At 42.5% G+C, this 72,089-nt stretch overlaps 1 protein-coding gene across 1 annotated transcript; it reads left to right on the top strand.

The window, feature by feature from the left end:
• Positions 1-40,976: 40,976 nt before the first annotated feature.
• LOC123019600 (WD repeat and coiled-coil-containing protein-like) lies at positions 40,977-71,509 on the top strand (the record flags this gene model as incomplete). Its single annotated transcript, XM_044422600.1, has 3 exons — positions 40,977-41,021; positions 67,663-69,578; positions 71,392-71,509. Coding segments are annotated over exons 2-3 (2,011 nt in total), but the record flags the coding sequence as incomplete, so codon positions are not given.
• Positions 71,510-72,089: the final 580 nt, after the last annotated feature.

Raw genomic sequence — 72,089 nt, 5'->3', positions numbered from 1 at the left:
TGGCTGGATGGAGTCACTGAAGCAGTTGGTGTGAGCTTGAGGGGACTCCAGTGGATGGTGGAGGACAGGAAGGCCTGGAGGAATGTTGTCCATGGGGTAGCGATGGGTCTGATGCAAGTTCGCGACTAAAAGCAACAACATCCTTCACATTCCACAGTGGATTGCTTTTTTCTGCATCATGTGGATTCTTCAGGTATGCGGACGATGTCTACATTCCATGGAAAAAACAGCACTGTTACTGTCACATGACTTACAAAATAGCACTAAGACAGTCTCCTTGAACCAGGCACCCTCCACAAATGTTGGACCACGAATCCTACCACCCTTAGTTAGCATGGCCAATATAATGATGTGAGTTGTAGGCAGTGATGTCATGCTACAGTTTCAAGCTCAGGCACTCATTCTAGCTTCCCCATAGTGGTTCCCCAAAGGAGAATCCAAAAATGCAGGCAGTGTATCAGCAAAGCTATTCTGGCAGTTTTTAACTGCACTAAGAGCAGCTTTTTGTAAAGCCAGAGGGTTCAAATTCCCACCTGAACTTCAGGACCAAGCCACCCAAAAAACCTCACATTCCAACAGGGAACTTCTCATTACAAGAGTTGCTGAGCAAGTTCACCCCCCTCCCAGCTGCTCTGAGGACTGCAGCTGTGCTCAGAGGGAGCAGACATCAGAGGTGGATGGCAGGGGACACCGGAGCTCCTGCTAATCAAAGCAGCGCTGTTGCTTTGAGCCTGCAAGTCCTGGCTCCACTGTACTGTGGGCCGCTGTCCAAGACCTCTGCTGGCACCATGTTGGGGAAGCCTGGCCTCAGCCATTTTTTTCAACCTTTTAGAGGGCAGGACAGGGAAGGATGGGAACAGAAACAGGGACCAGCTGGAGCTCAGATTTAATATGAACCAGCCTAATATTTACTACTTAACTGCTATCGTTTCAAAACAGATCTACTAAAGAGATTTCCCAGCAGCCAAAACCCATTCCTCAGAGGAGATAATAATCTTAATTGAAATCAGAAAACCTTCAAGTATCTTTGTGCTCTCAGTAATAGCACGACATTTAGAATCACAGTGGGATTAATAATTGGGAGCAGCATTTGATCATTTCTCTTCTATTCCATTTTAGAATGGGTGGGGAAAGGAAAAGAGGGCCATCATTTAAATTCCCCCCAGCTTGTCCCGGAGAAATAGCATACTGGGCCACTCACACCCTGGAGACAGGCTAGTGGGAGATGACACCTATTTTGGTAGCATAATTGAAAGAGTGATGAAAAGATCACACTCCCATCTCTTCCAGCCTGACAAAATCAGAGCTATTTAACATTCTGCCACTCCATGTTGGTGGGGTGGGAAGAAGAAAGAGACAGAGAGACAGCTGTGCTGTGATTCAGCTCACACCAACCTTTGCAGAAACAATTAAAAAATGCAAATGAATGATATTTCTTTAACAGAACACATCTAGCCACTGCCTGCCTCTGTTCTTTTATCAAGCATCTGTTTAAAGCAGGGGGTAGGGGTGGTTGGGAAAGGATTTCAAACTGTCTCCATTTTTCTGTGTGATGTTAATGCAGGTTGTCCATCAGATTTCTCCTTGCAGAGCTATGCCGGGCACATCTAAGCCGAGAACAATGCCTCCCTGCTTTCAGCTCATTCTACCACTGTTAGACCCCAGAGAGATGCTGTAGCATTGAGGTTAAGAGACTGAGAGACAGATCAGAAAGTCCTGAGAGCAAATCCATTTTCTGCTGTGAATTCTCCAGGCAGCCTCAGTTCTGTCATTTGCAGAAGAGGGGAGAGATTAGAGTAACAGCTTTCCCCACAATGTTGTTATAAGGATTACAACTAGGTGCCAAGGACCCCTGAGAGGTTGTACCCCGTTTGCCAGGAAGATCCATCATGGCAAGGAGGTCACCCCCACTGGATGGCCAGTAGACATGCAGTCAAATGCTAGAAAATCTATGAAGAGAGATGACACAAATCAGCCCACAGACGAGATGAAGGACAAGGAAAGCAGGTGCCTCTTTGGAACTCCCGATGGAAGCAGGGCCATTGCTAAGAAGGTCCTCTTCCTTGTGCTCACTAACCTAGCTGGTCAGAAGGGTCAACCTGGTGGCAGGCTGGTCAGAAGGGCCTGTGTTTGTGCCCACAAAGTGTATGGTACAGGAGAAGGCAGTCCTTCAAGAACCATGAACCCAAACTATTTAAGGCTTTAAAGAATATACTTAGCATTCAAAACTGGGCTTAGAAGCGCACTAGCAGCCAATGCAGCTGGTGGAGCTTTGGTATTTTAAGATCAGCTTGCTCAAGCTTCTAAAAGCACTTCAGCGACCTTACCTGTCTCTGTCCCCTGTAATTGTACACTGGCTAGTACTGAGAATGGCAGCTGCATTTTCCGAACAGTGGTAGACAATTACAGGGAGCAGGAAAACGTTATGGTGTCAGGACAACACGTGTTAAACAAGAGTTCTTAATAATGGCTCAGTGTGCTGTCATTTCCCGCAACCTTTCTTTTAGATGTCCACAGAAAATAGGATGAGCCTTGTCTATGAGGTAAGAATAAGTGGCATTTCCCCGTTTTGAATTCTAGAAGATTTAAAGGCTGGGGCAGATGCTGCTCATTGCAGATTTCCAAATGACTTGATCAACCAGGAAGTTAAGCCCTCTGTGTTGCCTTTGTTCTGAAGCAGGTGTGGGTAACTTATGTCCTTCCAGATGTTTGGCCTATGACTCATGGTCCTAGCTCTGCTGGCTAGGGCTGATGCAAGTGCAGGAACAAAGCAGCTGGAAAGCCAGAAGCTGTGCTCCTTTGCTTTAAGGGAGGTAAATAGACCCGTCTGTATTTTGTCTTTCTGTGTGTCTATGTCCTGACAGATCACAAAAATGATCTATTCTAACCCTTGTGTGCCCAATTATGCCCCAGTGACACCAGGGATGTGTGATAGATCCACTCTGGGGGTGGGAATCTGTTGGCTGGGCTCCAGCTGAGCAACTGGACTTCCTCTTAGCTCACTTCCCAAGCAAGGGCTATGCACAAGAAAAGAATCTGATGAACAGAAGAGAGCCAGATCCCAAGAGGGTTATCAGAACCTTAAATGAGCCCTCATCATCAATGTCTTCCTTGCAGATTGAAACAGATGAAGCTCTCTTATACACGGTCAGACCAATGGATTCAGTGTTGCTTCTGAACTTAGTATTGTCAACACTGACTGGCAGAACCTCACTGGAGATTCAGGCAGGACTTTTCCTGCCATATCTTGAGCTCCTGGGATCAAACCTGGAACCTACCACATGCAAAGCACGAGTTCACCACTGACCTACAGTTCTCCTTCTTTCATGAGCAGCAACTTTCTCTCATTAAGCATAACCTGGCAGTGGTGGCATTCTAAGCCTTGCTGCCCTGCTGAAAACATTTATGGTAAAATAGACCTGATGTTTCAAGCACCCTCTTTGTTGGCATTCTTGACCAAATTTCCCCACTTTAACCTCAGAGGCCTGCCCAGGTCCCTAATATTTCTTGTTTCAGGAGCAACAGAGTGCGCCTGTATCATTGTAACGAGGAACAGACCCATCCGTCAATCTCAGTTTCTCATTTTCCCAGTCTTTGGCTGGTCTTGACCTTGGAAAAATTTTCAGGGTTTTCGGTTTCAGATTGTCCCAGTCATGGCGAGCAGGGTATTCATTTTCTCTTTTGGCTCACATGGAAATACCAAAGCATGTTACATTCATTTCTAACACATTCAGCTTTGTACACATTCTTGCATCATAGACATATTTTTGCAAGTGGTTTTCCTAACATAAATATAAAATAATATATTTAACATTATTTTCTTTAATATCTGCTTTTTTCTATGCATTTTAAGAACTCCATTGCCAAATTGCAAGTTTTGAAGCACAACTGGGTTTCAGCATGCAGACTTGCACAAATTCAAGAGCAGAATTAGGTAGCATTGCATTATAATGGGAACTGAACAAATGCCACCTCCATCTCTTTTCATGTGCACACATGGTCATGGATATATAACACAGAACCAGTTTTACCATTCTGTTGTCCATTTGCCCAGCTTAAATAGCTTCTTTTGGATAGCTGCATAGGTTTTCCTCATCCTGACTAAATCTTACAGCCGTAAGGTTTGCTTAGCTGCCAAGCGTAATCCCTCCAAGTCCTCCATGCACAACTTAGTGACATTTCAGATAATGAGAGTGTGATATGAGACATGGAAAGGGGCAGTGTACCTGCCCTTAAATGATGCCCCAGTTTAGTAGTTCCAAGTCTACCCACTAGGTGTCAGTGCTGGTGAACACACTCCGGTTTGGTACATAAGCCGACTTCACATATTCGTTTCTACTACCACCAGCTGGACTTCATGTATAATTCACCACTGGAGGCTTTGCTATCTTCAGCAGTATTGCCTAAAACAGATCATTCAAAATTAAGGTCACTCCCTCCTCCTCTCTCTTATTAGCTTTGGACTGTCTTTATCTTGCATGTGCATGGAAAATAAAATGTAAATGAGATGCCATTTTTATTAGGATATTTTGTTTTAAAATGCTGTGCTAGGTTCTTTCTCCACCTCCTTGGAGCAATCTGTTTAACAGTCTCTATTTAATTTCAGTGACAGGTCCAGTGGTGTGAGACCAGGGGTAAAACCAAAGCTTAAGGGCAGAATTAAAAGAAAGAAATCAGAAGAAAATTAGGTTTTGTGTTGCCCTTCTCATGGTAAGTATGTTGTAATGCATGTTTATATGTGCCTATAAAAGATGCCAAGCCAAGAAAAGGAAATGCAGAAAATGAAATGCTGAACACTGTCTTTAAATGGGGAGATGGGATTCAATGTTAAGAAAAGGGCATCATCAGAGTTTAGAAATCAGGGGAGGGACTGAGCAGCGCTTTACAGTTTGTGTGGCCCATGCTGAAGCCACGCCATATAGTCAAATCATTGGACTATTTATAGCCAACTTTCTGCATGTACACCCCTGTTATGATGTGCATCGTGTGATCTGGTGCAGTTGTGTCTGCTCCAGTGCAACTGCAGGGTGGGAGAATGTAATGAAGAGAGAGAACATCAGGGTATGTCTCAGAGGGAGGCTGAGAGGAAGCAGCTTCAGAAAAGTGTAACTGCTACTAGGGGAGGATCCTGGGAAGTTCCAGGCAGCACCATTTGGACTTCCCATGACTTTCACTGCTACTAACATAACTGTTTGATGTGTCTCCCCATATTTTCAGCTTAGTTGCCTTTCCTTTCTCTAGTTCAATGCATCAACACTTTGCCTCTCTTTAGGATCTGACATCTCTACATGTCCATCTCTAAATAAATAGAAACAATACAAGATACACAAAAAAACCCATATATGTGTGTGTATCTATATAAAACAACCCCCAAAAAAACTTAGTGCACCCCTCCACCAGGTCCATGGCTGTATAATATTTTTCCTTCTTTATTTTTCTGCTTTGCCTCTAACTATAACTTTCTGCCCTTTCTTCTTTCTGCTCTTTCATCCAAAATTGCATTGTATCCACTGAAGGTTTAATACCCTTCCCTTTTATTAGTACATAGTCAATAAAGAAACCCCATATATCCTTAAAATCATTCTTCTTTATCAATCCTTTTTTACCCTAATCCCATACATCAATTTATCATAATCAGCTATATTCCAAACTTCTTTATAGCATTCATTGAATGAAGATCCCATTTCTCCTTCCAATTCTTTGTTATCAGTTTTGCTGCGCTTACCAAATTTATTATTAATTTTTAATATTCCATTTCCATTTCTTTTCATAAAATATTAATAACAATGCTATTTCAGGATCTGCTTCAATTTTTAAGTTCAATATCTTGCTAATTTCCTTGAAACCATTGTCAAAAATGTCTTAATATTTGCACAATCCCACCACATATGGAAATAGGTACCCATTTTTCTTCCACATCTCTAACATAAATCAGAATATTTATTATCCATATAAAATAATTTTACTAGCATCATGTACCATTTCCATACTAATTTATAAGTTTTCCTTAATTCTAATCGACATAATTTTTAATATACTCTTATCCCATATTTTCCCTATTCTTCCTTATCTATATCCTTCCCTCAATCCATTTGCCATGAAATTTTAAAAAGATCATATATGACCTCCTCGTCTAATAAAATTGTATATATCCCACATAATCCCCCTTGTTTGCCTACTACCTTGCATCTCCGTATTCATCACAGTCTCTGCAATTTTGGTAAGATCTCTACACTGACCACTTTTCAACCATCTCTAGTCCATTGTTCCAACTATCCATTGTTTCAACTGCATAACATTAAAGCAAGTTATTTTTTCTTTCCCAAGTAGTGCCATTATCCCTTCCTTATTATCCATTTTCTCCATCCAATCTTTTACCCTAAATATTTGTTTTTCTTTTAATAGCTTTCTTAAGCTGTCCCTCAGATTTTCTGGAAATCCTCTAATTTCTGTGATGGAATTATTGGTGAGATTGTCAGCATAAATTCTTCCCTGTACTTCTCCCAAACTCACATCATATTTTTGAAAAAGGGATTTTCTATCCTTTTTACAATCTTCTTATCATCCTGTTGAAGAAAAAGACTTTTAAAAGATCCCTCAATTTCCTGTTGTTCCATCTCTGTCCCAATCTCACCTTGTATTCTTGGCAAAAGTAGCATTTGTACCATGAAAGAAGCCACACTTAAAACAAAATGTGGTTAAGAAAAAAGATACAATGTACCAAGAGATCCAAATTGTCTCTCTGTGTCTAAGCAACATAACTAATTAGCTTAACCAAAGACACCCTTGATGTCCTCTGATTTCTTAACAAAATTTAATAACCCAGGTTTTATATTACTAGAATCCATTACTTTTAACACAATATGCTGGAGTGCCTTTATGAGCATACTGAATAGAGCCATAAATAATTGAAAGTAAATGACACTTGTTAAAATAAATGATGAACAAAGTGCATTTTGTAGTGCAGTATGTGGGCTTGAGCTAAATGCGTCTGATTGCTCCCTTAGCGGAAGGCCTGATGGAGCTGGTCTTGCAGCAGTGGCCCTGCAGCCCAGCCCTCTCCCTGGAGCAGCCCATGTTGTTACAATATTGATTTCTTGGCTTGGTTTTTAATATCGTTATTAAGAACTGCCTCAAGCAACTGGAAAATCACTGTATGTGTGTGTGTGTGGGGGGGGTGGTACTGGCACTACCACTGGGGCGTTGGGTGACTTTAAGCTTGGTGGACATTCTGCTGGCTTCTGATTCAATAACAGAACCGGCTGGCTTGGGTTTTTTCCCATGGATTTCTGATTCAAGGATGGACTGTGGTTTGCACGTTATATTTCAAAAATGTATGCAAATTGAACTATTTGCTTGGCTTGCACAATTTGAGAACCAGAAATGATGTAGTTCTTGCATGATTTGTTCAAATTCTCTTATAACTGCAGTTTTTTGTCTTTCTTTTTGTCTTTTTTTAAATACACAAACCTCAGCTTGTCTTAGAGATGAAAGTCCATGAGCTGGCTCCTTACATGAGAAAGAGTCAGTGCCAGTGCAGAGCTATTCAACTGGAATTCAGGGTGCCAATCCATGCAAATCCATCAGACTTTCACCCTCTTGTCAAGTTACTGATGTAACTGTACTATATATTCCCTTATGTTGAAGACTGGGAAGGACAGAGACTGAGGATGAGAGAACGGATTGCTTAGAACTGCCCAATAAGTTCATGGAAGGAGTGGGATTTGAATTAGGTATGTCTTGACTCCTAACTCAAGCTGCAATTTGATGCCCATTTACCTGGAAGTAAGATCCAGTGATTTCACTGGGATTTACCTTCAACAAGTCTAGTGTAATGCTGCAGCTCTCTAGTGTAGATCTCTACCACAAATATCTCAGTTGTATAATTATATTCCTTTGATGCTCAACCAAAAGGAATTAGTATTTTTGCCCTTATGTGGCCACCAAACTTAAGCCTAAATCAGCTGAATGAGTCTAAAGCAGTTGTAATAAGATTTTCAACATTTCTCGGGAAGATTTCACACATTCCAGATTTCTTCTGGTTGTCAGTCTCCAGAGCTTTGCTTGCCTCTGTATTCTTGTGCAAGCATGGCGAGCAGAATCCCACAGGCTCAGGAGTTCCACAATGAAAATGCATTATGGCCCAAGAAGCACTCATTGCCTATTCAGAAACCTATAAAAGGCATCAACAGCTTCCCAGGAATTTGTGGTGAACTCTGTCTTCTGATGTAGACCAAGGATCCCATCTAGACTGTCTGTGTCAAGCAAGAGGGTTCCTTTTGTGGCCAATGAACATTGCCAAATTAAGCTTACCCACTCTCTCTGCCACAATATCACAACTCCTCAGTTCTAGCTAGTCTTATGTAACACAAGTTCAGAAACATGACGAAAGTGGAATTAGTCTCTAAAAAAATTTCTGATTGACATTTCAAAGACAGAATCTCCCACCCAAAATCCAATAAAGAGATGATCTGTTATTCTAGTACTTTTGTTCTTCAGAACCATCCAGATCAGGAGTTCAAAGATGCTTTGATGCTTCCCAGATTATCCTTTTTTCAAGGAACTCTGTGCATGCTTTGAAACCCTAAGCATTACTCCTGTAGGAAAAATTAAACTATGTGAGATGATTTTATGTTAATTAATCAATTTATTAGTTGATTTTATTTGCATATTTCTCTGTGTGATTTCTGCCTTCCTCTTTTCCCTTCCTTTTTCCCAAATAGATTTCTTTAAATCTGGCTTTACTTCTTTAATGAAGTTAATATTGAAGTGGGGCCATTGACACATTTGATAATTTGAGAAACCATCCTGAGAAGCACCACATAGGAAGCATGGCAAATGACAAGGAAAATGCCCAAAGGACTGAGCACCAGACCGAGCTGTGGGCTGAGTCCCGTGCACCGAATGATTCATTTGAATGTATGCCTTTCAGCACCAACACAAAGGTATTTTATAGAAGGCAACTCCTTTTTCCTCCCCTGGTGGCCAGCTCATTCCCTCTCTCATCCTTTGTGTCACCACCCACATAAGATCTTGTCAGCCTGGCTCAGCATCCCCAAATTCACCCACTCACGCACACACACACACAATATCCTCATCCATCCTCCATTCTTTATGAAACTTGTAAGACATTCCACAGAAAGATATTTCACTGAAACATCTCACTAGAATCCTCTCCATGTGTATTTCTGTGAAGTTACCTTGTGTACTAGGATAGTTCACCTGGTTCTCGGAGGATTACTATCCTCTGAATTTTTGAGTAATAAATCCAAAGTCCATTTTCACAGAGCCTCCAGACTGGGCAGGAGGGAGAGAGGGGTTGGGGAGGGGAAGTTCAGCCCAGCCTGACTTGCGGCAAGCCTACTGTGTTTTTTTCTCCTGGGGAAATGCATGTACAAAAATGGGATGTCCATGAAAAGAGGGGGAACTAGAAAATAGATCCATAATCCACTTTACAAAATTTGTACATCTCCCTGAGAGCCATTTATAGCTAAGTGGCAGTATAGAAATTGAACTTAATAATAACTTTACCTATACACTGGCGATAGGTTTCCCTTTCAAGGGAAATTGGACATTCAAATAATCTGGACCTTAAATATATCAATGAAACATCCAATGGATTTTAGAAGCTAAGATTGACATGACCTTGTAAGTACTTACCTGCTTAGGAAAAGTGGAGAGGGAGATTTTTTTTTCCTTTCAAACAATATCAGAACCTGATGGGGTCCTCACATGAAACTGTTTGACGGCAGTTTCAGGCCAGATGCAAGGAAGTACTTCTCCATACAGTGCATAATGAAAATTTAATTTTAAATTAATTTTATTTAATTTTAAATATTTTTAAGCTTTTATTTAACTTATTTAATTTGTATTTTTGGTTAATTGTTATTTATTGCTGTTTTATTGTGGTTGTTTTAATGATCGTAAGCCGTCCTGAGATGCCATGCATAAGGGACAGCATACAAAAGTTTTAAATACATTTTAAATAATTTTAACTGTCACCAGAATGTTCTCCAATGTTCACCAATTTGGATGGCTTTAGAAGGCAATTGGACTAATTCATAGCACAGAAGGCTATCAGTGGCTGATATCAGTCATGCTGGTTATGTAGTCATGGGGTGGTCTGTCTGCATACACCAGTTGCTGAGAAGTTTAGGCAGGAGGGAATGTTTGCACTCATCCTGCCTGATGGAACCTGTGCGGGAGCTGGTTTGTCACTGCGGGAAGGGGAGTGCTAGGTCTGATCCATTGGTCTGGTCCAACATGCTTTTTCTTATGTTATGCTGGTATCAATAGCAATTGGGCCACCAGAATGGATGAACACAGGTATTGGTAGCCACAGGAAAAAGCTTAGGAGGTTGGGCAACAGTCAAAATAACAAAGGCACCTCTGACTATGGGTTCTTGAGAGGATTATTAGCAGATTTTGTACAAATGAATCCCATGGGCCATTATGTAGTGCTGAAAAGAAGCAAAGGGAGACAGAAGTGACCTGCGCCTGTTGCTGCTTTACTGCATTCTATGGGATTACACATTTTGGAATTGACTTCTGATGAACTGCTTTATTTGTCCATTTAACTAAGCACCAGACAGACCTACATCTTGATTTTTTCCATTGAACAACAATAATTTAGGATTCTAAACCAAAGTAAAATACTCTACAGCTGAGTTCCACACATTTACACAAAATATGGCATCATAGTAATGATGAAACATAAGGTCTGACACTGGTCACCCTTGTCTTGCCTTTCTTGCTGTTTCTGCTGCTGTTGTTAATATTGGTCTGTCCACAACATAAAAGGAAATATAAAATGAAGTACATCATTCTTCAAACAAACAAACAAAAATCATTCTTTTTGGGTCTTGGCCAAAACAGTCAGTAACTTGAGGGCCAGTGTGGCATAGTGGTTAAGAGCCTGGGACTGGGACTCAGGCGATCCGGGTTCTAGTCCCCGCTCAGCCATGGAGTCAACTGGGTGACTTTGGGCCAGCCACAGACTCTCAGCCCAACCTACCTCACAGGGTTGTTGTTGTGGGGATAAGATGGAAGAGGAGAGATGATGGAAGCTGCCTTGAGCCCTTTGTAGGAAAAAGGCAGGATATAAATCGAAAAATAAATAAATAAATAAATAAATAAAATAAACTTTTGTATCATTTTTCCTTGGAAGAGATCCTCAACTTTTCTCTATGGTCATTTGACAAACACAAGTCAGACAACCCATTGTCACATTTTGCCCAGTGTAGCCATGTCTTTGCCCTGCACAAAATGGGAAAAGATAATCAACTGTGAATATTGTAAATGGGAAGAAATGTGTTGCAAAAACGATCATTTTAGGAACAGGGATGAATTTGGTCCAATAGTTCAGCAAGGAGTATGTTGTGAAGGCACAGTGATAAGTGGTTTTGGCCTTTTCTTGCCCAGAACTCAGACCAAGAAATTCATTCTCGGAGTTTTCAAATTTATAGTCTGTGAACTTGCCATGGAATTCAAAGTTTTTTCTTCAGTGTGGTATGTGCGAAATAGATATAGTTTCAGCAGAATGAAAACAGGTTGGTTTCCATTGCTGAAATGTGTCCTTAGTAATAAGGAGATCCAGGCAGGGGATGTGGATGGACAGTTGGTAGAATGCTGCTGTGGGCTGACTGGGATGATTTGCCTTGGCTTTTCTGTTATGCGGTTTGTCAGTGATTTTAAGTTCTGTGGCCACTTCATCTGCTAGTTAAGTGCACTTCTGTATGTTGATGCAGATGATGATGATGATAAAGTCTGACCAGTTCTGGCACACTTGTTCTGGATGCCTGCATGTTTCTGGGATCAGTTCAGGTTGCTGGTTCTATCCCTTCAAGCCCTACATGGCTTGGCACTGCAATAGCTGACAGAGCACCTCTTCCAGCCTTAATATGCTTAGACACTACAGGGCTTGTTCAAACTCTGGACCTCCATGGAAGGTCTGAAGGGAGCTGAGGAACAGGAGGGACAGAGCCCCACCTGATACCACCATTATCATATTTACACCAAGTTAAGACTGTCCTCCACTCTCAGGCATTTATTGGCATATGATGGGACATGCCAATTGTTTTGATTGGTTTCATTTCTACTGAAATGCTGCAGTTGCCTAAACTGTTTCAAAATGAGATTTTATTGCACTTATATTCTTATTGTCTTATTTTTACTACAGTGCCTTTTTTTCCCCCACTGTGCATGGGTGAAAGCTGGACAGTGCAGTGCTAACAGAAATGCAATTGATGCATTCGAAACAAGGTGCTGGAGAAGAGTTTTTTGAATACGCTGGACCATCAGAAAGATGAAATAGTGGGTTCTAGATCAAATCAAGCCAGAAGCAAAAAGGACAAAATTGAGGCTTTCATGCTTTGAGCACATCATGCAAAACTCCCCAGAAAAGACAACGATGCTAGAGAAAGTCACCTGCAGAAAAAGATGAGAAAGACCAAATGTGAGATGGAAGGACTCCATTAGGGCAGCCACAGACGTGATTTGGAAGAGCTAAGCAGGGCTGTCATGGCAGGACATTCTGAAGGGCTTCCCTTCATAGTGTCAGCATAAGTCAGAGATGACTTGGTAGCACATAAAAACAGCAACCATAAAAATAGCAACCAAAAATAGCAACTATTTTTATGAATTGTTGTAAAATGCCTAGAGAGTTTAATATAAAAGTGGATGCTGATGCTGTTGATGATGCTTACAACAACATTCCTGCTCACCAGCTTTCCTGTGTTGTGCCATTATTCCCAAGAGCTATTTATTTATATATTTGGTTTAAAAGCCACCTATTAGCATCACGCTCTCTGGGCAGCCAGTACAATATAAATCTTGTGTAAGTGTTTTCATTTCCATTACATTTAACTCCACAGGTTCCAGACCTAAGGTGACTACCTCTAGCATCAAGTAAACAGGAAGAGTTGATGTCCATGATGTACATCACAAGTGGTACAGACACGGTCTGCTCCTGGTGTTGCTTGATCCTGCTCATTGCTTGAGTTGTGAGACAATACTTCTGTGATTTTCTGCAAACTCAGGGGGCTTCTTGTATTGTTTCATGTCCTCAGTGTTTCACACAGCACTGACATTTGAAGAGTAGATGTCATAACTCTGAATGCTCTTATGGAGAATTTTTATGGTAGCTGTTATTGTGCCAATGCATTATGGACATCACTTACACTGCTCAAATCATTTGCACTGCAACCAAGGACTTCTCCCCATGAGGCATGGGTCATGCTACCATGGGAGCGTGCAGGGGCTTTCCACCATGTTATTCTCATCCAGTGGTTGCCCCACCCCTTTTAACTGATGCTCTCATTTTTCACCCTCTGGATGGAGAAAAGGCATCACTATTGCATTACTTGCACTATTGCTCTGAACTAACCACCGTTCTTGGGTGTACCTTAGTCATAGTGATAAGTTCCTCTGTCTCTTAGGAGAGAGGATGCTGGGGGTGTGAGGCAGAGAGAGGTTTTCCTTTTTCTTCCTCGTTTGCCCTGCACTCTCCTTCTATTGCTCCTTGTGCTTGCCACAAGCTTTGATTGCCCCTTCTTTCCCCTCACCTCCATGTTTCTGTCTGCTGGACATTTTTATTGCAGCGATCCTGTGTGGGGTGGGGGGAGGTGGGGGTGTTCTTGGCAGCAACAGGAAATCCTTGATCTGCTGGACGGTTGGGGTGAAAGGAGCAGGTTGGAGATGAATGGAAGGAAGAACATAAGGATGTTCAGTTTGGCAAAACAGAGCTCTTTCAGTTGCTTTCCCTCCTCCTTGCTCCCCCCCCCCCCGCTTTCTCTCTTTGACTTGCAAATGTCCCTGCTGTCCCCTCTGGAGGGGAAAAGTGTTTTCAGTGTCTTTTGAAACCTTCTTGATTGCCTCCTTTGTCCTCTTGCTCAGGAAACAACAGGCTGAAGTGGTTGTTTACTCTGAAGTAAATCAAATTATCTTCAATGACCTTCCAAGTAAATCACATTGACTTCAGTGCAGCCAGCACCTGGGTGTGTGTGGCAGGGAGGGGAGGGGCGCAGAGGAGCCGTGGACTTGCTTGCAGTTGAGTGGAAGCAATGTTAGCAATCACAAATGATACGGTGCAAATATCACCCCCCAACTACCAACTACTTGACTGAGATCTGTTCCAAAATCAGAGCAAGACAGGAATAATGTGGTGCCTTATGCAGGTTGCTTCCTGAGTTTGAAATGAACCTGCAGGCTTCCTGTGGTGCTGGTGCTGGTCCTGCAAAGCAGGCCAAACCAAGAGGAAGTCTGAAAACACTCACAGAGTCAAAGAGCTGCTGCAGGACCCAGAAAAGGGGGACTGCGAGTTGGCATGTCGGACCCCTTTCCCTTTGAGCAACTTTTTGCCCATCCACTGCTGCCTCTGACACCACTGAGCATGGAAGAGGAAGAGGGCATGTGCTGTGCGTGGGGTTCGATTTCTGGGGAGCACCCTGTGAATGCTGGGAGTGCTCACCAGGAACTCAGACTATGGGCCACTGCAAAGTTGGCTGGAGTCGGGGACCTGAGCCCAGGCAAAGCACGACCCAGTTTGCTGCCTTACCTTTGCGGAAACAATGCCAGGGTGATGGGGTTCTACCCACTATTATCTTCTGTGCACAGTATACAACTGCCCTTCCCCCATGAGCCTTTGTACTCAGGTGGCATAACCAGCTCCTTATGTTCATCTCCAGTACCCCGTTTCCCTCTCACCTGGAATTCACACAAGGCGCTCAGCCTGTTAACCCCTGTCTGCTCTACCCCATCCCCCAGAGACCCCCAATGATTTCCTGAGGCACTCATCTCAAGCCACAAGTTTTTACTAGAGTAAAGACTGGCATTTTACTCTTTCCATTCCTGCAGCCTGCTTTGGATCGCTTCCAAAGATGCGCGGATGGCTTTCCTTAATCACCGACTGGCACAACAAAGGAGGGAGAAAAAGGGAAACAGGCCAGGCAGTGGGGTCTACATTTGCACAGAAAACCCATCAGTGCCAGTGGGATTAAGAATGTTTCCATCATCCTCAGTCATTTTGTGCCCTCCTCTGCTGGCCCTTATTACTGAGTTCATTCCAGCCTCTTTATTTTATTTTATTTTTTTATCAAACAAAACCAATTAATGAGAAACAACAGGAAATGATTAATCATGTTAATTAAAAATAATTTTCTTCCCCCACTCCTAAAAGGTCAGATTCTCAGCTGTATAGAAAATTGAGTCTTCATGCAATTTCATTTGATTTCCTGTGCAAAGCCTAATTAGTTAAATTGTGCTGTGAAAGAGAGGCAGTGCTCAATAATGCCAAACACTTTTGATCACTTCCACTCTCTCTCGTTAGCACCAATAATGGTTTGTATGCATAGGATGCGATAGGGAAGGAGTGGTTGGCTTTTTGGATTTTCTTGATGGCTACTTTTCTTTTTAAGACAGGCATTGCTAACTTAAACATAAAGGGGGGGGCACTTGACTGACAAGTATGCTGGAAAAATGTAACTGGGCTCAAAAGCATGTTAATGGGTGACCCTACCACAGACACTTCCCACCCATCAATAAAATAAAAAACACTAATGACTTTACCCTGGCCAATATAATGATTTACAGTGTAATCAGTGTACTGTAATCAATGTAACAGCTTCCACTAATGACTTGTTCTGCTGGACAGTGACCCATTTGAAATGGACCATACTCTGAACAAGAGCTTTCTCCGACAGTGGAAAGGAGCTAAGGCAGCCTTCCATGGCCTATGGTTCTCCAGAAATAACACAGAAACATAATGTAGAAACAGACCAAGTCAGAAGGGGTCTCCCAGGCCATCTAGTCTGACCCCTGGCTCCAGCTGACTCCATTCATGACTTGCCTGCCATGTGCATGTCCAGACTATCCTTGAACAACCTCACTGATGGGGCTCCAACCACCTCCCATGGAAGCCCATTCCATACCCTTGGTATGAACTACAATTCTCAGCTTCATCCAGATAGCTGTATTCACTGGGATATGCTGGGAATTGAAGTCTGGAGGAGAAGAGACCAAGGAAGGATGGAGTTTGGCTCCAACTTGTAGGTTGCTCCTGTCCCCATCTGCCCCCCCCCACACCAAAAGACATGTTTTGCCCCGCCAAATGCTGTCAGTGGCTACTATGGAGTGAACCTTTTTCTTTGCGGCACCCTGGTTATATAATAAACTTGCCAGAGAGGCTGATTTGGCTCCTGTACTGTATTATTTTCGGTGTCAGGTGAAGACCTCATTTTTCCAGGAAAATTCCTAGGAATTTATTTTTAAATCTTTGCTGTATTTTAAATGTTTGTATTGCTGCTAGGTCTTATTCTTGTTTTTACTTCTATGTTGTACTATACCAATCAATGTTAAAATGTTTATACTGCATTTCATGCTTTTAAATGGTTGAAATTCCCACATTGTATTGGCCATTAGGTGGTATAAACATGCAAATAAAAAGATAAACAAATGAACGAAAAAACAAGTAGCTAAATAACAAACTAAACATCGATCTGAATCTATTTAATAGGAGTTTTTAGTTCAATTACTTAGTCACAGGAGACTCTCTAGCAGGGGCTAAACAGCCCCCTCTTGGGGATGCTTTAGCTCCAGATCTGTTGTGCCACTCTGTACTGCATGTCTCTACAGACCCCCTTCTAACTCTGTAATTCATGGTTTTATGGATCCCAAGCATAGTTACTTAAACTCTGACTCTGTGAAAAACAACAGGGCTCACCACACAGCAAATTTCCCACTTCCTCCTTCCACAGAAGTCCATCCAGACTGCTGAAAATGCTTCCAGAATATCTGAATCCTACTGAATGGGGTGAGCCATGGTATGTATACCAGAAGGGATCTCTGATGGGTGAGCAGTGGTATCTTCCATGGGTGGAAGGTTGAACCTGGCTGAACCCACACGATGAAAAGATGTGTTCGTGTAAACCATGCAGTTCCTTCTGATTCAGCATTTTAACTGCACCAACACAACCTTTCCTGCCTGTGCCCTGACAGAATCTCAGCTTTCAATTTGTGAGGAGGAAATAAAAACTTGTGTTTGTGAGAAAGATCAAACTTTCGAACCTCCACTGCTTTATTGACATAAGCCCAGGTTCCCTGCAGGTTTTACTCACGATAATGCACTACTGGGCAGAGGCAAACTCAATACAAGTACAGGGCATTTTATACTCTCCCAATCACATACGCAGGTGCAGAGCAATTAATGACTCAATGCAGACATTACAATGGAATTCTGAGGTCATCGTATACAGAACAGATAAGGAAGATCAGTCAAACATACAAGTGACAATAATATTACAATATTTCTAATTGCAGTTTATTGACATTTCAGTTGAGTAAATTCCAGAAACTTGAACCCATCTCCAGGTCTGCTTAGACATGTAAATTCTGGCTATTGAGAAATCATGCATGAACTCATATGCTCATCTGTTACATTCCATTATCAAGAAGGCTCAAACCCTGAGTAATGGATCCAGACCTTTCTGATTGGCTATAGTGCAGGGCCAGCTAACTAAATACTTCTTGGTAAACTGTGAATTCCTGCAGGGACTATGCAGCAACATTGTAGCTGTGATTGTGTATTCGACTGAATGGCCTGTCTGCTCTGGCTTACAGAGAAATGGGAGGGGAAAGAGTGCCATTTCTTTAAGGCAACAGCAATATTAAACAATGACTTGGCTTGGAAAGCTGATGCTTTTGAGAAAGAGTGCAAGTTTGGTTCTATAACACAAAGCCGCACAAATAAGCAACATTCTTCTGCCAGGATTTATCCAAATTTTCCCAACAGCCCCCATATTATTTTGGGAGCCATCTTTGCCCAAAGGCATGGTAAAATTAGCTTCACTCATGATCTCACTCCCTTTGGACTACAGATACTGCATCCTTCACAGGAGCAGTCTTCTCAAGCCTCTGTGGCTACCCAACAGCACACTCCTTTGCCAATATTTTGGACTGAGGGGCAAAAGTACATGGCAATCATGAATAAAAATGGGATTCATCTTCATGATAACATCTTAGTGTTCTCCCATGATGATTCCTAACAGAACGATGGTTTAATTTAATGTATTTTATGGACGAAGGAACGGATGGCTCCCTCAGCATCTATTTCTTCTCTATTCCTTATCTTGTTTTCATGTTCTCTCTATCCTGTAATTTGTGAATTTGGGTAGTTTCTTATGAAAGAAAAAGAGAGGGAAGGAGGGACCACAACTATATTCTCATTCATCTGCCTCAGTCCATAAGAACAGCTATTCTCGGCATGATGCACCTGTCTGACATACTGCTGTTAAAGATGAGCATTTATCAGAAAATGGAAAAACGTGGTGGCAACCGTAATTCAGCACACACATGGTTAAATATATAGGGATTCAAACCAAGGCTTTTAAGAGTGATGAACAATATGTGAGCACTGTTCCAACAATTGTCCCCAGAATCTGTCCATTTTCTGCCCATTGGACTTCTCTTCCTGCTCAGCATTCACTTAGGAAGCAAGACAAGCTGAGAAGTCCACAAATGCTTGTGGAAAACTGGTTGTGCAAACAGCAATGCTCTTCCACAACGTCTGTAGGACAAGCAAAGGCTGCAGGGCACATGTACTGAAGAGGGATCCTGCTGGCACAGTATTTTCATGCAGGCTCACTTCTTGAGGTGGGGGGAATCAATGCAAATGACTGGCACACTTTCCAGGAAATCCAGCTCATGGTCCTGGGAAAGCGGACTGGAATCCAGGGAGCTGAGCACTGAGGCCAATGCATCTTCACCCCAGAGAAATCCCTCACATGTTTCTATATGTGAGTTTCCCTTTTAACAAGGTTCATTAAAAAAACCCCTCAGGGTCTTTCCATCCAAGGTATGAAGCAATTTGCCTTTATTTATTTTTTGCTCAGAAAGCACATCAAATTAATATTTACATGCCTCTGCCCCCTAATCCTTGCAAAATGACTTCTGAATCAGGCTTAGATCAAGCAATATCAAACCTACCTCTTGCTGGCTACAAGCCACTTTTGCCAGATCTGGGTCTGGCATATTGGTATTGATAAACACACAATTTTCCTTCCCTGGACAAGCTTAGTTATGCAGATTTAGAATGAATGAACTCTATGTGCTCTTTCACAATGTTGCTGGACATATGAATATGAATCTGGATTTAACAGATAGTTCATCAGTACCAAATAATAACAATAATCTTAACTACAACAACAATGTGTATTTGTAAATCAATGTATTTTTTGTATTGTTATATTTAATGGTAATTTATTATGTACTATTGTATTTCAATGTATTTTATCATGTTGTAAGCCGCCCCGAGGTTTCGGCAAGGGGCGGCATAGAAATGTTATAATAATAATAATAATAATAATAATAATAATAATAATAATAATATATGTAGCAGAAAGAGAGCTTCAGTCCACTTCCCAAGTCTTACTAGAGCCCGCCAGTGCAGAAAGCCCATTCAATAATGCCAGTCAAATGAGAAATCACTTAGTGGAGCAGCGGCATAAGAGATTAAAAAGCCTTTTTGTTGAACATAAAGGTCATTGAGGCAGTAAACTCCTTAAAGGGGAAGGCAATGCATTTCACGCTTGAGGGGGGTTTGCCTGGCTGAGAGATGCACTGCCTTTTTCAGCAGATCATTCTTCCTCTACAGATAGAACATCTGAAAACCTCACTTAACAATGGCATAAACAGGTAGGAGCCACTTTGGGACCCACTGCAGGTAGCCTGGTTATTTCAACTGCTTTTGAAGGATGGCCAGGCCACTAGAATACGGTTAGTTTATGTGACTAGCATAACTTCCAGGGCTTGACTAGCGGTTATTTTATATGCTATTGTTAGCAGGTGTATTTCAGGGTTGCTCTCACCCGGCTGTCGCTCCCAAAGGCTTATGGAAGGTCGAAATGGCTTCAGCAAGGCATAGCCAATACCTGAAAAGGCCCCTGACTTACAAGGAAAGACGGTAGTTAAATGCCTTCTTGACATTTCTAGTTCTGCCACTAGGCAGGGAATAGAGGTTCCTGCAATGCATAATACAACACCACCAACAGAATTCCTCTTAGAGTTCTCTGAACTCTTCAGACTGCAGCTCCAAGCTCTTCTGCCCATCAGTGAAGACTCAGAGGCTGGAGGTGAAGGGTGCCCACCAGTGGCCACGGCAACTGCCTATTTCAGTCAGCTCACTGGCAAATATCAATGCAAGGCTGGCGTTCAACAGCAGGATTCCGGTGAAGCTCCTTTCTGATGCTGTTGCCTCTGTGTTCTCTCCCTGCTTCTGCTGGAAGAGGCCTTCTTTATGCCGATCATTCCTCCATTTAACCTCGAGGTCCCCAACAAAATGCCCATGGGAACCACGTTCCCCTCAGATACCTCTCTTGGTGTCTATCAGGCTTTCTGTTTGTTCTGCTGCTGTTGCTAATCTCTTAAGGGCTGTTTGCTTAAAAAATACCTGGGAGGCTGACATGGTGCACAGCAAAACACTGCTCTTTAGCCTAACTAAAAGTGTGTACAAAAAGGGACTTGTATTTTGGAGCTCAGGTCCCTGCCCACAGGTTCTTGAGAGTGTGTGGTGGAGTGTGGGACTCAACTTTGGGTAATCTGAGTTCTTTCCCCCACTTAGCTACGACGTTTCTGTGTCTCAGCCTAACCTACCTCATAGGGTTGTTGTGTGGGAAAAATGGAGAGGAAGAGGAGGATTGTCAAAGCTGCTTGGGTTCCTTGTAGGAAAGGCAGAATGTGAATATAATAAACAAGTACGTAAGTGATGCTAATAATAATATAACATAATAAAGAAGTATGCAATTTTTTTTCTTATTCCAGTTTTCAGTTTGGCCTCTCTTGAGACTTCTCCCAACTTTAGTTTCTCCTCAACTTGGTGAGTTGTTTTTTAAATTCTCATGAATATTCATCAGTATTTCTGTACACCTTTCTCCTCATACATGCATTTTGCCTTTTGGAGAACACCTTTACAAACTTCAGAGAAGTGTGCTTTTCAAAGTAGAATTTACTTTTGATTTGCACAATGGTTTTAATGGTTTGCACAATGGAAATTTAGGGAGAGGAGCAGTCTAACGTCCGGGTTTCTCACAGCATGCTGTTCTTCCAAACTCGGCAGTTTATGCCTATCTTATTCATGGACTTGTGGGTGGCAGCAGCGATCCCCATGGCTGCTGAGCCTCACGCCATGCATTTATCTAGAGAGCCATTTTCAGCTGTCAAGATAATGCACCCTTCAGAGGAAGAGATGAAAGGAGATTGGAGGTCCAGTAGGAATTGATGAAATGCCTTAGCCTAATCTTCTTTTTCTCCACATGTCTCTTTCGGTCCTCTCTGAGTTCTCATCCAGCCTTAGTGGGGCACTGTTCTTTCCATGCGGGCTGCTAGGGGCAGGGTGGGTCTTGGCCTTTGGAGTCCCAGCTTCAAGACTGCAGGGTCTCAGCCATCATCCCAAGTGATGTCCAGAGGCTATAGTTTCCATTAAATGTAGCCTGAACCTATTTCTCCTCCATTCCTAGGATGAACATACGTCGAAAGAGCCAAGGTTGTACCCCTGGTCTGGGGAAGATCCATGCCAGAGAGCAGGGAGATCCACTGCCATGTGTCATGTGTTGTAGGCAATATAGAGCCAGAAATGGTCTGATCTAGAGCAAGGAAAATACCCGTTCTTTTCTGCATAATGCAAGCATGTCTGAATTAGCCCCCCTTTTAAAATAATAATAAATCTCACCTATTGTTTGGTGTTGTGAGAAAATGACACTGAAATGTTGGAAAGAGGCTATTCCGGATGGATTGCTTATAGCATTGTTGTAAAAACATACACACAGGCAGCTCACTGCAAACACATTAAGAAGACAAAGCTGGATACATCTCCTGGCATACATGGCAAATTGGCAGAAAAGGCCCTTGAATTTTTCATCCCGCATTCTTTCCACTGAAGGGTCCACCAAAGCTCTTCTTCATTATCCCTCTGAAAAGAAAGTGATTGCAAATAAAGAGCTGCTTTGGCTCTTTGAAACTGACAGTACTTTTTTTGCAGTACATTAATAGAGCAATTTTTAAATAATGACTTACATTCCCCTCCCCCATTACAGAAAGTTTTTGTGGTCATCCAAATCTAGCTTTTATTATCATTACCATTATTGTTATTGTTATTCTCAGAGCCACACACTTACTCATTAGCGCTAGTTGCATTCAAGTTGTCAAGGCTTATTTGTTCAGCTCAAAATGAAGACATTAACATTTTAAGAGGGTGATGCAGAAGCTTTTAGAGGTAATATTCTCCCTTTGCTATTCTGGCAATACTTTCTTAGAAGCTGCAGAATGCTCTAGATTCTGCCTTCCAGCTTGAAAACAACGAGTATGTTATATATAGTTTATCACCTGGGGGCAAAACATTGGCATTTTTAAAAATGCCATTGCCATTTGGGAAACACTTCAAATTCTAGGATACACAAATCGGTTGCCCTGGAATGCTGAGAGATATCAGTTAATGGAAAATAAGCAGAGCTTCATTGAGATAACTGGGGCTTAAACTTGCATATTAATTATCTGTTATATCTGTATTAGTCCTTCCTCTAAGCAGGGGTGGGCAAAATGTGTTCCCCCTACATGTTTTGGCTGTGGCCCTAAACAGCAGAGGCAATCATGAGTGAACTTGGCCACTCTAAGCCAAACCATCCATCTCTGGTCCCCAAAGCTTCCTTTTCTCCATCTCAAATATTTGAGGCTATTGACAGGGACTGGCAGGCGTGACTGTATAACACCAGCCCTGTACCATCTGCACTGGCTATCAATTGAAGTCCTGTCCCCTAAAGTTAAAGGTGTTAACTTTAACATATAAGACACTGAAAGGTTTAGGGCCTGGATATTTGAAGAAGTGCTTCCTTCTGTATACATCTGCCCAAACCTTAAGATCTTCTACTGCGGTCCTTCTTTGGGAGCCCTCTCCGAAGGAGGTTAGAGCAGCCACTGGGAGAAAGGCCTTTTCTGTGGTGGTGCCCCAGCTTTGGAACCTGCTCCCAGGGGAGGTGTACCTGGCACTGATACTTTTTCTGTTTGACTCCAGGGCAAAACCTTTTTATTCAACACGTTTGATGGTGTTTTAAAACATGAATTTTACTATATATATATATATATATATATATATATGGTAAAATATATTATATTGTATTTTAATTGTGCTGTTGCTGTCTGTGAGCTGTCCTGAGACCTGTTCTGAGAAAGGCAGGGTATAAATGTTTTAAATAAATATTTGCAGAAAACGGATGTAGAAGTTGGAAAGGGCAGGTCCCAGGCTTCCCTGCTTTGGAACATTGCTACTGTCCTTTGCCACCTTAAGGGTTCACCCACATTGGAAAAGGACAACCAACCAAAGGGTTCTTGACTTCATCAAACCTGGAGCTGGTCCTGCCTTGGATAGCAAGATTCCCTGTTGTCCAGGACCCTACATTCACTTTCAACTTGCAAGAAAAACTCACGTGGTTTATGTGCAGCCTCATAAACACCTTTCTATGCTAGTTTTCACAAGTAAATGTCTTGCTTTTATATCCCTTATAGTTCAGTGCTCTGACAACATCCCCAAGCATCACAGAGAAATGCTGAGCAGCAAAATTCTAGCTTGATAAAGCTTTTGGAATTCCATCTCAAAGCTCATTCCACCTCAAGGTCACACTGGATGGTGAGATTTTGTTTGTCTGTTTGTACATGAAAATCTGTGTGTCTTTGTGCATATTTTTCCAAATGCATGCATCAGTTGTGTACATCCATGAAATAGACACATGGATATGTTGATTAAAGCATATCTCTCAAAAGTACACATTTTTCCTGTGAATTTTCAAATGTATGAACGAGGTAAGGGTCACATTGCAAGAAATCACATTGCAATCTTGACAATATACAGACTTCAATCACAGATCTCACCTGAGGTTCTGCTCAGCTGAGAAGGTGTGAATTGGCCATATTCTGAACAAAACCAACCCAAAACAGAATTTGTCCTAAGGCCTACCTTCCAGGGCATTCTCCAACCTGATGCCCTTCAGACATGTTGGAAATTGTGCTCCAATACATCTGGAAGCACCAAGTTGTGCTCTAGTGAGTCTTGAGTGAGCAGGATCCACAGTGCAAGTAACTGAGCTGATTAAATCAACTGGGGAGCAGCTGAGAGGTACCCTTGACTGTTCCCTTGTGTAGACATGTGCATACTTAAGGAGAGCTCTGTGCAAATAGCATACAAGCTCCCAAAGAGAGACTCACACCCAGCCCTCTCCCTAACATGTTTTCTAATCAGATGGCAGGAGGTTCTGTACAGCAACATTAAAATTTGTGATCTTTCTCCAGCTCTAGCTGAAATGACACAATCTGTGTTACTACTTCTACAACAATGGAACCAACTGCTTAGAGAGGTCATGGGCTCTCCCACACTAGAGACATTCAGAAAGAAACTTGTAAGCCATCTGATTGGGAGGGTGTAACTTGGTGTCCAGCAGCAGAATGGGTTGGACTCAAGGGCCTTCTGGACCCTATGCATGAAAAACCCACCCTCTGTAGCATTTACAAAGTGGCATGAGCTGGCTGTCACTGCCAAGTGAGTCTCCCAGCTAATAACTGGGAGACTGTAATCTCCCATAATTACTCTGTCCCTCCTGCAAGATATCCTTCGAATCTGATCTGTCAGGACATTGTCCAGTGTCTCAAGTTGGCTTGGGGGGCAATAACATACCCCCACTGCTACCCCATCCCCATCTGGACCACATTCTATCTCATTGCATCCTATCCCTTCCCTGACATATAGAGGTACGTCCCCTCCCATCTTTCCCTTCCTGTCCTTTCTAAACAGATGATACCCCTCTGTTTACACCTTTCATCCCACGAAGTTTCTGCAATCCCCAAACATGAAAGCACACCACCTCAACAGCAGTGCTCACTAATTTTGCAACCACAGCAGGACTCAAACCTGCAATCTTCTGACCCAAAGTCAGACACCTTATCCATTAGGCCACAAGGCCACTCGGATCTCCTGAGACTCAGTCAAGCACTCTTGCCTACTACACCACGCTGACTTTCACTGCCACCTTCCAACCATTTTGGACTGCTTGATTTACTTTGTGTGATAAACTATACTTGGATATATCATTGCATTTTTGCAAGGCATGTGCTTTTTATAAACAAGTGACATATTTGCATTCCTAATGTGAGACTGGAGTTCTACAAACTGAAAATATTAAAAAGAGTTAGAGTTACAGTAATATATTTGCAATATATTGCTAGTCCAAAATGTTGTCTTTGATTTTTTTTTATTTTTTTCTGGGTAGACCTGGCAAAAAATATTGTTTTTACTTACTTCACTTTCACTTGCTCTTAATAATGTTATTTAGAATATCCTCACTTCCTTTAGTGGAGTCACCATGTCAGTTAGTCTGATTGGATATACAGTGTTGCAAGGATGTCCCATTGACTGTGTAATCTCCAACTGGCTGTGATGACCAAGATGCTGGATTTGGAAAAGGCTAGAAGCAGCATCCAGGGAAAACATGGTGTCAGAGAAATTGAAAGTGGTGAAAATTTGCACAACCCAATGTTGACTCTGAGAGCTGGAGAGACTCCTAGGACTTACCTACAGCCAGGAAGAGCTGCACACTTTGGTAAGCTGGCATTTCAGCACTATCACTTCTGCCTCCTCTGAAGCAGAATTCAGTCCTTGTACTGAAAGACGTGTAATGACTGTGGATCTGCTCCATCACAATTCACAGCATCAGTGCTGGCCCCAGGCATTGTGCTAACTTAAGTGAAGCCCACATTTTCACACGCACACATGCACACCCTTCATCAGGATGCATCAGTGTAATTCATGGGAGGAGGGGCTAGTTACAACTAGAAGAACACCTTTCTTGGTTGGCCATAAATGAAAAAATATTTTCAGTTCAGCTCAGTTTTGATCAGGTTTTCTTATCTTCTGGACTGAACACAGACTTGAATATTGTCTACAGCTGAAGTCCCTACATGGCCAACTATGATTTATGGAACAAAAGGAATGTTTTGGGAAGCATCTGAACATTTGAAAAATATACATGACAAATAATATACTGCTGAAAGATCACACAAATACAGTATACTTTCAGCACTGGTGGAAGAATGTGTGAATTTACACAACTGATCACATTTGGGAAAATATGCATGAAAGTAAACATAGATTTCCATGTGAAGAAAAGCAAGCTTCATAATCTAATATGGTCTTGAGTTGGGAAAAAAAAAAACTTCAAGATGGCAATTGGAAGTGTTGCCGATGCATGACCTGATCTTCTATGGTGGCAATTCATTTCATGTGCAATTACAAAGGAGGAAGAATTTGCCAATTGGGAGAATATAGTTTCTTCCCGCCTTCCTTTTACATTAACAGTGCTTTACAGATGACTGTACTTAAGTTGATAGAAGGACTGGGAAAAGTGGCTCTGGGCTAGTCACTATTTACAAACTTTTGAGATAACCACAGACCCTCAGAAGAGGAAATCCTCAAGCCCTCTCTGTATTGTCTAGGCTTTTGTAACTTTCTGTCAGCTGCAACCTTAAGGTTATTTGGCCATTCTGTGTGTGCAATTAACACTCTCCAAAGAGCATTTTATACATTTTATATAAAGAAAAAATGAAAAAGGAAAACAGAAGAGGAAAAAGGAAAAATGAACAAAAACTTAACACCTATTAAATGTTCCAGTCTAAATATCTAGCAGTCTTCCAGCAAAATAATATTGGAATGAGAGGATAAGAACCTGATGATAATTAGAAATACTGAAGGAATTCATAATGGATTCAAATAAACCTGGACTTCTAGGAATCTGACCTGAAAATTCCATGGCAAAATGACTTTTCCCATGTCTGAGGAATTCTGTTGACCTGTAGACCATTCCCCTCCCCCACAAATTTTCCACTTCTGTAGCTAAGGTGTGAAAATATATCATTTTAGGGAGATTTGTGTGGTTTGGGGTGGGGAGAGCTGTGCTTTTTCAGGAGAGCGAATTTGCACAAATGTGTGCAAATATATTTGCAGAAAATCTGATTCTCTCAATAAGTGGGCAATTGTATAAAAAGTGCCTGACGAACAGTGAAATGTAAGCAGAATGGATTTTACATCATTTCCACATGCCAAATGAGAGTCCATAGCAGCTAATTTAGTGGTGGCATGCCAGGCTATGGTGCTTTAAAGACTGTGGCTCAGCCCATGCAGTTCATTTTAATTAGCTGCAAGTTAATGTTGGTAGATGGAACTGTTCCTTGTACTCTTTCCCCTCCCAGGAAGCAGGTGGGATAAGACAGAGAAAGGAAGGAATGGCTCCCATCCACATGTTGCAATATTTGAGCCCACCAGAATTCTTGAAACTTCACTTCAAAGCTTAGTTTGGCTCACTTCTGCTTTCATGTGTAAGCTTTGTCCCCTCATTTGCTTGGACAGAAAAAGTGGGCATTTGAAAGTGGGAAAACATGGCATTACTATGGGCATTTCTTTTCAGAAGTACACACTTTTCTTCCATTGACCAAAACATGAAAATGCATATTAAAAATGCAGTTAGACGTGCACATTTTAAATGCATTTTTTTAACGTTAAGTGCAAGTTCAGGAGCATGTGGCTCTGCTCTCTCTCTCTCTGTTTTGAAAGAATGAGACAAATTCAGATCTGTGAACTGCAACTAGATGACTGCCTATCCCTGTCCTGTTTCTTACGATGCTCCCCCTCATGCTAGGTGTGTCTGCCCTCCTCCCCGTTGCTTTGCTTTTCCAAATATGTCTGAAAGCAAGAGCTCTGTGTCAGGAAGGTGGTGGAAGGTAATAGGCTGGGCTGGTGGGGCTGAGCCCATCTGATGCCACAGGGGTCCCTTTCCAGGCATATTTGTCAGTACTCTCTTTAGAAGCATTGCTTTTTGTGCCAAAAATAGTTCATGCTCTTGTGATACTCCACATCAGTTCTGTTGTGTATTTTAGCTTTTTCAACTACCCTGTGATATTTCCAGTCTGCATGAGAGGGCTTTACAGCCTGTACTCCATGGGGGCTTGCATTCATTTCTGTAGCTCCTTTGTGTTACAGAGTCCTTCCTTCCTTCCTTCCTTCCTTCCTTCCTTCCTTCCTTCCTTCCTTCCAGTAGGAATGAACTAATCTATTTCACTTTCTTTCATATTTGAAAACTATTCCTCTTGAGTTTTTTTCCATGCCCTTTCTAAAGAAAATTTTCACAAGTTCTTATAAAACAACAGTGAACTTCCTTCACCCACCTCTAACATGGCATGGCTAGATTTTTGGAAGTGACATCAACCAATATCAAATCTGGGGGGATGCAGAGGATCGTGCAATGGCATCTAATGCCAAATTAGTCCTGCACCGCCCCACATGCATCCATCACAAATTATCATGGTTCAGACTTTCAAGAAAGGACCTTTATTATTATTATTATTATTATTATTATTATTATTATTAAACATTTCTATGCCGCCCCTTGCCGAAACCTCGGGGCGGCTTACAACATGATAAAATACATTGAAATACAATAGTACATAATAAATTACCATTAAATATAAAAATACAAAAAATACATTGATTTACAAATATAAAATTAAAATTATCAGTATAAAATAAAAATATAGGAGGAGAAAGAGAAGGAAGAAGAAGTTGCCCTGGCCAGATCATATGTTTTAACAATTGAAATGATGTTTAAATAAAAAGGTCTTTACCTGGCGCCGAAAAAACAGTAACGACGGTGCCAGGCGGACCTCTTTGGGGAGTGAATTCCATAGGTTGGGCGCCACCGCAGAGAAAGCCCTCCTCCGGGTACTTACTCTCCTAATTTCTTTCATGGAGGGTTCCCGGAGAAGGGACTCTCCCGCAGATCTCAAAGGGCGGTCAGGCATATACGGACATAAGCGCTCGTTCAGGTAGCCAGGACCCAAGCCGTTTAGGGCTTTATAGGTCATAATCAACACCTTGAATTGGGCCCGGGCTTCAATGGGAAGCCAGTGAAGCTGACGGAGGACTGGAGTCATGTGAGCATAACGCCCCATCCCCGTCAGCAACCTGGCAGCTCTATTTTGCACCAATTGAAGTGTTCGGACTGTCTTCAGGGGAAGCCCCACGTAAAGCGCGTTACAGAAGTCTAGGCGGGAAGTCACCAGCGCGTGTGTCACCGTCGCCAGGCAGTCGTACTCCAGGTAGAGGCGCAGCTGATTAATCAGCCGAAGCTGAAGGAAGGCGTTCCTCGCTACCGCTGTCACCTGAGCTTCCAAAGAAAGCTCCGGGTCGAGGAGTACTCCTAAGCTGTGGACCTTATCCCTAAGAGGGAGTGTTGCACCATTCAGGACCAGGTCAAATCCACCCTCTCCGAAACCCGATCCGCCAACCAACAGGACCTCCGTCTTGTCTGGGTTGAGTTTCAGTTTATTGGCCCTCATCCATTCCCTTACCTCGGCCAAGCAGCGGTTCAGCACAGCCACTGCCTCACCTGGATTAGTGGAGAACGAGAGGTAAAGCTGGGTATCATCAGCGTATTGATGATTCCGCAGCCCACACCTCCTGATGACCTCTCCCAGCGGTTTCATATAGATGTTAAATAGCAGAGGGGATAGAATGGAGCCCTGTGGTACCCCATGGCATAGCTGCCATGATGTAGAGACATGGTCCCCCAGCACTACCTTCTGGAATCGACCGTCGAGATAGGAGCGGAACCACTGCAGAGCAGTGCCTCCAACCCCCAATCCTGCAAGTCTATCCAGAAGGATACCATGGTCAATGGTATCGAAAGCCGCCGAGAGGTCCAGAAGAACCAACAGGGATGTACTCCCCCTGTCATTCTCCCTGCACAGGTCGTCGTACAGGGCGACCAAGGCAGATTCAGTACTGTACCCGGGTCTGAAGCCGGACTGAAAAGGATCCAGATAATCAGTTTCATCCAAGAGTGCTTGGAGTTGTCCCGCCACCACTCGTTCCAACACCTTGCCCAGAAACGGGATGTTGGCCACAGGTCTATAGTTAGTGGCCATCTCTGGATCCAGTGATGCTTTCTTCAGGACCGGTCGTATTACCGCCTCCTTTAAAGGGGCAGGCACTTGACCCTCCCTCAGAGAAGTGTTAACCACTTCCAAGATCCAGGTCCCAATCCCGTGCTTGGAGTTATTTATTAACCAAGACGGGCAAGGATCCAATAGGCAAGTGGTGGGACGTACTCTTCCAAGCACCTTGTCCACATCATTGGGCCGCAATAATTGAAATTCCTCCAATAATTTTGGACCAGATGGTGGCATTGGCGACTCCTCAGAGACCTCTGATTCATTAGTGGAGTCCAGCTCGTGACGAATCTGAGCGATTTTCTCCCTGAAATGCCTGGCAAAGTTGTCACAGCGGGCCTTTGAGGGTGGCATCAGATCTTCCTTAGGACCCAGGCGAACCAGGCCTTGCACCACTCGAAAAAGCTCCGCTGGACGGCATTGTGAGGAGGCAATGGAAGCGGAAAAAAACTTCTTTTTCGCTGCCTTCACCGCCACAGCATAGGCCCGATAGTGGGCTCTCAAGTGTGTTCGGTCAGATTCATCCCGTGATTTCCTCCACCTACGCTCTAGCCGTCTCCCAATTCGCTTCATCGCCCGTAATTCAGGTGTATACCAAGGGGAAGAGCGGACTCTGCCTGGTGGGAGAGGACGCTTAGGAGCGATCGTGTCCACAGCCCTGGTCATCTCTCCGTTCCACAGTTCGACCAGAGCCTCAACAGGAGCACCAGTCTTGTCAGCTGGAAACTCCCCCAGGGCCTTCAGGAATCCATCCGGATCCATCCGGCTCCGGGGGCGGGCCCATACAATCGGGTCCGCACTCTTATAGAGGGAGAGGCCGCTCTCGAGCACAAACCTCACCAGGAGGTGATCTGACCATGACAGGGGAGTCAAACATAAGTTCTTCACCCTCAGGTCATCCTCTACCTGCCCCGTCGTGAATACCAGGTCCAGAGTGTGTCCACGTTCATGGGTCGGGCCAATGACGTGTTGAGACAGGCCCATGGCCATCATAGAGGCCATGAAGTCCTGAGCCGCCCCGGTCAGTCCAGACTCGGCATGGAGATTGAAGTCCCCCAGGACCAACATCCTGGGGGTCCTCAACACCAGGTCCAAGACGGTCTCTGTCAGCTCAGATAGGGAGACTGCTGGGCAGAAAGGTGCACGGTACACCAATAGAATCCCCAATCTGTCTCGTTCGCCCAACACCAAGTAAAGGCACTCCAGCCCTGGTCTCAAAGGGACCGAAAGACCCGTGAGAGAGATGGAGGCTCTGTAAACCAACGCAACTCCCCCTCCCCTCCCTTCCGGGCGTGAACAGTGTTGAACCAGATACCCGGGCGGGCACAATTGGGAGAGGGCAACATCCCCTCCCTCTCCTGCCCAGGTCTCCGTTATGCAAGCCAGGTCGGCCCCCTCATCCACAATCAAGTCATGGATGAGGGAAGATTTATTATTGACCGACCTGGCATTGAGCAGCAGCACCGTCAGACCCGAGCGGTGGTTGACAAGGCTACCTGGCGCCCTCTGGTTGGGGGCAGGATCAGAAGGAGGGACAGGTGTCAGCCATCTGTCCATCCTTCTTCTACGTGGACACGTTAAGCCCCTATTGTTGTAACAACCATTGCCTGTGACCACGCCAATAGCAGCCCCCATGGGTTCCCCAGGATATATAAACGTCGACATGGCCAGGAATGACTCAAAGCACTGATTAAAGCAGGGTAAGATTATAAAGTAGGTCGAAGGAGGAGAAAAAGAACGATAAAAAGAAAAAAAAAAGAAAGAAAAAAAATGGGCCTTTAGTTCCCCAGGTGGCTAAAATGAACGTGCAAAGCAAGGGCGTAGGCTTGACTTGATCCTAAGTGAATTGGGTCTGAGATTCTGTATCACTGCCTGCTATTGGGAGAGGGGAAGCTCCATGGCAAAATATGCCTTACACATGGCAAACAATCACAGATTCAACTTTCAGATCACCTCCAATGAGGACTGGACAAGTCAGAGACGAACAGTTATTTCCAGGGGGTGCAGTGCCTGTCCATCTGCTCCCACTTTGGGGCAAGTCATTGTAAGGGAAGTGCAAGTCAGCTTCAAAAAGTCCTAAAAATTCTATCTTGAAGCACCTTCCAATTTGAGTCTATATCAGATTGCATGCTTGGCTCTTTTCACTTATAAATCTTTGCTATTTGCAGTCTTATTTTATTTTATTATTCCTCCCACCCCCTTTTTGTTTTTTGTTCTGTGAATCCCATTGCAAGCTAGGGAATGAATAGATGTGACTATGTTTAGTCTCAGGAAGAGAAGACTGAAGGGTGATATGATAGCACTCGACAAGTATCTGAAAGGCTGTCACAAAGAAGAAGGACAAGATCTCTTCTCATCCACTCCAAGGTGCAGGACAAGGAATAACAGAACCAAGTTAAAAGAAATCAGATTTAGACTAGTTACCAGGAAGAATGCTATCACTCTCAGAGCAATATGACAGTGGGATCTCTTACCTGGGGAGGTTGTGGCCTCTCCCTCGCTGGAGACTTTCAATAAGTGTCCAATGGGATGGTCTCAGTTGGTGTCCTGCATGCATTGTGCAGAGGGCTGAACCCACTGGCCTGGAAGGTGTGAAGTGGGGAAATCCAGATTACATTTTAGTCAGTAAGATCTGTGTGTATCAATATATAGCACACTATCTCTGTGTGTGCTATATATGTGCTCTTTCTCTGTGTCTGTAATTCTATTGTTTTTCATTCTTTCCTTCTGGCAACTCTGTTTGGAGGCAAGGACCCCTCTCTAGCCTGAAGTGCCTGATTCTGCCTAATCTCAAAAGCTGAATGGGGACAGGCCTGGTTAGTATTTGATGGGAGAATTGAGTCCTACATGGAGCTGGGGGTTGGACATGATGGCCTTCCAGGCCCTTTCCAACCATGTGATTCTATGATTTTTCCCAATACAACTTTCCCAGCCAGACAGTTCCAATTCAGAATGTGAGATAAATGGGGAAGAACTGGAGGAGTTAGCAAAGGACTCTGAGGAGTCAAGGTTAACAAGAAAGATCAGGCAGTGGCTGAGAACTGAACCATCCTGGGCATGGGGTAGACACTGCAGAGAGAGCAGAGCAGTAGAGCGTGGATTCTGAGATCCAGTGAGGTGGTCCAAGGAAGCAATGTCTGCCATTCCCACCATCTGGCTCCCAGCAGCATGAAGCACCCTGGGGGTGAAGTCCAGTCTTTGGGGAAAGAAAAGAAGGGAGGGGGGCATTTCAGTTTGGAACCATGTAGGCAGAAGCTGCTTCCATAGATCAGAGTGGCTGCTGCTTTGATGTGTGCATCTTGTTAACAGGTCTCATGGAAAAAACCCTGTAACACAGCAAAACCTGTTAAACTAGAATAAAGGACTGTATCTGAGAAGCTTTTCATTTTCATCTGCTGGAAAGGAAAAGGCAGTGTGGGGAGAAACATGCTTAAGACAGCTTGTGGTGTAATTCTGTATTAGAAACATAGAAACATCGCATTATTGTAAGCTGTCGTGAGATATCTGTAGGGGATGGGATAGGAAAGCTTTTAATAAATGAAATAAAGAAATAAATAAACATAGAAACAGAGTGTGTCAGAACAGGCCTTCTGGGCCATCTAGTCTGATGCCCAGCTCCAGCCAGCTTTGATCATGACATGCCTACCATGTGCATGTCCAGCCTGTCCTTGAACACCCTCATTGATGGGGACTCAACCACCTCCCATGGAAGCCCATTTCACACCCTCGGGGTCCTAACTGTCACGAAGTGCTTCCTGGCATCCAAATTGAACCTTGGTTTCCTGAGCTTTGCTCCATTGGAACACATACTGTTTTCTTCTGCAGGGGAAAACAGGTCTCTACCCATCTCTGTGTGGCGCCCTCTTATGCACCTATATGTCAGCAACAGATCCCCTGAGAGTCTCCTCTTCTCTGGGCTGAAAAGGCCCAGTTTCCTCAGTCTCGCCTCTCCAGCTTCCCCTGTAAACTAGCCAATATGCTTGTGGCCCTACACTGCACTGAGTCTAACCTTGTTATATCCTTCCTGTGGAGCCCAGAAATGAACATAATACTCCACTTGTGGGCACACCAGAGTTGTATAGAGTGGTAGTAATACCTCTTTCAATCTAGAAGCCAAGCTTCTGGCTATGCAACCAAAGGTGGCACTCGCCCTCTTGACCACCGCATCACACTGCTGACTCATGTTTAGCCTACAGTCGACCAGTACCCCGAGATCTCTTACACAAGTGCTCCTCTCCAGCCCCTTGTCCTCTAACCTGTAATTATTTAATTTAACTAAAACATTTATATACTGTCCTTTGCAGCAGCCTCAGGATGGCTTTAAAAATTCCAATATAAATAACAATATAATATTATAAATAGCATAAAAACATTCCACAATAAAATAGATTAACCACAATATATCCTCTCTTAATTAAAGAAAAGAAAGAAAAATAAAAAATAAAGATGCAACTGTATACAATTAATAATATTATTTAAATATTAGTTATTAATATGATGACCTTTCTTATGACATCCATTCCTATGTCCCAAGTGCATGACCTTGCACTTATCCACATTGAATGCCATCCTGTTGTCCCCAGCTCACTTCCATAGTCTGTCCAGATCCTTTTGGATCCAGAGTACCTGCTCCTCAGTTGTGGCCACTGCTCCCATTTTAATTTTGTCTGTGAATCTAAGACTTGTCACCCCTTCGTCCAGGTACTTGATGAACAGGTTGTACAGGATCAGTTCCAGGAAAGAGTCCTGGTAGACCTCGCATGTCACCAGTTGCCATTCTGATCATTCCCCGCTTTCAGTCAGTCAACCATGCCCTAATCCATTGGGCAGTGCAGCAGTCTACCCCAAAACTCCTCAATTTCTCAACCAGGATATCATGCGGCACTCTGTCAAAGGCCTTGCTGAAATCCAGGTAAACCGCATCCACTGCGTCCCCTCCGTCTAGCCACCTCAAAACCTTGGCATAGAATTCCACAAGGTTCATCTGGCAGGACCTGTTTTTGTGGAAGCCATCTTGCATGGCTGCCAACCTCCCTTCCCTATCTAGGGTTTCTAGTAACTATCTCTCTCTTGCTTTGATGAGCTTTTCCATTGTCTTTCCTACAATGGACATAAGGCTAACTGGCCACATGTCCCCTTTTTGGGACTGTTGACACCACCCTCCAGACCTCTGTTCTCCACAAGGCCTCAAAATTGGAGGCGAATGGGCACAAGAGTAACTTACAAGTTTGTGTTCACTGTAATTATGAGTTTGTCCTAAACTATGTTCTTTGAAAAGTTTCATCCCAATACCCATGTAAATGTCAAGTGGCTATTTTTGCCCACAGATAAGTCACACACTCACTTGCCCACATTCCAGATTTTCTTCCTCTTGTCTCATCCACTTCACATGAGTGTGGCTGGATCACTCTAATCCTTGGCCAGGCACTCCAGGCACACAATTACGTTCATGTATGAGCACAGAGGGCCACCACCCCAGGAGAGCAGCTTGCAAGGGTTTTGCCTCTTCCAGAAAGACATTCTACTATACTGTTTGGATGCCTGTGCTTGTGTTTTTAGCTGCCTGTTTTTCGGTCTTTGGTGTCCTCATTGTAGTGGCAGGCGGATCAATGTGGACTGAAGGTGCCCATTGAATGCCCAGTGAGAGAGGGCAAGCCATCCATTGTCACTAGTAGAGAGAGTGGGGGAGCAAGAAGAGCTGGAAGGAGGGATAAGGATACAGCTGTCAAGCAGATAATGCTTCCCTTATTCCTAAGCTGTGGCAATGCCCAGTGGCTGTTTCCTTTTAGGAGGCGGTAATAATTCAGTAAATGCTGTGATGAAAAATTCTTTAATATTCAGTGATACACATGCATGTCTTTATTACCTACCCATTCTTGGAATTTAACACAAAGTCAGTGCAAATGGATTATCTGTGACCTTTTGACAGCTAAAAGACTAATAGTATGACACTGGAAGGATAAGCAGCCACCTGCAGTAACACAGTGGTTGGAGAATTTAAGGAAACTCTTGATGTTTTAATGGTGCGCCTTTGGGAGTAATATACAAATGGAGAAGCATATTTACATTTGGATTGCTTTTGCTGATTTTTATGCATACTATTGTTAATAGTAGCACAACTTGCTCCATACATAAATAGGGATATATAACAAATATTTATTTAGCATTATGAGCATCTTTAAAGCTTGTGTAAGAAAACCATAATATTTTATTTTATTTTATTATTTTCCTTCCTTGTTTTCTTTCCTCACTCTGTTCATTAGGCTCTGTAACACACAGTTAATATTTGTCATGGAGTTTCCACAGGGGTGGCAGCAGATGGCAGGGTGTGCCTCTGCTCAGCAGGATCCATTCCGTATAATATTTTGAAGCCATGGCCATCCAGGTGGGCGTTCCTATACTGCGAAATCTGCAGTCAGTCCTTGAATCACATAGGATAGGTTTATAGGCAGTGTCAGTACAAACAATGAACCAACCAAATATCAGGGTTTAATTGTCTCTAAGGTTCAAGAAGGGTTCCCCCACTCCCTCTTTGTTTGCTGATGTAGTTGGTTGACCCTCAAGTGACTTTTGCTGACAACACAGTGATTTATTCCTTCGGGGGATGTGGTAGTAGTTGTAGTTACTCCAGCTTTCTTGAAGCCATCAGTATTTGTAACTCTAAAAGAGTCAGAAGATTGCATAATTCACAGATGACTGCCAATTGCTGTAATAGTTTCTATTTCTGGAACTTCTGCCATCCTGTAAAACTTTTGCAGACAAACACAGCTTTTGTCCTAAGTCACAGCCCAGGTTAAGGTGCATTGAAGACTATGTCAGTGAGGTTGTGAAATAGACCAGACATTTGAGAAACAACATAGATTGTGCACATGAAATAGAAAGGAGGTGTTAGTGGAGATAGAATCATAGAACAGTGGACTTTGAAGGGGCCAAGAAGGCCATCAAATCCAGTCTCCTCCTAAGATTAAACAATATCAACCCTATGAGCACTGATGATGATGAACAATGTGTCTGTACAAATATGAAGATACAGACCATTCAGGAACCCAAAACCTGTGTAAATCAGACATAGGGATCAAGAAGAAACTGAATGGGTTGTTTTAAAAATTTAACTGATCTAATTTCTTACTCTTGTATCAATACACCAACCAAAACTTAATTTTCCTTTGAAATTCACCCTTTTATTTTGCAATGGATGTCTCCAATCTAGAAATGCATGTACATTATGGGGAAATTGTAAACAAAATCAATGGATTTGTGAAATAGAATTCAAAATGTACCGTATTAGAAAATTAGCCTGCGTAAATGTGTATATTAAGCCAGACTGTGTGTAAAAATGAATGCATTGAGAGGGATGCAAAGAAAAGTAATACAAAATTTGAAATGAAAAAGAAAAAAAGCCTCAAACTTGCAAATGATAAATGTTTGTCCAGGGATGCTATCTGTAGGAGAGACTGGAGTCCCTTGGAATAGGTTTTAAATCTTCAGATGTCTCAAGGAAAAGCTGTAGACTTAAAATCTCCTCTCTTGGGGCATAAAAGCATAAGAACCCTGCTGGATCAGAACAAAGGTTCGCCGAAGCCATTATGTCAAGTTGCCACAAACAGTTAATTGGATGTGGTTAATGAAATGCTTGCAACAAGAATGAGCTGGAAAAAGCCTGGCATGCACTGAGAGGGTTCACACAACATGTTACACCCCCTGCAAATTTTGGCCTTCTGTAAATCTGCCCCATTGTAAACATCTGAAATGTCTGTGAAAAGCTTAATTACCAGCAGTAGGAGTATTACAGTGAAGTATACTGGGAGCCTGCCCCCAACTTCTTTGACTTTGGTTGTACCCTATTTTGTTTTCAGTGGCACCTACCACTGGAATGTTCTCCTTAATTCCTTCTTAGTATCCACACACTACCCCAAGTTTAGATTCTGGGCTTGGCAAAGGAAGAGGCGGTGGAAACAGCTTCTTCATGGCGATGCATACTGGATGTTTACCAAGGCCCTGTTTGACCCATTTCAGGACTTGATCAGTCTCAGGGAGAGTGGAGGAGGGTTGTCCCATGGACCTTTCACTAAGAAACAAATGGAACACAAAGGCAACTGGGATCCTTAATTGTCGCCCAGTCAGGGCTGTCTAAACAGCATTATGGGCCCCGGGCAAAGCAGTGTACTGGGGCCCATATGACAACTTCAACTACTATTAATTTTGGAAGTTTTCCAATTTTCCAAGGGGTAACATACGCAGATTAGTATGGGGCCCACGGGCAAGTGCCCATCAGGCCCATGCGTTAAGAAGGCCCTGCCCCCATTGCCTCCAAACCAAAGCCGCACTCCCTCTGAGCATGGGGGATGCATTTGTAGCGCTCACAGTTAACAGTGCACAATCAATGTATTCCTCATACCCAAGATGCATCCTCTTTTAAGGCAATTATGGCAATTGGAATAGATGATCCAGTGAGTCTGCATGACTATTTACAGTCAGAAATGCCTTCTGAAGTTTTAAATAAACGCCTGCTGACCATGAAAATGTAACTCCAGCTATGCAACTGGGTTGTAGTTCATCTCCGTGCTTAGAGCAAGAGGGGTATCCAGTATCAGCACTCCGTGCCAAAAACTCTGCTTGGGATGCATCAGCTGTCCTTTTAATGGCCACTGGGCTGCTTACAAGTAGGTGGTACATAATTACTTCCTTCACGTATGCTTTAAATGGGAGACATGTGTAAGCTGATGGCAGGTCAGCTCAGCACACATGGTGTCATGTTCAGACACACTTATTCCATGCTCTTTCCTTGAGCAGAAGGAGCTTGAGCTACCTCCTCTTCCTCTTCCTCCTCCTCTCTTCCTCCACTTCTTCTTCATTTGACCCAAATGTGTGTAATAAAGGAACACAGAAGCGTGGACCCATCTTTTATTGCACATGTGGGGAAGTGTAGGTGGGGGACTGAAGAAGAGTGCATTTGGCATAACACATCTGAGAACCCAGATTCATTCATGCTCATTTTGGCTTCTTGCAAAAACTTAATGCATTTTTTATTCAGGGACATAAAAGCCACCATTTCCTCAAACCTCCTCCAATAATTAGTGGAACCCCCCACCTCATAATACACTTGAACACATCATGCCATTTGCTCCAAAGCATCCATTATACTCCTGCTGTGAACTTGATTTCATCCCACACCAGGGAGGACAAAGGGAGAGGTTGGAGTGCTCAGACATTACATGCAATAGCAGCTCATAAAATCAATGTAAAATGTAATTCAAAAAGTCTGCAAGCACCCAACCATTGAAATCTAGTGATAAGCTTGATGTAAAGCAGCCTCAAGGCCCCCACCCTTTACAAAAAAGCAGTGTGTGTGCGCATGTGCACATGTGTGTATTCCTCCAAACTTCTGTAATGTAATGTAATCCTGTGACTGTTTTAGCCAATGTACTAACAGACAGCATTATCTTTGTGGTATGGTGCAGTCTGGGTTCCAGTTTCCCTGCAAAAATGTTTGTTCTGCACAGCTGGTACCAGGTGTGCCAAGAGGAAGACAAGGACTGTCTTGCTTTGTCTTCATCAGCACAATCGTTTTTGAACTGATGTAGAGTTTGCTTAACAGCCCGCTGCTCTCAAAGTAAATACAGACGAAGCCTAACCTAGAGTGTCCTAAATATCAAATTTGCAGAACTGTCTATTGTTCCTATTTCAGGGAGTCCCCAAGAAAGGTGTGCACATGACAATTTCCTCTTCTAAATACCACTGTTTGGTAGAAATGGAAGGAGACCAATGCTGGGTCAGATCCAAGGTCTGTCTCTACTGGAGCCACCCAGAGCCCTGTGCAAAATCACAAGCCACATTTTGTTCAGTTCCTTGTTCAAAAGGAGCATGTAGGGTTGGTTCAAGAGCCCACATTTGGGTCCAGTTCCTTGGCACCTGGTACTGAAAGTTAATCCGTCTCTGGTATGCACTGTAATGTGCAACCTCAATGACTAGAACCATAGAATAAAAGCCCCAATTATTTATTTCGTTTGTATGCTGCCCATAGCTGAAGCTTTCTATGGCATTGTCCAGTCCCCCTTCAGAGGTGTCTATGTTGGTGTTCTTCACTCCATCCCGGGGCAGCAAATTCCATAACTTAGTTCAGTGCTATAAGAAGGAACACTTCCTTTTATCTTTCCTGATGGTGCATCTTCTGCCATTTATCCTCATACCACCAAGCAAGAATAGTATTTTCTGCTCACCTTGACATGCTACTAAACAAAAAAATGAAAGGGATTCCAATCATGCTCAACCACTTTCCAAAGGTGGGAGGTAGGTAAAAATTCCTTCATTTTGGAGAATCTCTCAGCCTTTCAGATGAAGACTATTTCCTCACCAATGTCTACTCATGTGGGAATAACTTGTAAGTGAAAGCAAATAAATCTTACAACATTTGATGAGCAGTAAATGGCAAAGTTCACTATTATGATTAGAGTCCAAGAGAGAGGATTAGCATATCTTTCTATCTATATTATTTTGTACTGGAATGTGAAAGTTCAGGATTCAATGCAACCTTATTTACTGCTAGGGGGAATTTAATTAGTATAAGTTTTATTTAAAGGCCTTTAATGTTATTTGCATTTATGGATTTATGTCATATGCAAGTTAATGAAAACCTAAACATTAAAATTACAGGAAAACCCACAAAATGTTTATGATAAAGCAACAGGACTGAAAAATTAAGAAACTGAAAGAGACAACTGCTAAAAGTTTGTGAAATCTCTTACACAGCTGGAGGTGTGGGGAAAGCTGAACAGGATTCTGGTGAGGTGATCACACAATGGAAGAGAAGTTCAGGAAAGCATTTTGAGTCCTTCAGTTCTGGTATCCTGAGAAGTTACCAGAAGAAGTAAAGAGAGGACATGGAGGGCACCTTCTGACATCTAACAGAGATTATATTCAAAAACACCATCACAATGCGTCCAGACTGTCCTGAGAAGAGGCAAAGAAAACCATTTGAATGATGTGGGAAGGTAACAAAACAGAGTTTGGCACAGCACTAGCTCCAGATCTTCCCTGGAGTTGGATGTAACTGAGTCCTTTCACACTTGCATTGTGCAGAATTCAGAATGGGGACAGGCTGTCGGTGCAGTTGATGCTATTGCCCCAAACAGCAGGAGGACAAAACCCCAAATTCCTTAGGAGAAAGAAATAACTTGTACTACAGCCACTGCCTGTGGCAGTTTCTGCCTTCTCCTGGAGAAATCCAGTGAAATTATTCCAATTTCTCTATCCACAGATAGAGTAGATAATTTCAAGAGTCTGTCATGAGCTGATCCCTCTCCCTCACCTCCCTATTCCCCCTTTTCTCCCTTCCTACCAGATCAAGGCAAGGGACTACTAATGACAGTTGATTTATTAAGTGAAGCTGGCCAGCCAGGGCTGGCTTTGTGATACAGAGTGGTGCGGTCCACACGACGTATGAACAGCTCTGTGCTGTTTCCATGGTGTGATTGACTCCAACTTACCAGGCATATGATCACCTGATTACCCAGGCAGATTGATTTCTGCACTCCATCTATCCTGCAAGCAAACTCCCCGTCCTTTCCTATTTTTGCCGAAGGCCAGCACTAGCATCTACCTGGCTGTTCCTCTGTGGGCCTCAGTGGGTTCTGCACTTCCCATTCCTGACTATCTGCATGTGTGTGATACTTCCCAGGATTCAGTACTGGGCCAAGTGCTCTTCAACATCATTATTAATGATTTAGATGAGGAAGTGCAAGGAACAATAATCAGATTTACAGACAACACAAAATTGGGTGGAATGACTAACAGTCTAGAAGACAGAAACAAGATCCAGGGAGATTTAGATAAACTAGGGCTGAAAACAACAGAATGAAATTCAATAGGGAAAATTCAGTTCAAGTCCTCCAACTGGGAAAAAGCAACCAAATGTATCAATAACAAGATGGGATCAACAGTACTGCAAATGAAAAACCTTGGCATTATTGTGGACAACAAGTTAAATATGAGCCAACAATGTGATGTAGCCACAAAAAGGGCAAATTCTATTTTGGGATACATTAATAGAAGTATCACTTTCAAATCTCAAGACGTACTAGTTCCCCTATATTCAGCACTGGTCAGACCTCATCTGAAGTACTGTGTCTACTTCAGGGCACCAAAATTTAGGAAAGGTGCAGAAAAATTGGAAAGGGCTTAGAGAAGGGCAACAGGGATGCTCCAGGGTCTGGAAACAAAGCCCTTTGAGAAGAGATTGGGAGAAGTGGGCATTTCTAGCTTCAAGAAGAGCAGACTGAGTGGAGATCGCTACATGTACTGAAAAGCTGTCACAAAGAGGAAGGACAAGATCTCTTTTCACTCATCCCAGAGTGTAGGACATGCAATAATGAACTCAAGTTGCAGCAAACCAGGTTCAGGCTAGACCTCAGGAAAAGCTTCCTCGCTGTCAGAGCAATATGGCAGTGAAATCAGCTCCCTAGGGAGGTTGTGGGCCCTTCCACACTGGAGACATTCAAGGTGAAACTGGACCGGCATCTGAGTGGGGTGGTGTAATTTGGTGTCCTGCACCAGCAAGTAGTTGGACCTAATGGCCTTCTTGGCACCTTCCAGCTCTACTAGTCTATGATTCCCAGCTGCTCCAGTCCCCACAGAGGTGGTTATTAAATGAAAAGGAACAGTTTTGCCATGATCCCCCACTTCTCCCTTGATGTATTTTGTTCTGTCTCCCCATTTCCAAACGTCAACATGGAAATGGGCACATTGTTTGGACGATGGGAATTAAGTGAGCAGTGGTTTATGCTTTGTTAGGGAGCTGAGGGCAGTAGAGGTGAGAGGTTAGAAGCAGCCATACCTACAATTACTCTTCTCAAGTGACTCTATTATATGCCTATATTAACAACAGTAAAATGGGATTCTGGGTCCAGATAATTGGAGAAGCCATGGTGAAGTGTGGGAAACTTAGAGTAAAGTATTTCTGTGCTCCATGGCTTTAGGAAAATATCCTATCACCCAGGAGCTCCAGAACTGGGTCCAGACAACACAAAAGACCCACAACAGTAAAACCATGGCTTCTGGTGGTATGTGCACACACCCAGTTAGTAATATAAAGATTGTTAACAAAAACTTTCCATCAATTTAAGAAGACTTCTAATTTGTTATAACCTTTTTATTTTAACAAATTTTAGATACCATTCACAGCTTTCTGAAAGGTTTACAACATAATTTATGTAGTTAGGGTTCCAGAAGTTGATTCCAACTGAATTTTCCCCACTAAATTGAGGTGTTACATCCTTCAGGACAGTTCATGCTTCTTATGGGCCAGATGGGGAAAGCGCTAATTGCTTCACTCATTTGACTTGATGTTGGACCCCTGGACTAACAAAGGCACACCCCTCCTTTTCCGACCCTCCCTGATCTACTGTGTGTCCCCGCAAACCAGAGGTGTGTTGGTTCTCACTTGTTTTATCTCACAGCAAATTGGACTTGGAAAATCAGCTGACCCTTCTCTTTCTCCACTGCAAATTCAGAGTCTGCAGTATCCACCAGGGAAAGCTGGTGGGAGAACTGGGCCCGATTTCCACAGATTAGGGCCCAGTGCACATCTCTAATTATCAAACTAAACCAAATATTCTGCAAACTCTTACGGAAGCATTTGCAGAAAAATACAAGTGACAATTTCCTTCTACACCTTATTTTTTTGGATCTAATCATTATTTGTAATTCAAATACTTTAAAAATGGATTATGATGGAAATGCCCATCATATACTCTCACCTCTCTCTCTCTCTCTCTCTCTCTCACACACACACACACACACACACACACCAGTCAAGTAAAACTTCCCTGGAACTTCCACTAATAGTACTTTGTTTTAGACAGAAAACATCCCTAAATGGCTTGGGACCAGGATACCTGAAGGAACATCTTTTTCCCTATATGCCCACCTGTCCCATGAGATCTGCAGCAGAGGCCCTGCTCCGGGAACCCTCCTTGAAGGGTGAGGCGAGTAAACACCTGGAGGAGGGCCTTCTCTGTGGTGGCGCCCCAGCTGCGGACTGTGCTCCCCAGACATGTTAGCCCAGCACCAACTTTATATCCTTTTCGGTGCCAGGTTAAAACCTTGTTATTTGCCCAATATTTTAAAGCTTAAATAATTTTAATCTGATTTTATTAATATTAATATTCTCAGTTGCATTTTATCTGGCTATTGTATTTTTAATTGCTTGTATTTTTTTATTTATATTGTAAGCTTTCCTGAGACAGTTGGATTGTGTAGGATGGGATAAACATATTCTAAATAAATAAATAAAGCCTGAATATAACATTTGTAGAGGAATGAAGAAATTAGTGGTTTAGGCAGAATCTGCAGGATGTTTAAGAATAAAATGAAACCAATTTATGAAGTATCAGCTTGTAAACTGGCTGCTATTGGATAAAGGGGAGCAAATAAAAACACAAAATTTATTCATTCATTTATGCATTTGTTCATTCATTCATTCATTCAACTTGTATTCCACAATCAGTTAGTCCCAAAGAATCTCTAAGTAGCTTACAAAGAAACTATAAAAGCATCGTATCATACTAAGACATATAAAGATATAATAATAATGAACAATAACAATATACAATAAAATACACACTATGCAGCTGAGGGGGTCAGATATAGACTAAAATAATATGTTAAAATTAGGACACAATATGAAATGATACCTTAAAACTGAACAATGTAAAATCAATTATTTAAATATTTGGACAACAGGATTGTTTTTGCCTGACGCCAAAACGATTGTAAAGTTGGCACCAGGCAAACTGCTCTTGGAAGGCCATTCCATAGATGGGGCACAACAGCTGAGAAGTTCCGTCTTCTATTTTCCATCCTCCTTACCTCCTTTGAGGATGGCTCTCTCCGAAGGGCCTCCTCACCCAATAGTAGGGGCTGGGAAGGTACCAGAACATCAGTCAGCCTGGTCCCAAGCCTTCAGTAGAAAAACTCTTGGAGAATCTTACCACCCAAACCCCTAGAGCAAACAAAGCTTTGCTGTATCTTTCCATGTGTTGCTTGGGGCAGAGTGGAGGCTCTCTCTTTAACTTCCAATAATCTTTAATAAGAAGTTCTTTTATACTGGGTTGTTATTTCAATTTATCTACTTTTGGTTTCCTTGCAGAACTGAGATCCAAACCCAGTAAAAGCTTTTTCTTTCCTGCTTTACTTGTACACTTTGCTGGGGTGTAGCAGAGTAACACAGTTGCATGTGCTGGAAATTTGTTTTTTTTTTTTTTTTACTTTCACAAACCACACTGCCTTTTCTGCATTCTAATACTAAAGATGCAAAGATGGAGATACATGAAGTCATCTCAGTAATTTAAACTCAACTCAAACTCAGCTTAACTTAAACTATAGTGTGTGAGGAATCTAGCTAGTATGTACACACACAGTTCTATGCAATTTTCCTCTAGTATTACTATCTGGTAACTTCCTACACATTTTCAAACATACCTAATTGTTATGCTAAATAAGTTTATCACTTTTGTTTAATTATTGCCTTTCCATTATCATGTATCACAATTAATACTTTATATACTTTGGATAATAATCTGTTTTATAAATTGGAGTCAGTAACTTCTCAAAAGGAGTTTGATACTGAGCCATGCAACTACTTGCAACTAACTCTCAATCTGTAGGTACTGAAAAATGAAACTATGCATGTCAACATTGGTGTTTGTCAGTGGAGAACAGGAAAGAATATTTCCCCTCCAAAGCAGCTCATGGATCACACGGAACAATTCATCAATTCTCTTGCTGTTTGTAACCCAAAACTATTAAACACTGGTGCAAAGGGAAGCATATCTGATGTCAGACTGTGTCTCTCCCTCTCTTTTTTGAAAATCACATCTCTGATTATATGTGACTGTAGTCTCCTTTTCTACTGTTCTACATACTATGTATTATTATTATTATTATTATTATTATTATTATTATTTATTTCAAACTTTTATATGCCGTCCCTTATGCATGGCATCTCAGGATGGCTTACAATCATTAAAATCAAATACACTAAAACAATCTCTAACAATAATAAATAACGTAGCAAACAAAAATAAATTAAGTAAAAAGCAACTATATATTAAAATACTAACTTTTAAAATAACAGTTAAATAAAAAGATTTTGACCTGGTGCCGAAAAGAGTATCAGCTACACCCATTCTCCTCGGGGCATGCCTGTTCCTGCTTGTTTCTGCAAGCTGGGAAACTTGTCAATGGTTTGATCCACTGTGCAATGGCTGGTAATACACTGCTCAGTATCAATGCACAGAGGGCTTGCCTTACCTCTCTCCTGCATAAATAAATGGCTACCTTTCACGGCTACAACAGACAATGAATGCTGCTGTGTAAACACAGTGTTGCTGCAGAAGGAAAGCCTATCTTTAGGGCTTTGCTGAAATGGTATCAGCTCCCACTGGAGACAACGAGGCAAAGTGTGCAGACACACAGTGCTCCCCGTCAAAGGTCAACATGCAACATGCAGACCCCCAACACAGTGATGGGTATTTTGATAGCACATAGACACTATTTTGGGTGGGGGTGCTGGTTTCCTACGACTGGAAATCCTTCCCGATTCACATGCTTTCTACAAGCTGCTCTTCCAATAGCATCCTAAGGACTACATTAGAGATTAAAAATAATTATGACCCTGTACTTGAATTGGTGCTGTTGTTCAATAAACTTGCACTTTACGTTACCCTGAAGGGCAGTTCATAAAAAATTGTAGCTGACAGCTGCCTGCAGTTGTCTCTGTCAACCATGTCCAGCTTCATCTGACTGGAAGTCATGTCCCCCATGCCTGTTGGATAAAAGAATTTATAATATAATCTAAAAACCCTGTCAGATAAATTATAGAATACTAAATTGGGAGGGTGATGGGCAAAGCGATCTGGATTGGTCTAGCTGTAGCTAGTTATGGCTGGGGAAAGAGAAGGACTTGGGGGGTTTTCATGCTCATGTGAACACTCTTAATTTTGCACTTTCAAACCAACATGAATAGAAAAGACGTTTTTCTTCCTAACGTGCATTTCTTTGAATGTTGCACTGGACCTCGCTGATCAAAATGTACATTGAGATGCTCATGTTGGAGAACAAGCAAGATGGAGTGCGTATATTAGTGCAATGAATGCAGGAATGCTTTCCATGGGAGGGGGATGAAGGCCCAATGGTGAGCGTGCTTAAGGATTTAATTTAATTTAATTTAATTTAAACAAACATTTATATCCCGGTCCTTCTGATGAACAGCTTTAAATTTAACAATTTAAAATATGACAATAATATAATGATAAAACAGCAGATATGAAATCAATATAAAACAGCACATCATAAAACTAAGGGAAAGAGAGAAGGAGGGAAAGAATTGAAAATGTGACTGGAAAAAAGATTTTAAAACATCTAAAAATCTTAATTATTAAAATGATGTTTGAATAAAAAGGTCTTTACTTGGTGCCTGAAAGAGTATAAAGTTGGTGCCAGGCAGACCTCTCCGGGAAGCGCATTCCATAGTCTGGGTGCCACTGCAGAGAAGGCCCTCCTCCAGGTAGACACCCTTTGTACCTCCTTCAAAGAGGGTTCCTAGAGCAAGGCCTGCCCTGCCAATCTTGAAGGGCATGAAGGCACATCCTTCAGGTATTCTGGTCCCAAGTTATTTAAGGCTCTATAGGTCAATACCGACACCTTGAATTGGGCCTGGACTTCAACTGGGAGCCACTGTAGCTGATAGAGGACCAGTGTTATATGAAAATAATGACCACCCTCCATCAGCAAACTGCCAGCTCTATTTTGTACCAGTTGAAGTATCTGGACCATTTTCAAGGGCAGCCCCACGTAGAACGTGATGCAGTAATCCAACCAGGAAGTTACCAGAGCATGTGTCACTGTTGCTAGGCAGTGCTCGTTTAGGTAAGGACGCAGCTCTTGGCTCAGCTGAAGGATAGGCTGGACATGCACATGGTAGGCATGTCATGAGCATAGCCAGCTGGAGCTGGGGGCCAGACTAGATGGCCCAGGAGGTCCCTTCTGACTCACTGTTTGTGTCTATGTTTCTATGGTAGACAAATTATGATAGTGATTATGTGCATCTTGGGCTCAGTAGTAGCTGATGGCACTGGGTGTTCACACCTGCTCCATTCACCAACCTTGCTAATTGCCATCATTAGCTGGATTGAAGCCATAAGTTTAGGCAGACATGTGGGCAAGAAAAACAGGAAGAGCTGTTCCATAGCGTTTGTAACCAGGAATGTGTCAAATCTTCCTAATTTTAACCTGGTGGATTTCTGCTTTTCTGTGTATAGGACTGTCCAGAAATTTCTGTTTCTAAGATGACATGCAATTTGCACATCTTTTGTTGTTGTTGTTAGTTGTGAAGTCATGTCCGACCCATCACGACCCCATGGACAACATTTCTCCAGGCCTTCCTGTCCTCCACCAGCCCATAGAGTCCACTCAAGCTCACACCAACTGCTTCAGTGACTCCATCTAACCACCTCATCCTCTGCCATCCCCTTCTTCTTTTGCCATCTATTGTTCCCAGCATTAGGCTGTTCTCCAGTGAGTCCTTCCTTCTCGATAGGTGGCCAAAGTATTTAAGTTTCATCTTCAGTATCTGGCCTTCTAAAGAGCAGTCAGGGTTGATCTTTTAAACCACATCTTTTAAACCACTAATATTTGCACAGATAAGCACATCATGGGCTGGCCTGGAGGCAGATATCTTCAAACTGGCTTGTTCTGCACCACAACACTGCATTTCGCCTCGCACGCTATTTGTTGCAGCCCTTTCATCTAGCTGAATGGGAATGATTGTTTGTTTTAGACTTATGTATGTCGCCTTTTAGGGCCAAACCCTCCCCAAATAATAAAAAGAAATAGTCAAACCACAAAACTGTATGTCCAACCTTACCACCACCATAATCTAACATGCCAACCTCAAAACAGAAGCACTTAAAACATAGAAGACATCACATTAAAACAAACTGTGGAATTAAAAAATTGTCCACATGTTTCACTCTCCTCCAGCTGAACTAACCTGGCCTGACTGACTCAAGACTCTTGCAGGCAGGCCCCCCATTTCAACATTATCCTCAGACAGAGCTGCTTGGGCTTTTCCAGCCAGAGCATGAGGGCAACCTGACCAAGTGAGTCCCAGTGGCCTATTCTAGCAAGATGATTTCAACAGGTTTAGGGGAATTTCCTGGAGGGGTCCAGACATCTTTCTCCCTCTCCTCACTCTTGGCCAGGTTTTTGTGTACATCCTGCTGCACAAGTGCAGCTTGTGGAGGACTAAAACCATGAAGTGGTGTGGTTGCAGGACTCCTGGGTGGTGGCACTATGTGTTAGTCTAAGGGGATGGAGACAAGTAGCATCATGTAAAATGGGTCAAGGTCCAGGAATAGCAAGCAAAGACTCAAATACAGTCTTGGCTGCCCACATGCAATGGCAGCATAAAAAATAAAAACCTGTAGGAAGGGAAAGAAGAAAAAAATGCACTTCAGACGTTGTTCTAACACTCCCTGTTAGAAACCATTGGAGAATTTCTCCTGATGTAAGGCAAGAAGGCAAGAATCACTAGAGAGGATAATCATGTTAGGGAAAGCTGAAGACAGAAAACAGAAGGGAAAACCAAATATGAGGTGGGTTGAATCCATCAAGAAAGGATGAACTTGGAAGAGCTGAATGGAACTATCATGGAAACAGCATTTTGGACAACTTTCATTTATAGCGTTGCCATAATTGAAGAGTTTGTATTCACATGATTGTGAATAGAAATGAAATTCCTGCTTGCCTTTGCAAGTAACAGTAAAACTTCCTGCATTAGCAGCATGGCAACAAAAGTGTTTTCTTCACAATGTGCTGAATCTAGAGATATACCAGGATGTTGAGCAGGTTGAGAGAATAATGGCAGCTACCATAAAAGGTGCAGGTCTCAATCTGAACACAATCTGCTTACTGGCTGAGCAATTTTTGTAGAAAAAAAGAAATCATGAGAAATTTCAACCCTGCTCTAGGTCAGGGCTTTTACAGGTGAGCACTAATTTTCAAGTCTATCATGAGAGTTAAAGTTACACAGCAAATATCCAGGTTTTACCTGGTAACCTTATATTTCATTTCTGAGGCAGCTTGTCTTTGCTGCTACCCAGGAAACTACTTGGAACAGGAAGGGATATTTCATTATCAAAGGGCAGAAAAAATGCCTTAAATTGTCCCTTATCCTTGAAAATTAACACTAAGTGTATCCATAGAGTTACCATTCTTAACCATTGAAGGCCAAGTTAAGTGCACAACAGTATGGCATTAACATTGTAAAGATCAAATAAATATATGATTATCTGCCTCCATTAAGTTTCAGAGCAGATTCCATGGTAATTATTTCTTTTTTCTTTTTTTTAAGCCTATGAAGCTAAATTACTGAGAAATCGGCAGGAATAGGTAATGACTATACTTAAGAAGCAGGTAATTTCCTTAGAATGGCTCTTACACTGTAGTTACCACTCAGTAAGAAACTGTATAAAAGTATTTCAAATCCTGCAGGTGATGCAGTAGGGCATTTCTAAGGCAAAATTTTGATCAACACGCAAATAGACTAATATAAGTATTCCTGATTGGATCTAGGAATGTGTGGGTTTTGTTAAGCCTATTCCACTTCTGTTTTGCCAATTGTCAAGCATTTGTAGGAAATGGGTATGCTTCTTCCAAAATATAGCATTCCAAGGTAGAAAGTTCATATTGTAGATCTGAACTGGAGGAAGCGGAGGTCAAAATTCTTAGCTGAAATTTCATGTTTTATGAGCTTTGTGAGAAGTCATCAGCCTGTGAGAACTGGGCAGCTTCTGGTTTGTGGGTAGAACCTGTGTAACAGGGAGGCCAGAGGGAAAAGGATGTGACTTTACCAGACTAACACCAGTTCATTAATAGGATCAATTAAGTAACATCCAGCATTCCCATAGGCTCATAAGCAGTGTGAACTTTCCTGAGGGTAGAGCCAGTTCTCTTTGGATTGGGAGGGAGGAGATAAATTCATTTTAGAATCAATTCTTGGTGTGGGAAAGAGCTGACTCCTCATTTAGAGAGTTTTAACTTGAGGGAAGCCTCTTGCTAGCAGGCTTTATATTGTTCTTTTTATATCAAAAAGCCAGACCTGGTTGACCCGCTTACCCATAATAATGCTGGTAGTTAGAAACCCCTCATCTTATTTTGTTGGGAATTGAAAAGGAGAAAGGTTGTGGGGAGAAAATTTCTGGCTCATGGCAGCATCTTTCATTTTGTCTTCTGTTCATTTACAGAAATATTGTGTGGTTTCTTTTGTCTTGTTTTAATCAGAATTTCATTCTCCTTGTACCAATACGCATGGTAGAACTTTTGCTTTGCATGAGGAAGGAACTTGGTTCAATACTGCTGCCTGTTCCTTGTCTCAATCAAGGCAGTGGGGGGAGGGGGGAAGTATGCACTGTAATAGAAACTTAGATAATGCCTTCTCAGTTCTTAGGTGTGACTTGTGGAGCTTTTGCCAAACACTTCCAATCTGCTACTGGAATAGATGGTCACAGTTTGCATATGGATTGATGTCTAGTGATAGAAAGACACACATTCCTAGCTGCTACTGGAAAGCATCCCAAGCATAGCTCCTCAAATAAATCCAGCAGCTGGGGCAAAATGCCCCAAGATGTTATACTATGAACTGCTGTTCTTCACAGAGCCAACCCTTGCCCTCTTCCAGGATACTCTGTCCCACTTTTCCACTTTCACTTCTCCTTCTGTGCTCCCTACCCCTGAGCCAACATCAGGCGGTATTTTATGGTTAATATCATGTCGAGTCATAATTGGCCTGCATAGATTTCCGCACACACCCTCACCATTATTTTCCTACAAGTCCTGATGCCCATTGTGATCTCTCCCTTGTGCATGGACAGCGCTAGGAAAACATTCACATTCTGAAGGTTAAATTTGATGTTAGCATTGACTATGATGATTCTGGGAGAAGTGCAAGATCATCATTATCATCTCCACCACATCTACTTCCTGTCTTTTATCCAAGGTGGCTTACATGGTCCTCTTCCTCCTCTCCATGTTATCCTCATACCAGGAGTCCCGTGAGGTGGGTTAGTTTGAGCGTAACTGGCCCAAAGTCATCCAATGGGCATCATGGCTGAGGGGGATTAGAACCTGGAGCCCCCAGGTCCCCAGTCAAGCATTTGAACCACTGAACTTGAATTTGAACCCCAGAGAGGTCCGCCTGGCGCCGTTGTTATATGTTTTTCAGTGCCAGGCCAAGACCTTTTTATTTAAATGGCATTTTAATTGTTAGCTTATTTGATTTTATATCTTTGGCCAGGGCATTTCCAATTATATTGTTTTCATATGATTATATGTATTTATTTATTGTTGTAAGCCGCCCCGAGGCTTTGGCAAATGGGGCGGCATAGAAGTTTACTAAATAAATAAACAAACTTCAGGTGCTTGAAGAGAGACTTTAAGCTGGACATGGATGGTCTAGTGCTCTCTCATTCATGTCTCCCTGGAGGATGGAGCCCTGAAGTGTACTGACTCAGCTAATATGCAGCCAATAGCTGTTAACATCCTCATCATGTATAAATGTGTCTGATCGCCATTTAAAGCCATTCATGTTGGTAGCCTTTACTACCTCTTGTTGTGGCACATTGCATAGATGGACAACACTGATTGTGAAGAAATGCCTTCTCTTATCTGTCCTTTATCTCCCACCTCTCAGCTTTATTTGGTAATCACATGTTTGATGGAGCAAATAAGCAAGTGAGCAGGAAATCAGTGGTGGGTGTAGAGAGCGTATGTGTGCATGGGGGAGTTTGATTGTTCCTTTCATTTTATTTTTTCTCCTTGAACTTCTTGAACTTTGGTGCTTCCCAAAGATGGAGGACTACGTGAAGATTAATTTTTGGAGAAATGACTCTGTTATGACAGTATATGACACACATGCATACAGAGAGAGAAGAGAAGGAATCAGACATACAGGCAGATATGGGCTTCATAAGAACAGGGAGTCATTAGAAGAACCAATTTCTATTGGAATATAAATTGCTGTGCAATGCAGAATAAGTATTATACACAGAGATAAGCTGGGATGACATTACTCATATTCATGTGTTCTTTATACAACTTGCCTGCTTGAGTCACCTGTAGTTATCACACAAAATGCAATGAATTCTCTACAGATAATTCAATTACGGTTGCACCTTTTCCCATCCACTCCTTTGTTTTCAAAGCATGTTCCCCACACACTTGTGATTCATTGTTAGAATTGTTCCTCAGATTAAGACCCAGCATTCTAGATGGGAGGAATGGAATTTGAGAGTGCTGCACATGGATGTGTGGGCATGTAGTGTCAATCCACTAGAGGGTGGGGAGAGAGGGGTTGTAGAGATGGGTTATAGTGGATGCCTGCTAAGGGCCTCCTGACTACAGCCCCCCTCACGACACCTCCCCTGCAGGCTTGCAGCATGCTGGTTCACCCGCCTCTCATTCTGGCAACAGTGGTGGTGACAAGCTGGGGGAGCAGATGCTTACTGGCTCTCTGCTAGTTAAGCAAGCAAGGGCAACAATGATCATAGAATCATACAGCTCAAAGGGGCCTAGAAGGCATCAGGTCTAACCCCCTGCTCAATGCAGGACTCAAGTCTCCCATCCAGATTCTAACCAGGTTTGACTCTGCTTAGCTTATGAGATTAGGCAGAATCAGGCACTTCAGGCTATAGGAAAGCTATAAAATAAGGAGGAACAAGAGCATCTGGTGGGGGACTCACTGAGAGGAGGGCATAAAGAGGATGTCTTCATAGAATCATACAATCACCACTTAAGGGCAACACCAAAGGGCAGTGTCCCTTGCCACTGCTGCATTTGTGTGTGTGTTGTACACACACCTTTGTTTTTTGGTGCGAGAGAGTGTGGAATGGTGGCAGAAAGATTTAGGAAGTTGCTGATGGAAAATGGAGGGTATTGTTGGAACAGTGGTTGGTTAAAGGATGTTGGATGTTGCTGAAGGCATGTGGAGCCTATGATTGGCATGGTGGAAATGTGGATGGTAGACTGAAGTTGACGGTATATTGTATGGGTTGTAAATGGACTGATTGATGGTCTTGTGTAAGTGTTCTACCGCTTCTCTGTGCCATGGGTGCTAGATTATGGAAGAGTGCAGGGGTGCCCAAGTATAATGATTATGACCGGAGGGAGATAAGGTAATAGGTGATTGATTGGCTCTCAAAGGAGAAGAGGGAGCTGATGTCTTATTGCTGTCCCCTCCATCCCAAAGCTATGTGGGAATCCTGTCAGCCTGCCCTCTGGCCTGGTGGTGCTGTTGTAGAATGGCAGGTCGGTATGTAATCAGATGGCTGCAGTTGCATGGGTAGGGTGACTCATTCTGGTTCTTGACTTCTAGCAGAGCAGAGTGGAGCAGAGCAAGCTGTCCCCACTGGTCTAGGGCCTCTGGGACACAAGCAGCCAAGCTCCCAGGGAACGAGCAACCAGAGCAAGTGAACAGGGACAGCAAACAGGAATTTGGTGGAGGAGGTCAGGGGGAGGTCCCTAACATCCCCCGCTTTGTTTCTCTTCTTTATTTCATCTCAATTCTTCCTCCCTGCATGCACACGGGCACACACACATACACAGGTTTGCTTCCTTGTAACACATTCCCATTTACTAGTAGGACTGAGTTGCTAACATTTAGTGAAGACATTCAAAAGCACCAGCTGTCACAACAGCCCCCCACCCCAAAACAGAACCACTAAGGCTGCAGAAACAGTGGACCAAGGCGGCTCCAAGGTGGTGCTGGTCTTCAACAACTGCAACGGCTGCATAGTGATAGCCCTGTTACAAGAACAGGTAAGAGCACTGGAGCAGCAAGTGTCCACCCTCCAGATAAGAAAACAAAAAGTTTTTAGACAGAACAGGGAAGCTGCAGCAGCTAAGTGTAGTCCAGAAGCAAGAAGAGCATCAACAAGCTGAGGCAGAAGAAGAGAACCTCTAGGGAAGGGAAGATGAGGAAACTCCCTGGAACTGGGTGACAGACACAGAAGATCTAGAAAACACACTGCACCCATGGAAGCAGTGGAACTCTCAAGCCACTTAAGAAACCCACTGTGAAAGAACTACACAACACACTGGGTAAATCTGAAAAAGAGACAAAAGGCCAATCAAGAAAGAAACAGGATACCAACGTTTGCAATGCCAAAGGGTTCCAAGGCGGAGGGCCTTTTTGTGGTGGCACCCCAATTGTGGAATGCCTTGCCATCAGAGATTCATCAGGTGCCTCTTCTACTGAGTGTTATGCGCCTGATGAAAACGTTTTCACCACATCTATGCCACTATGTCTCTAGTGTGGGAGACCCCACCAGCTGTTTCCACTGCCATATAGCTCTGACAATGAGGAAGTTTTTCCTGATATCTAGTCTGAATCTGGGCTGCTGTAACTTGAGATAATCATTCAGTGTTCTACACTCTAGTCTGAGTGAGAAGAGCTCTTGTCTTCCCAGGGGTCCTCAAAAGCTTGGTAGTTGTATTGTCTGCACAGATAGGAGACCACCTCTCTGGCTTCACTGCTATATGCCTGATGACTGCATGTATAGAGAACAATCATATCTTTGCACATTTAAAAGTCTTCATTTCATAAATATAGCATATTAATATTAAGTTGCATGCATTATCATTTTGGAAGACAATTATGGGGAATTTTCTATTTTGATCACATTTTGCAATTAGAAGTTTCTCTTTTGCAAACATACCAGCCCAATCACTTGCCAGAGGCTTTGCAGCAAATTTTCCTGCAAATGCTTTGGCAGTTCAAGCTCAGTTTAAGAAGTAAGTGGATTTGGAGGAATAATTATATTTCTTTGATGACAGGTTATCGTCAAAGCTGTGCTGGACAAAATTGTGAACTAGCCATGATAGAGACTGGTCCACTGTCAATAGAGACTGACAGTGGTCCAGGTTTGCCTTGAGATGTTGCAGAAGCACTCGTAACTATAAAACTGAAAACAAAACTTAAACTGAGCAAGGAAAATCTAAGTTACCTACCTAAAAACAAAACTAACCAACCCACCAACCAAAACAGCTAAGGCAAACTTCCAAATAGCCATATCTGTTTGCTTATGCTGTATAAGAACTGCCAAACATTTAGATGTCCATACGAAAACTCACAAGAATTGGTTCCATAGATGATCAGGGCACTGTTCTCTTTCATATCTATTGTACTAATGATATTTATGTATTTGTAAGCCACCCCAAGGCTTAGGCGAATGGGACGGCATATAAGTCTGCTAAATAAAATTGATAAACAACAAACAAACAAATAAATAACCTTCTAGGGAAGAGCAGCAATGAGACCTGATTGGAAAACTGAGACAGATCTCCCCAGCTAATAGAATCTCAGAAAAGTGGTCACACCCCATCACCTTTTAATCCATGACTGAATTGGCTTCGGTTCATGAGCGATATATTCCTCGTGTGTGGAAGCAAAGCAGACAGCAGCTGGAAACCCAATGATTGATTGAAATGCTCCTTAGTGCTTGTCTAGCACTTACTGGTTCCCTCCAACATACACATACAGTGTGTTTCCATGCAGTAGCACCCACTCATTCTTACCTCTCAGTCTCACATGAACAATTTAGTGGCTTATCCGTGGCCATTTCAAACTATATTATCATCCTAGGCAAAATAGAGTCAGTCGCTTCCACCCTCCACATATTGTATTTTGTGCAAGGAGTGGGTGAGAATCCTAAAGGAGCTTTCTTCCCCATTCCTTTCTGTCCCCATTTTTCCACATGACCTCCAACCATCAGTTGACATTCCACATCCAATGTCTGCACTCAGATATTGTTGCTCTGCTTGCTTTTTTGACTACTTTCTTAATTATGTAAAGATATTTCATACTTCAGTCTGCAAACCTTAGTATCTCCTTAAGCATTATACTTCTCCTTTGTGTGAACGTTGTACCATTTTGACTGCACAAGGACAAACAATGTGCATTTTTGCAAATATATGCCTTATGGATGTCTTTGAAATGTATGCATTCTTCACTCACGGCTTAAAGCACATATGTGCACCTTTCCCAAAGTATGCATATTTTAATATATGCACCCTCAAGTACATGGTTGGGGTCTGTGAATCATCACAACTTATTCAGAAATGTACAGACTTTGACCACAATATTTATCTGAGGCAGCATTTGATCTGGAAAGTGTGAATTCTATAAAATCCAATCAGAAATGAATGAAATGCATTTCTTATAATGCATCCTAATATCAACTTTCCCTAATTTGGCTCCCTTCTGGTGGCTTGGAATTCAGGTCCCATCAGCTTGGCCAATTAGCAGGAATGCTGGGAGGTATAAACCAAAACCTCTGAAGGGCACCAGGTTGATGATGGCTAAAGTGTCCTGCTTATTGACCAGTTCAGAAATGTACAAATGCATATGTTCATAAATGCATATTTTCATACATGCATAATATTAGATGCACACCTGCTTCAGACCCCATTGTCCCAAGACTTTGAGTCCACGTTCCCTTCCCCCTTCAAACATCCTGCAGTGTTTCTTTAGTTCTTTGCACTGCTTATTGTGCAGGGCCAGCTGACATTGATTTCAATTAAGTTTTCTGTTGATTCCTACTTCTCATCTTTAGATACCATTAAAATCAGCAAAACTAAAATCTGAAGATGCTCTCATCCATTTTGTGAATACAGCAATTCCCGACATGCCCATGGCTGTGCTGGTAAAACTGCTCTCTAAAACCATGAGTGTTGTCAGTTACAAGTGCAGCTTTTAACTTTTAATGCTTGCTTTTTGGTCAGACTTGTAACTTTTTATTGTATGTAAGACTTGCTTCTAAAATTTCCTTGCCTCCATGAGCTTGCTTGTGCAGCTTGCTTGAAATCAAGTTTGGGGTCGAAGCAATTCCCCCCTTCCTTTCCACTTCTTCTTTTGAAGCTTTTCTCCCCCCTGCCAGATGACTTATTGTAAAATCGTTTTTGTTCCCTCGTCTGCTTGCTTCCATAGTTCCACGATACATTGAGCCTGATGTCTATCTGGAGAGCTTCAGTTTTCATTTCTGTACCCTTTAATAAAATAGATCGCTTTGCGAAGGAAGAATTGAATTCCACCATGCAATGGGAACTCAAAATAAACTGGCCCCACCTTCAATGTCTGTGTCTGCTAGACAAAAGAGATGCCAGTAGCTGGCATCTCCAGGCAGCTGTCAAGGCTCTTCCACTCCACTGGGGACCAACACCGCCACTTGCTCTGAATCTTCTTGGGATATTTTTTTTCAGCAGGGTATTCCAGACAGTGACTTCATTTATTTTACTTTCCCATAATCCTCCTAGTGTGTCATTGTGAGAGATGTAAATGTCAGTCCTGAGTATATAAAGCCCAGAATACTGCTCTGGGTAGGCAGGCCAGATGCTTTACTTTACGGAAGACAGTCCTCTGGCTGAAGGGCTCTCCAGTCCCAAGTAAACATAAGAAACTTAGGACAAAAGTGTAGGATTCTGGAAGATTCCCATTATGAGTTTGCACCTAGGCAGCAGAGTGAGCAAGGACCTGGGCTCACATCCTCTCCACTCAGTTGAGATGTGCTGTATTTCAGTGTAAATTATTGCTATCATTGCTAAATGACCACCTCTATATTTATTCACATGTAGAAAGCTAGGCAAAGTGGTGTCCATCTTGGTGATGCAGAAGTAGCCACCTAGCTGCCAGGATTGGGATGGAAACATAGAAGGGTATGTCCTATTTAGAAAGGACAGGAAGGGAAAGAGAGGAGGGGGAGTAGCGTTATATGTCAGGAAAGGAATAGGATGCAATGAGATAGAGGATGGTGCAATTAGATAGAGGGTGGTGTGGACTCAGTAAAGCTAAAGGGTCTTGATGGGAGGAGGGACCTGACAGTGGGGATATGCTATCACCCACTGACCCAACTTGAGACACTGGTCAATGCCCTGACATACCAGATTCGACTGATATCTTGGGGGAGGGACATGGTAGTTATGGGAGATTTCACATTCCAATGGAGCAAAGCTCGGGGAATCAAGGTACAGGTTGGATACCAGGAAGTACTTCCTGACAGTTAGACTCCTAGGGTACGGAGTGGGTTTCCATGGGAGGTAGTTGAAGCCCCATTGGTGAGGGTGTTCAAGAATAGGCTGGACATGCCCATGGTAGGCATGTCATGATTGGAGCTGGCTGGAGCCGGGGGTCAGACTAGATGGCCCAGGAGACCCCTTCTGACTTGCTCTGTTTCTGTGTTTCCATGTTGCTACGCACATCCCCACACAGTGCTGCAGAACAGAAGTGGTACACATTGAAATTCCCTCTTGTAAAATGTTGGGAAATGTACAGGGGCCTTGCTTTATTCTGTCTTGGAAAACAGCTAAGGCAGGAGTCCCCAGCCCCTCTGAGATGGTGGGCACTTGTTGAATTCTAAGAGTTCTATGGGAGCTCCTCCAAAATGAATAATATGGGGAGCGAAGGAGCTTATTCATATGTCTGCCATGGTGGGCATGACTGGTCAGAACTGAGGTGATTAGAAGGGCAACTTGCACAATAACCAAAGAGCGAGTAAGAGGTGGGGTTTGGGCTCCAAACAAAACCACTCATTGAGGGCAGTGCTTTATTTTTCTGCATATCAGTGTGCCAGTTGAAAAGAACCTCCCACAACCCCAAGAAATGAAATGTGAATCAGGAGGGGCAGCTGGCATAAAGAAATGCAACTGCAGTCTTACTGCAGCCCAAAGGCTCCATGTAACCCAAGGCAAAGGAGAAAGCATTGCAAAAAGAAGAGGAGGTCTCCATAGATAGATCAATCTGTTTCTGATACTTGTCACTTTCTATAAGTCAATTTAGGAAGATTTCTACATTAATTTGTGCCTTTAAAAAACTATGAAATTTGCCTTTTAATCTGCATTGTTTTGAAAAATAAAAATATGCATATCTAAAATAGGCACTTTCAATTACTTTTTTGGCCTTTTCCAGTGAGAATTATAGTGGGACATGAGTTGCTGAGAACTGGGGCAGGAGGATTGGTTTGCGGGATCCCATGGGCACTGGTTGGCCACTGCTTGAACAGAATTCTAGACTTCTTGGTCTGATCTGGCACAACTCATTTAATTCTCTTCTGGGATATCTGAGAATTGGGAAAACCAGCAGATAACTAATCCCAGACTACACATTAGTTAGCAAAGTGTGGATCAGGTCAGCTCACAATGCAATTCACATAGATCAAATTCTTCAAGCCTTCCTCCTACACTTGGAAAGGTGCAATGTTGGCCTTATCCCCTCTTCCACCACACACACACACACCTGCAAGTTTAATTATTTCTGAGCAAAGCACATATCTCGTTTAACAGTTCATTTGGAAATCAATCCGGAAATATCAGTTAATCTAGTTGCTATTTGTAGCATTTACCAACTCACTGACCTCTAGGCGCTTAAATTGCAGACTACTGATACTATTACATGTTTGCCAGCTTGTTTGGAGTGGTTCTAATTAATTATTTGTAATTGCACAGACAAACCTTCCTCCCACACTCCCACCTTCATTTCTTGCTTCTTTTCCAGCCTTGGTAACAAGAAATTTAATCTTACTCTGTTTTGGGGGGGGGCACCCCCAATTAATAAATAATTAAGTTCTGAGACACTAGCAGTATTTCTTAGTCACTTCTTTGACATTACACAGATGCAGTCTCCATGGCGACTTGGTGCTGTGAACTGAAATGATCTTTTTCGGACCAGGAGGAGATGTAGCAGAAGGAAGGAAGGAAGGAAGGAAGGAAGGAAGGAAGGAAGGAAGGAAGGAAGTGCTTTGAAACATGTTAACATATTCTCGGTTATAATATATTAATGAGTACTCTTTTAGGAAAAGGATTCTATAGTACAAATATACATCAGGATGAACAGCTGCAAAAGCTGACTCCTGCCAGAATACTGTCTCACACACGTGCGTGTACATGCTCGCGCTCGCTCTCTCTCTCTCTCTCTCTCTCTCTCTCTCTCTCTCTCTCTCTCTCTCTCTGGTTTTAGTATATTAATTGCATCAGTGCTCCTTGAAGCATAAACCCATAAGGGCCAGTGCTTGTGATATGGCCAATGACTTGATGCTGTCATGCAAGTGGGGGACGGCGGTGGGGGGCTGAGACTTTAAGCAATGGTGCACTGACTTTATCAAGTAGGAATGGGAAATGTGTGGCCCACAAGTTGATGGCAAGCAAATCTCACCCTTCCTTATTACAGACACGCCCAAGTTATGCCCAAGTTATGAACAACCTGTACTTATGAATGGCTAGAAAGCCTATTGATTTTTATATGGAGAGATAGAGGTGATAGAGGTGGTGGTGGTGGTAGAATTGGGGGTAGTGATAGTGATATATTGCAGAAAATGGTCATCAAAATGAAGGGAGAGGAAGCAGAAGGAGAGAGATGCTTCTGAAGCAGCAGCACAGAGAGAGGATGCAGAAGGGGGAGAGGGAGGCCGCCAAAGCGTGGCTTCCTGCCCTGCCCATCCAGAGAGGGAAATCTGCCCAGCATCTCCTTGCTGCAGAGAGGAGACCCTACAGAGCTTCAAGCCAAAGTTCTGGGAATGTTACCTCAAGAATAAGCCCTGCAGAGGAAGGTGGAACTGACTAGTGAGGAACCATTGACAGAAACCTGATGTTAAATGGGAAATTCAGAAGTACCCCTGCTGAAACAACATTTCTGCTGATGCAAGGACTGAAATGGAGCTGCCTTAGTTCCCAGGAGGAACCAAGAATATCTTACTGTAAAGAGGATATTGTGAGTTGTGTGAAATTGTGATGACCCAGAAATCTTCAGGGATTAATTAATTTTCTGGGGATGTGTGTTTGTAAGTGCATAAGCTTTAGCAGTGAATCTTAGAGTCAGAAAGAAAAACCCACACATTTCTTGTTTCTGCTGTGATGAAGTAAATTGCCACACATACTTAATAGCATTGCACCAGTTGAGTGTGTTCCCCAAGCCTATGACAACTGAATCAATTTTTTCTCCTTCAGAGTGCAATCTGATGCAGGTTTAGACAGAAAACATCATGCATTTCCCAGCATGCTGGCTGGAGAATGCTGAGAACTGAAGGACCTTTTTCTGTCTAAATCTGCATAGACTTGCACTCTCACCACCTGCATTTGTATTGCCACTCCAGAACAGAAACTTGCAAAGAAGAATATTAAAATGCAGTACAAAAACAATAGAAAATATTCAAATTAACACCCTGAGACATTTTACTTTAAAAGAAAACAAATATGTAATTATCATGTTGTTATTGCAGTTTAATGCACCACTTTAATCAATTTTAATTGTGCTTGTATGTCACAGGGAGTGTAATTCTTTTGGTAGAAGGATGACCTATCTCCCTGTTGAAGGGAAGATAGTGGCCAGGTTTGGCCCTCCTGATCAGTATGCTGATTAGATGCTCATTGTAGATGGACCACTGGATGGCACCTGCTGTTTTTCCTTCTTATGGTACTTTGTCTTGAAGCTAAACTTGAACTGAGAAGTCCTTCAGATAGAGGCTGTCTCAAAAGAGGACTGTTGTCTGACAGTCTTTCCAGCAGAGGACTGTTCGGTGTAAAGCAAGACATACAGCTACCCTGCATGGGAAAGAGAGTGGAGCAATTTGTCACACAGAAATGTAACAGGCTCCACAGGTAGGCATGGAAGCCTCACAGCAGCACTGAATTAATCAATTAGTTTATCCTTCATGGCACACACAGTTTGGGGAGTTCTGCTCTCAGTTAACTTTCCCAGAAGCCTTCCTTCTCCTAAGGCCACCCAAATAGGCATGACTGACTCTTTTATCCCAAGTCTGAGCCTGGAAGCATTCACACAAGAATCAAGTTGCCTCTAAGACAATATTTTATCTGGAAAGTAGTAGAGATCCCAGAGAGAATGAAGGAAGGAGTTGTGCTAGCCATTTTACTCATCCTTGATCTGCAGTCTTTGAAAACGTGTTTCCCGACTTCCTGTAGCCAAGGGCTTTAATATTAAAATGTTCATAAGCACCAGCTTTATTAAAATTAGGGTTTGGGGAAATGGCTCAGGATAGGAGAATACTAGCCAAGCATTTAAAAAGATGCTAATTAATGAACTTCTGGAGCCCAGAGAGGCCCTCTCTGTGCAAGAATTCCTCTACCAGACTGAAACTGTAACTTGTGGGAAGCAAAGAGCACAAGGAGGTGGATCCAATGAAATGCAACTTGTGCTGCTCAGGTGCAGGGGGAGTTCCAGAGTTCATCTCAATGCTGCAATCTTATGTTGTTTGTCTACAAGCTCTATGCATTCAGATTCCCCAGTCCCAGCAGACAATAAATGGTGGAGCTCTTCTAGTCTGGCAATAGCTTTTGTTGCTAAGACAGATGCAATTTTGTTTTCAACCTGAAGATCTTTTGTCACTGTTGCCTATTACTGTAGTTGACTATGTCTGAATGGGGATTTTGTTGTTGTTCTTTAGTAAAGTAAATGTTGTCCACTTAGGAAAGTGGACAACATTCCTCCATGCTCTCCTGTCCTCCACCATCCCCTGGAGTCCACCTAAGCTCACACCAACTGCTTCAGTGATTCCATCCAGCCACCTCATCCTCTGCCATTCCCTTCTTCTTTTGCCATCAATCATTTCCAGCATCAGGCTCTTCTCCAGGGAGTCCTTCCTTCTCATTAGGTGGCCAAAGTATTTGAGTTTCATCTTCAGTATCTGGCCTTCTAAACAGCAGTCAGGGTTGATCTCCTCTAGGACTGATCGGTTTGATCGCCTTGCTGTCCAAGTGACTCCCAGGAGTATCCTCCAGCACCACAATTCAAAGGTCTCAATCCTTCGGCGCTCAGCCTTCCTTATGGTCCAACTTTCACAGCCAGAATCTAGCCTTAATGCTCTGGGAGCCACTGGGTCTGATTACTGCTTGAGGTTTTTCACTGGGGTCTTGCCTTGTCTCAGGCAGAAGACAGTCTGGAATTGCAGCTAGTGCAGAACTGGGTGTTCAGGCTGCTGACTGGGACTAAGCCAGCCTTCCCTAGCCTGATGTTGCCCAAATCTTTTGGGCTACAGCTTCTAAAATCCTTGACCATAGACAAGACTGATTGGGAATGATGGAAGCTGAAATCCAAGCTGTCTGGGTGTTTTAGAGAAAATACTAGTTTGGAGCAGCCAGGCAGCATAGTTAACAGAGCCCACAACATAGTTATTCTTCCAGGCATTTTGACATTACTTACAGCCCCCTGGGTGTGGGCTGGGAGAGTGGGGAGATGTGAATTCATGGATGAACAGTTTTCACATTTTATTCTCTTTAGATTATGTTTTATGGGATTTATTCTTTGTATTATTGTGCTTATTATGCTTTTTATTGATTTTGGGTCTGGTCCCCCCTGTTCTATTAATCATAGGTTTCTCCATTATGTGTAAGTTGCTTTGAGACTGCTTGTTGGGGTCAGAAGTGACATATACATTTAGTGAATGATGCTGGCAGTGATGCTGATAAGGAATTGAGTAATTCGCGGAAGCTAGGTCTAGCATAGCTAAATGAAGCAACCATATTCAAAGGAAGAACTTTCTGGGAAGCTTGACTGTCCTTATTTATTTACCACATGTCTATCTTTCCTTTCCTCCAGGTTTCTCAAGGGGTGGGGGGGTGTCTTTATTTATGTATTTATTTATGTATTTGGGATATTTCTAACCCGTCCAATCACTATGCATCTCTGAATGGTTTACAAACAAGATTCGATAAATACAACAATATACAAGATCATAAATATCATAAATTTGAAATACATAAATACAAGATCAATATACAAGATCGTAAATATCATTTAATACTTATTAAAATGTTAATAAGATTAACAACCCATGACTGAAGTAAACATAATTAAAATCTTTTAAACATTAAAATACTGGGTGAATAAAAAGGTCTTGACCTGGTGCCGAAAAGCATATAATGTCAGTGCCAGGCGGACCTCTCTGGGGAGCGCATTCCATGGCCAGGGTGCCACCACAGGAAAAGCCCTCCTCCGGGTATTCTGTCTCCTAATCTCCCTCAAGGAGGGTTCCCAGAGCAGGGCCTCTGCTGCAGATCTTAAGGGGTGAGAGGGCATGTAGGGAAAAAGACGTTCCTTCAGGTATCCTGGTCCAAGCCATTTTGGGCTTTATAAGTCAATACCGGCACCTTAAATTGGGTCCAGACTTCAATGGGAAGCCAGTGAAGCTAACAGAGGACCAGAGGTATATGGGAGCAATGACCGGTCCCTGACAGCAACCTGGCAGCTCTATTTTGCAGCATTTGAAGTATCTGAGCCATTTTCAAGGGCAGCCCCATGTAGAGTGTGTTACAATAGTCCAACCAGGAGGTTACTAGAGCATATGTCACTGTTGCTGGTTATCCCTTTGTACAAGGTTATCCCATCCATTTTGATCTTCACAACAACTGTGTGAGCTAGGTTAGGCTGAGCAAGAGAGCTGCTGGTTCAAAGAGCTTCATGGCTGAGCCAGTACTTGGCCCTGGCAACCTCTGGTCCAACCACAAATATTCCTGGACTTCTCAGTGAAAAATCACAGGGAATCCACTCTTCTAGTCCATTCTGGGATATCACATTACTGCCCTTCCACTGCTGAGTGGCAGCAAGATGTTGGCACTTCACATAGCTGGCATTTATCAAATCAAATTCAATATTGCAGTAGAACTTCTAGCAAGGAATCTGTGTGGACTTTATTAAATTTATTCTGCTTCCATTATGTAGGTAATTAAGCATGTTTTATTCCATGGTCTGCTCACTTGTAGGATCTTATGTGCACTTGCACCAAGTCATACTTCCACAATTCATTCTTCTGAAAATACACAAATCTGCCCAACTCACAACTCACCCCAAAATGTACATGTAGTCCAAGAGGGAAATTATCTTTAAAAAATATTTTTCATATTTTCTCCCAGGCTTATGAGGGCCATTTCCTTTAGACCAGCCTTGGGCTGCACAAGCCTTCCACCGAGCATCCCTTTAAACACTGGACTATCCTTTCACAGCCTTTCCAGTGCTAAAGTAGGACAGCTGCCCACCAAGGTCAAGGCTTTTTCATTTGTTTAGCCTCACTCCTCTCTCATAATCTCTTTGTCTATCTTTATGCTTTTCTGTCTTGAAATCACACTTACTCTCCTCCCTCTCCCAGATGGAAGAAAAAGAAAGAAAAATGAAGCAAAAAAATACAAATGTGCATGGAGGTTTTAGTAACCTCTTTTCTCTCTCTCTCTCCCTCTCTCTCCCACAACACTATTCTATTTTGGCCCAAGACAATATCTGAACAAAGCCCTCTGTGGAGTCACAAAATACATTATTTATGTTATGTACATAAATGCATATGCGTCACACTTGGAGAGCAAGTGAATGGGGCACTATAATAATTTTACTCTGACTTTTTCTCTAGGAAAAGAATAAAAGGTTACTATGAATGGGTTCTATTATGTTCTAAATATTGCCTGTTATGTTTTTTTTAAAGTAAGTTTTAGTATTTTTCTATCAACTAACAAAAAGAAACTAAAATCCATCAATCATCAGAAACAACAGACCTACTGGGTCAGCCCCCCATACTTTTTTTTTTATAGTACTCCGTAAACATATTTAAATCTATGCATAGTCCCATTTCTCTAGCCAATAATAAAAAGAGTTCCAAGTTTGATAGAAGTATGTATTCTCTTTCTCCTTCAGAGACAAAGTCAGTCTGTCCATTTCGGCACAGTCCAAGATTTTTTTTAAATCAGTTCATCAGTAGGTGGTTCTTCACTCCTCCATATTGCCTGCTATGTTCTATTACATTTTCTCTGTATTGCGCAATGAAGGCCCCCCGTTTGATTTTAGATCTATACATTATTGATATTTGAACAACAGAAACATATACATATAAAGGAAATAGACTTCTGAGAATATGTTAGAGACAAATGTTTATATTAATGTGTTGTTATAGTAACTTGAGTCAAGGTGAATAAAGAAAAAGTTAAAGAATCGCAATTTAGAAGACATTTTCAATGAATTTTAACTTAATTTTTTAAAATGTGACTGAAGTAGAAAGGATAATAACGATTGACTTACAGTGTATTCTTTGATATTCTGTGTAATACTAGTGTAAGATCCCTTGCTGTTTCTTTGTTGTTTTGTCTTTCCACCTTTTAATTCCTATTTTCTTTCTTTTTCAAGCATTACTGTTATTAAAATAATAAAAAGGAAAAAGGAAAAAAGATATTTGTATGAATACTGTGTGCATTAGCTAATTTGTGGAAGACCAAAGCTTCAGTGGAGTCTTTATCTGGCTATTTTTAGTGATCAGTGTGATGTTAGCATTAATTGTACAGAATTTGACTTTCAAAGGTGAGTACTTCAGAAAAGAATATAACAACAGCCCTGCTGGATCAAGCCAAAAATCCATCAAGCCCAGTAGTCTGATTTTACCAGCAGCAAACAAAATACCTTTGCAAAGTTCTTGATAATAGACAAAACAGAAGATTCTGTGTTACTCATACCTCCTGATCATGCTTGTTTGTCTTTTTGTATTTTCTGTCATATATGACAGAAATCAACAATGTTTAAAGCAGTGTTTGTTTCCTTTACAGATGCATTCTGTTAGAACTTAAAGATGGAATTGGGAAAAGGTAAATTGCTAAGAACTGGCCTCAATGCCTTATACCAGGCCATCCACCCTGTGCATGGGATTGCCTGGACAGATGGAAAGCAAGTGATACTGACTTCTTTATACCTACATAATGGAGAACCTAAATTCGGCAACTCCAATGTTGTTGGTCAGTTTGAACATGTGCTTGGACTCTACTGGGGTCCATCATGCACTCCAGATGTTCCTGCACTCCTTGCTATTCAGCATAAAAAACACATCACCATGTGGCAACTCTGTTACAGCATTTCTGAAAGAAACAAACTGATGGTTTATCAAATCAGTGAAATTAGTGAGCTGTTCCCTATACTTCCTCAGGGCTGCGTCTGGCATCCCAAAAAAGAAATCCTGGCTGTGCTTACGACAAGGGACACTTCTGTATTGCACTCTGTTCGTCTGAACAACTCCCGGATAAAGGCTGATATTAAAGGCACTGGTCTCATCCACTGTGCTTGCTGGACGGAGGAAGGTGACCGTTTGGTGGTTGGGATAGGCAGTGCCCTCCATTCCTATATTTGGGATGATGAACAGAAAACTTTAAATGCGTGCTCTTTTTGTCCAGTCTTTGATGTGGGAGGCTACATCTGTGCAATCGAAGCCACGCTGAGTTCTCAAGTGGCTGTTGCTACTGAGCTTCCCCTAGATAAGATATGTAGCTTGAATGCAGGCATTTCATTTGAAATCCCAGCGGAGGTTGTTGGAAACTCAGTTCCCTCACAGACTACCTCATTGAGCTGTGAAGAAGAGCACTCCGTTGATGGTGGAAAAAAACTGGTAGACCAAGACAAATCTAGGCCGGTCGTGAATTCAGCATCTTCACCTGTGGATCTGACCCGTCTCCCTTCTAGCAAACAGCAATCAGATAACACTCCTCTTATTCATCTAAAACCCAAGGATTACCTAACCGGAAGTGGCCAAGATGCTTCACACCTGATCTTGGTTAGTTTTGAAAGAAAAGTGACTGCTACCAAAAAGGTCAGTGTCCCTGGCATTCTGGTCCCAGATATAATGACTTTTGACTCTAAAACACAGACTGTGGCTGTGGCCTCCAATACTTGTCATATAATCTTAGTTTACTCTTTAACTTCATCTCACTTGCCTAACATTCAACAGATTCAACTGGAAAAAAGTGAGAGGCCAAAAGGACTTTGCTTCCTGACAGAGAAACTGTTACTAATATTGGTTGGGAAACAGAAATTAACAGACCCTGCTTTTCTTCCCTCTTCACGCTCAGACAAGTACCTTCTTCGTTTAGTGATCAAAGAAGTTGTAGGCAAAGAAGGTTCTTCTGCACTTTCTGGAGCATCCCAGGTGTGCTTTGCAAATGTCCCGGCGAAAAGAGAGCCCACTGAATCACATTATTCAGATGCTGCCCTGCTGAGTGATGGATTGCTGCTCCCAGGTTGTCCTATTATTCAGTCTCCTCAAAATGGAAGAAAACTCATAGAAGAAATCAAGAGCCCTGCTACTGAGCAAAGCCTGTTGATGAGTGTGGTAGATTCTAAAGAAAAAAAGATTTCTAAAGATTTCTCCCAGGTCCTGGAATCATTGAATGTTGAGCCAGCAAATCAATCACTGGTTCTTCAAGGACTTGAAACCATTTCAGGATTGTCAAATGTGTCTGTTTTGCCAAACAAGGAAGTGCAGAGTTCCCATGAGACTTCAAATTCATCAAAAAGTAACTTACTGCGAAGTGAAAAAGAGGCCAGTTACATTTCTAAAAATCTAGAAAGACTGTGCAGCAGCTTTACAGAACTGCAACAGCAGCTTTTTGAACTGACAGAACTGCTGAGGTCTGGGAAAAAAACTCTGTCACGATACCCATCCTCTCATGAACCTCCTTTTGTGATCATTTACCAGGTAACTTTTGAACAAAAGCTATATGTATCCAGGGATTTCATAGTAATCAGCTGTGTTTAAAATGCTGGTGACCTTCCTCCTGAGAAAGTGTACCTTCCTTCTGAAAAATCCTGTTGGGATTTGGTCTGCTGCAAAATCAGAGAGGGAAGCAAAAATCTAGCACAGTGAGTCTGTTCTTGCATAGAAGACTGGGAAGATGCAAGCATCTGGAAATTCCCCATTTGGGAATGCATCAGTGTCTTTGGAAGCTCCATGTGTACAAACAAAGGGGCTGGCTGTGTGACCAAGTCTACAATATAGTCTAAGAAAGGTTGGAAGTATCCTTGGGAATTCTGGAAACTTTAATTGAGGGCAAGTGTGATGTTGTAACTAGACTGGTAGGTTAGGACTAGAGAAACCAAAGTTCAAATCTTCACATCATGAGTCCTACCTGAGTGATGTTGGGCCAGTCATCATATCTCAACCTAACCAACCTCACAGGATTGTTGTGAGGATAAAATGAAGGAGAGTGGGAAAAGAACCATGTATGCCTGCCTGAGCTACTTGGAGGAAGAACAGGCTAAATGTATAAATATCTAACAGTATACTTGGGGCTCTGTCTGTTAGCATCATCCTTTGCGCTGACTGGCAGATCCTTGTTCATAAGTCACAGAGTACATGCAATTTTGTGATAAATAAGAGTTGGGTAGAATGTAAATCTGGAGTTATTTTACCCATTATTTATTTAATACATTCTGCCCTGTATTTCTGAAAGTCACCCATGGTGGCTTACAGTTTTTAAATATTACAAAAATCCCAAAGCCATCAAAATAGTGCTCTCAAGCCTGTTTAAGGTATTTTCATGAGTAGGTGGCATGGGCTTTTTTTTCTTCTGCCTTCCCTCAAAACACAATAGCCCCAGAGAAGAACTACTGGTAAATCTCTGGATGAGTTGCAGTAGATTTGCCAGGATTTTTGGCAATTATTCAGCAATAGCCACAACAAAGTGACCTGGTTTAGCAGCAGCAAGTTTTGAGTTGTTTTACCCAGGAATTGCTGCAGAAGTTCCATGTGTGATTTCAGTTCCTGTTTTCAGGTAACAGCTCTGGTTTCTGTGTTATATCATGATGTGCAAACCCCAAGACTATGGGTTAAACAATCCAGAGTTAATCCAGCAGTTGCCCATGGTTTGTTGCTGGGTGACCTCTGGATTACTTAATTTATAAGCCCACAATTTCCAGGTTTGCACATCACAAAACAACACAGGGATGAAGGTTCCTGGGATTGCTACCCTTGGGGGCTAAAGGGGTCAGCGATTTCCTGCACAACCCTAAATTATGCTGCTGAAATTAAGCTTAGGGTGAGTGGGAGAGGTGTTTTGTAGAAGGACTATGGGATCCATTTAGTACTTCAAATGTGTATATCCTAAGTGCATGTTCTTTATAGCCCAGTTTCCTTGGTGGCTCTTGAACTTGTGGTAAATAATTGAAGCTTTCCCATCCCTGTAATTGGTGGCAGTTGCTGTCAAATGGACTGACTGTACCAATTATTTAAAGCATAAAAAGAAAGAGATGGGCCTGATTTAGGTTTCTCCCCTCGCCCCTGGTCAGCACAGAGTGAGTTGGTAATACTGTTGGCCTGGTGGAGAGATGCTTATCTGGAGTTCATCCTGCAAGTGTCCCAGTGCACGCAGCTCTGGGTGCTTGCTCAGAGGTCTTTTTTAAACCAGGCATAACCCTCTTGCACAAGCAAACCTATCCAAGCAAGATTATATGCAAGGGATGAAATTAAACTGCCAAGAGCACACTTGAGCTAACATGTTTCTTCTTGATAGAAGGAGTCTTCTGGAACAGTAACACCTGAGAAACGAGCTGTTGTCCTGTGTGATGGGAAGCTTCGTCTAAGTATAATCCAGCAGATTTTCAATGTGGGTCTTGTTGAAATGCAGCATGGTAAGTTCTATTCAGAAATATGGTACTTACTGATAATGTTAGATTTTTCTGAAAGAAGTCAGTGTTCCAGAAAAAAAGCACCTTCTATGTTGCTTTCTTTCAACTGATTATTTCAATTGATTCAATTTGGCTCTGCCATTTCCAGGTATTTCCTGATTTCTCCTCATAGCATTGCTCATACCTTTCTGGCTAGAATTTTTGCTTTCCAAAACTTTTGGGTACTGCACATTAGGTTTGGTCATTTGAATTGTTGCTTTGGTGGGAACAACCTGCAGATAACCAGAAGTGATAGCTTTGCCCTGGTCAGGCTGTATCTGGATTATTGTGTACATTTCTGGAAACCAGAACAGAAGACGAGGAAGGCCTCTGGAAACTAAGTCCTGTAAGGAGCAATGGAAAGAATTTGGTATGTTCAAACTGAAAAAGGGAAAATTAAGGAGGATGTCACACAGAAGATGACACAGACTTCTTCTCATCTGCTGTGGAGGGCAGGAGGAAGAAAATGCAGGGAAGTAAATGTAGGCTGAGCATCAGAAGAAACACCATAATGGTGAGAGCCATTTGGCTGTGGAATGGATTG

Source organism: Varanus komodoensis, unplaced genomic scaffold (assembly GCF_004798865.1).
Source record: "Varanus komodoensis strain SLA01 unplaced genomic scaffold, ASM479886v1 scaffold131, whole genome shotgun sequence".
In the NCBI taxonomy this organism is placed as follows: domain Eukaryota; kingdom Metazoa; phylum Chordata; class Lepidosauria; order Squamata; family Varanidae; genus Varanus; species Varanus komodoensis.
The sequence above is the reverse complement of the archived record's forward strand: the minus strand, read 5'-3'. Positions and strand labels throughout refer to the sequence as shown.